Source organism: Quercus suber, unplaced genomic scaffold, assembly GCF_002906115.3.
Source record: "Quercus suber isolate HL8 unplaced genomic scaffold, Cork oak 2.0 scaffold_221, whole genome shotgun sequence".
Taxonomy (NCBI): domain Eukaryota; kingdom Viridiplantae; phylum Streptophyta; class Magnoliopsida; order Fagales; family Fagaceae; genus Quercus; species Quercus suber.
In genome coordinates this window covers 399,230-456,729 of record NW_027069679.1, presented here as the reverse complement: position 1 = coordinate 456,729, position 57,500 = coordinate 399,230, and the positions used below count along the sequence as shown (strand labels likewise).

The window sequence follows — 57,500 nt, the reverse complement described above, 5'->3', positions numbered from 1 at the left end:
ATTAGTCAACAAATAAAGTGGATTCAGATGACAAGAAAATGTAGATAGACTAGTTTAATCTAAAGAAAACTATCATCGGCACAATCCGAGAAGATCAGTTCTTATATATTGATTCTCAAGTTTGATTACAAGTTCAGTTCTTGATTGCTACAGTGTTTCTCTCTCTATTTCTCGATCCCATCCTCTTAGGGCCTCCCTTCTAATTTATAATACGCTTCCCCTTTCATCTCTACCCTCCACGTGGACAACAGATGACTTGTGTTGATTTTTGTCCCATCAGCACCCTTATGAAGTCTTTGGAGGTAGCTGTAAGGCTGAAAAACATTGTTCAGACATCACTTCCCCATTAATGCGGCCAAGAAGTTAGTTACAAAGCATTCAATGCGGTGGTAGCAATTTTCTCTTAGATATTTCTTAGCTCCCATCTGTCCTGTACGTTTACAGTGCACATTCTTATCAATAGAACTTCCAGTACGTTATCCTGGATGATAGGACACATATTTTGATCTTTGTCTCGTTTAGCCGAGGGGATATTCCTCCTCGGACCACCTTCCCCAGCCTTTACAGTCATAACTTGCTTGTGAAGCTTTACAATCTTATGTTTTCCTTACTACTGATCTACCCTCGGACCATTGAACCTCCTCGGATAAGGCACAAAGTTCAAAAAGTGTATTTAGGCCCCTTGTCCTTACATATACTATATAATAAATGTTAAGTTTAAAAGCCATGGTGTGCCAAGTGGCTGAGCTTATAAGCTTAAGCCTTGGTTGCACCTAGGGATGGCAAGGGGGTGGGGCGGGTTTGAAGGATGAGGTCTTCGCTCTTGCCCACATGGTTTTGTCTTGCTCCATCCCCGCCTCACCTTGCATGATGGTGAAAATTTTCTTACCCCATCCCCACCCCTTGGGGCCCCACGAAACCCCACCCCACCATATAAAACTTTACATCTTGTTAATTTGCCTGCAACTATTACAATGTTTTTTTAATAAAACTTGTTTTGTTAATAAAAATATATTTGAAATTACAAATAAATTTATCCCATTAAATCAAACTAATTTTTAGCAAAAATTGAATAATATTATCAAAGTATTTAACAAGACAATATCACAACAAAAATAAAAATTTCATAATACAAAATCAACGATTCAATAGCATATAAATTTGTTTCTATTAAAGACAAAAGAAAATTTTAAAATTGGTACCTTATTCCAACCTTGTTAGAAAAAAAAGAAAGAGGCAGAGAGTCAAGTTAGGTAGAATAAAATAAGATGATGATATATTTGTTTAAATATTATGGTTTTAGGGTACGAAAAATTTATAATTTAACCCTTATTAACGTGGGGCAAGACGGGGATGGGGCGGGGTGGGTTTAAAATATCTAAACCCATCCCTACCCCGCCTCGTCTCATGGTGTAAAGCTAAAATCTTGCCCTATCCTAGCCCCACCACCTTTGTGGGGCGGAGAAAACCCACACAAGGCGAAGAGGAAAGGGGCGGGTCAAGTTGGGTAGGGAAAAATTGACATCCCCTTGCACCAAGTGGTTACTCTCACTCATTAGTAAATTAATTTTATATTATTTGTTAGGATATATTTCCTCAAATTAAGAGATAGTATTTAACAACAATTTAAATCAAGATAAAATTTTATCATTTAAATTTCAACAAATTTAAATTCTATTCAAACTAAAAGTCTATTGTTAAAAAATTCTAAACTTTAATCCCAAACAACAACCCACGCTTTATTTCTTAAAAAAAAAATAAAAAAAAAAAAAAAAAAAAAACCCACGTTCTCTTTCTATTAAAAACAAAACTCATGTATTTGACTTCTACTCCAACTAAAAGTCTATTATCAATATTTTTAGAACAATTAATTAATAAATTAATTTTGTATTATTTGTTATGATATAATTTCTCAAATTAATGGATAGTATTTAGAAATTGTTTAACTTAGATAAAAATGATCATTTAGACTTCAAAAAATTTAAATTTTATTCAAATTAAAAGTCTATTATCAAATCTTTTAAACTAGGTCCTAGACAACAACTCAAGTTTTCTTTCTATATATTAAAAAAAAAAAAAAATTGACTTCTACTCCAACTAAAAGTATATTTTCAATATTTTATGAACAACTAATTAGTAAATTAATTTATATTATTTTTTATCACATATTTCCTCAAATTAAGGAATCACATTTAACAACTGTTTAATTTAAATAAAACTAAAAGTGTATCATCAAAATATTCTAAATTTAAATACTACACAACTCACGTTGTTGTCTTTATTTTTTTTCCCTAAGTTGCATCTGATTAAATTAATATTTTATTAGGATAAAACTACAAGAATGTAAAAAATGCGGGGCTTGTCAGGAGCAATTTTGTTTGACTCTTTTTTTTTTTTTTTTTTGAGAAACATTGTTTGACTCTTTCAAGTATACGTCCTCCTACATTTCTTGGATTTAAGTTTCTCAATGATCTCAATATTAGCATAACATTTTAGTCAATTCTCCCAAGATTGAGTGATAATCTGTGTGTGTATTTAGACCTTTAGTAAATTTAAGAGCTTTTTCATCATCTCTCTCTCTTTTGAAACAGTTAAGAGGTAGTATCCTGCACTAGCTTGAAATCCACCCAATTAGAGTCATTTTAATTCTAGTTTTGTTGTTAGAAGTTTAGCTTTTGATTAGTATAGGCAAATTTTATAGCCAACAAATGAATCATTTCTAGTTTAATTTGAATAGTTGGAAAAAAAAATTAGTTGTGATGATAATATAATAAAATAAATAATAGCATTGAATAGCTTTATTTTTTTTTTTTTCCAAGAACTCTCATTCCAAACATGAGAAAGACTACACTTTCTCTACCCATATAGCCAAAAAATTCATGGTTCCCTCCATGCTCTTTATTGTTGGAATATCAACTATACATGTAAACATCGTCCCCACTAAAGGGATGAGGATGAAATTGATGTGTGGCTATCGCAAAGAGGAGGCCTACAAATGGTCTAGCTGACAATTGATATGACCACCCTATGCGATTAGTGAAGTTTGATTGCTATCTATTCCTTTTTGTTGAATTTGAATGGCTTGAGTGGAGAAGATATGAAGAGAATGAAATGTCATTTATAAAAGTGGTTATAAAGAAGTTGTTTTAACTTGCAATGTGTATTTACAAAAATGGTTAGTTAAAAGAATAATAACCATGTTAGGGACACGAAGTTCTTCTTCAACTTATGGGCGTCAAGTTGGAAGTCATTGACTCATTTAGGCTGCAACAACACTTCACATGATCTCACCTCAACATATTATTTTTATTTATGCATTTATTACAACATGTTATTTGAACTATTATAAAAGATATTAGGCTAGGTTTGGTTAGATGGAAGGGGAGGGAAGAGAAGAGAAAAGAGTAAGGGAGGTAAAAGGAAAAAGAAAGGGAAAATAAATACTTCTTTTACGTGTGTTTGGATGAATAAAGGAAGAGAAAGAAGAGAAGGAATAAAAAAATTATTTTACTATTTTATCATTGTAAATTTTAAATTAATAATTAATTATGAGGATATTAAGTAATTTCACAAAAAAAAAAGATCAAAACTGTTGAAAGGTATAATAAGAGAATTTTATGGATTTGGAGGGAAAGTAAAAAAAGAAAAAATTGGTAGGCGTAACTCATAAGCCCCAAAGAAACAAATTTTCTCCACATTTCTCTTCTCTCTCCTCTTTCCTTCTAATCAAACAAAAGAAAATGATTCCATATTTCCATTCTCTTCGCTTCAGTCCTCTTCCTTCTAACTAAACAAAAGAAAAACTTAGGAATCTAACATCTAAAAACTATTAGGAATCAACATTTAGCAACTGGAAAAATTCCATAAATAATTTCATTCATCAATTTATTCACAAACCATGCATCTAACAGACAGATAGAAGCTAGACAACAAATTAAAGATGGTGAACTACCCTCATAATTGTTTAGTCATCAAGTTACATATTTATTAAACTAAGCTTGATTTGGTTAATATTAAATAAATTAATATAATTAATATTTAAATATAAAAGTCCTCACTTAAAAGTTAAAATTATTATCTTAGGCCTTAAACTATATATCGAGCTAGCCGTGGCTGCACAACCTGTGTACTCCCTTCTCTTATGGTAAAATTACTCTTAACTTTGATTCATGTGTGTGTTTTCATTTCCCATCTAATTTCTTTTTGACCCCAAATTCCTTATTCAGTTATATAACTTCAATGTTTAGGAGCTTACGTTAATTATAATTTTGAACTCGCATTGAATTGGAGGAAGGTCACAAGAGTTCATTACAACTTACAAGAGAGTTTATTTTTTTTATTTTTTATTTTTTTTATATATATTATAAAGACTTACAATACTTAAACTTCAAAAAGACCTAACTCTTGAAGGCTTAAGTAAGGCTTTATTATGGTTTCAGCTTTTCATGTGAATGTTTATTATTTTTTTTAAGTCGTTATACTTCTTTTGTAATGCATGAATGATACAGCTGCCTAGGAAAACGAAAAAGAAATACATTGAAAAGAAATTTCCAGGCATTATTTATGTTTGGGCCGAAGTCAGCCCTGCACACACCGAATGGAAAATGTTGGTCAGTTTCTCAGAATTATTTTTATCAGCTCATTATGCAAGAGTATAACTCCTTCAAAGATGTGATATTTTAAATTGCTGTATATATATATATATATATATTATTTAGACAAAATTTTACTCCAAACTAATTTGGATCTCCTTCAACTTATTAGGTAGCAACAAACAACACAGAGAGAATAAGGGTCCGGTTTAAACAACAGTTTTCAGTATTTAAACAATATTATACGTATTTTCATACTTTTTTATTCATACATATTTTCAAAAAATATAAACAACATTATTAGAAAAGGACTCGGCCTCTGTACATAAACCCCACCTATTAGAAAACACTAACCAAACAAGTCCTAAACAACAAGAAAACTACAAATATTTGTCTGCTCATCAGAGAGAGAAGAAGAAAAAGTAGCAACAAATAATACTATTATTAATCATTTTTGAACAAGTCACATGCAAGGACGGACCCACAGGGGGGCCCGGGCCGGCCCAAAGAAAAAAAGGAAAAAAATTGGCCCCCCCTAGCCCAAAGAATTTTTTTTAATGATTATATATATAATCCTAGGGTTGTGATTCACTCTTTCAAAAACTTAGACTCCCTCTTTCTTTCTCATTTTTTTTTTTTAGAGGCAAGATTCATTCTCTTTTAATTAGCCTAACCCAACTAGCAACTGCCCAACTCAAAAACTTAACAAAAACAAAATTTTAAAATAAAAAATAAAAAATCTTGGTCAGCCCAGTATTAGAGTACTATTATTATGTGTTTTAAATGGTAAATATTTAGTATTTTAGAAAACCAAATATCAAAAGCGCTATTGCATGAGACATTTTAAATGTTATATTAAAGTAGCAAAAGTAAGTTTTGGTTTGTGAAATATATATATATATATATTTTGCAACAGTTAAAGCTTTTAAGAAACAATATTATTTTGTATTTTTTTGTCATTGTTGGTTAATGATTGCATCTTAGGCTGCGTTTGGTTCGATGTAAATCGAATTCCGAGTGTAAAATGAATGCAGGGGAAAGTGAATTCTATTAAGGAAAATAAAATCCAGGTGTTTGGTTCTGCAATGAAAAATAGTTTGAAAAACGATTTTCGGTGTTTGGTAACATTCTGAAAATGTTATTTTCCTATAAATGTTTCACATTTTCTCAGCCATTTTCTCAACTCCCAAACAAATTTTATAATAGTTTTAAAGTTTTATATGTGAATTGTGTTGGTTTTTTTTTTTTTTTTTTTCATTTTTTATTCACAAACTCGATGAGGGGAGGAAGAAAGAGTGAAAGATTGAGGGAAAGAGAGATAAATCGGGAAAGAGAGGATTGGAGTGGATGGAGGACGATGGTGGCCAAATCTGGTAGGTTTGGGGGTGGAGTGAAGTGGGCTAGTGATCGGTGGTGGCGGCTAGATTGGCTAGTGCGTTGGAGAGCCTGTGGAGCACGGCCTGCGGTCGGTTGTCAAGATCGGTATTGAGCTTGGGGCTTTGGGCGACGAGATCGGTGGTTCGATCTAGAGGTGGCAACGACGGCGGGGGTGGGTGGTGGGTTGTAGATCGGTGACATATAGTTGAAGATTCGACCTTGGTTAGTCAGAGGGAAAGAGAGAGAACGAGGGAGGAAGAGAAGAGGAACGGTGGACGCAGCTTGCACGGCGGACGGTGGAAGGAGCTTGCACTACCAATGGCGAATGATGGACGAAGCTTGCATGGCAGTCCGATTCCTCTAGTGCTCTCTCTCTCTCTCTCTCTCTCTTCGGGTTGTTGAGTTCTGAGTGAGGCTGGAAATCAATTGAAAGTAAAATAACTATGGAATTGGTTTTATAGAGTCAAGAACTCTATATTATGGTCAAGTAAAAGTTATTTTCAGTTTGACCGAATTTTCGTGCGTACCCAAACACCCTTAAAGGTGTAAAATATTTTCCCGATTTCCTTTATCGCCGAAACAAATGAGCCTTAATGTATTAACGCTCTGTTTGTTTCGCTGGAAAACCTTTTATAAAGATAATTTTTCACATTTTCCAGTGTTTGGTAGTACAAAAAAAAACTGGTTAATGAAAAACTATCTTTGATCAACGAAAAGCCCTAATTAAAATAAGACTTATTTTCTATAGGTTGTTTTCCAAAAACAATTTTTGGAAAATAATCTCTCTCTCATCACGCGATGCATCCCCTATAAATATTATCTTCATTTGTAGCCGTGGGAAACATATTTTTTTGGCACCTTCTCTCTCTCATGGTAAGCTTTCTCACTTTTTTTCTTCCTTTTGCCTTTTCTCTCCTCACACCCTCATTGTCACTAATTCTGGTCTCCACTCTTCCCATAGATCTCTCTCTCTCTCTCTCTCTCTCTCTCTCTCTCTCTCTCTCTCTCTCCATATTTCTCTTCCCCTCTTCTATAACACAATTCTCTGATTCTGGTCTCCACTCTCTCCCACAGATCTCTCTCTCTCTCTCTCTCTCTCTCTCTCTCTCTCTCTCTCTCTCTCCATATTTCTCTTCCCCTCTTCTATAACACAATTCTCTGATTAGATTTTTATTTTTCCTCACTGATCGGTCAATAGCTCTGACTTGCAAATGAGAACATATTTGCACTGGTAATTATTTCATTCCTTTCTACCAAAATTCCAATTCTTTGCTTTGAATTTCAAGCTTGATTTTCTTTTTTCTCTAAGAAATTTTCAGTTTGATGAATTCCAGGCAGAAGTTACTTCTTTTTCGTACATAAAGCGCAAAAATATAAAATAATAAAGAAGAAGAAGAAGAAGAAAGAATGAATGAAGTAAAAGATGAAAATTTTAAACATAGTACCTATATTGTTCTAAATTGCTTTTACATAGGACAATCTTTACCAGAGACTAATAATATTGTTATATAATGAATGATAATTGTTTAGAGAATTGCATTTGTTGGCAGATACTTTTTTTGTTGGCAGATATATATTATGTAGATACATTATGTAAATACATAATTTAGAGTAATATTGAAGACTTGTGATTAACCATAGTAGATAATTAGTATACCAACAAAAGGAGTAGACAATAATGTTATTTATACTTATTGAAAATGTATTCCCCTACCAATTATATATATGTGTGTGTGTGTGTGTATGCGCGTGCGCGGGTGCACACACGTGTGTGTGTGTGCACGTGCGTGTACATACGTATGTATGTTACTGTTCATATATATGAGCAAAATGAGTGGTAGAGACCTTGAAAGTTTGACTACTAATTAATTTTGATTGTATCTATTGTCAAAATTTTAGTATGAAAACCAAATTCATTCTTGTATTTTTATTTATAATGATTACATTAGTTAATTTACATAATACACATGTTTTCAATTATACAAGAAATATCTTTAAAAAATTAAATACCAAACACCAGAAAACATTCTCAAGCTCATTTTTAAGGTCGTTACCAAACATTGAAAAATGAGATCGTTTTCTAGAAAATGCTATTTGGAAAATGAATCATTTTTCAGAAAATGTTAATGCTGAAACAAATAGAGTGTAAGAAACAATAATTTTGTGTATTGATCTTAGTTGATAGTTTGTTATTACTATATAGATAACTATTTGGATTTTTTTTTTCTTCTTATACTTCTACCTCCTAACTTAAAATTCTAGGTCCGCCCTGGTTACATAATTCATTAAACAGGTCGAATCATATGACTAAAAGGCAACAGTACACCTGTATATTTTTTAGGAAAAAAAAAAAAAACATATAAATAGTTCTATCCGCAAGTTCAAAACTAAAAATGGCAATACGTATGCAGGACTGAATACATGCCATTAGGCACAAGGTTACAAAAAGTGGGCTCACTGCCATATCTCTTTTGAAGGACCAGAGCTGAGCCACATAAATTTGAGCGATGCTAATTAACCTTACCCTCATACCACCATATCAGCTATCTATTCAGCATCTGCCACATGGCGGCACACAATTAACCGCTTATCTCCTATCTCAAACTGTCACACACTGCCTAGTTTCCATGCCCAAAAACAATGCAATAGCAGACTGAAAAATATACTACAAGCAAGTGGCACTCAAGGAAGCATAGTTCTTTCACGTACTAACTTTGTTATAGTTTGAAACACATTTTCCACTTTCTAGTTTTATAGGCATGGAGACTGGCATAGCATGTTACACGCGTGGGGCATTCTTGCCTAGTGTTACTTCTCAGCATTCAACTGGTCTAGTATCTCCACCATCCATTTCTCCATCTTTCAGCTCAAGGGTATGGAAAATTTGAGTTCTAATACTACATATATGCATGAATTCATGTAAGCCATTCTATGTTACACTTCGTTTTGAATGAGATATAGTTGCACGTTTAATATGACAGACATATAGTACTATTTTAGTGAACATATATTGTAGCAAATCTGTAAAAGGGTGTGTGATATGCATGACAGAGTCTGAAATCGAGCTCACTATTTGGGGAATCGTTGAGAGTGGTACCAAAATCATCTCTAAAAGTTTTGAAGGCAAAGAACTCTTCACTTGTAACAAGATGTGAAATTGGTGACAGCTTGGTGAGTACATGGAAACTAGTTAAAAACTTGTTATGGAGAGGTGGCTTAGGGAGCATAGATAAGAATGATTTGAATGATTTTGTGCTTGTAGGAAGAGTTCCTTAAAAAGGCAACCCCAGATAAGGGACTAATCAGGTTGATGACGTGTATGGGAGAGGCAATAAGGACCATTTCTTTCAAAGTGAAGACAGCTTCTTGTGGAGGAACAGCATGTGTGAATTCCTTTGGAGATGAGCAGCTTGCTGTGGATATGGTTGCAGACAAGCTTCTTTTTGAGGTTAGACTTAATTTCCCCAATTAATGTTTTGTAACTTGTCCTTTTATGTTACTTAATCCTGTTTGGTTTGTGTCAATAAAAACTTTTATGAGGAATGGTAGCTTGAAGGTGTCAAAATTGGTATTTAATATAGAAAAACTATGTTTCTCAAAAGGGATTAAATTCTGTAAGGACGTGGTGTAAAACCCACGTTTTATCCCTTCAATTCTAATATGCCACATCATCTTATCATATATTTAAGAATAAGTATAACCATACTCAATCAATTCTAATACCCATATCTAAATCTAACCAAATTGGGAGTTTGTTGAGATATTATTAGGAGTGGTAGGATGTATTAAATTTTAAGTAAAATGCTGATATGGCAATTCCTTATTGAATAGTGTAAAACATGAATTTTACACCTTGTCCTTACTGAATTCAGACTCTTCCCAAAACTCAATTCCATCAAATGTAAAGATGACATTTAAGGTGGTTTATATGGTTATCTCTGATGTAGGGAATAAAATTATAGTTAAGATGTAGGCTTAGAGCCCTGTACATGCTTATTTGAATGAAGCTTCTATTTAATGCAATGTAACATCTTTAACCTTTCCAGCTACCTATTTGTTTATGAGCAATCCTACTGTGAACTCTATTTGATGCAATTAAACTGTGACATAATCTGAAAATTGCACATGACATTACACATCATGGTCGACTAGAAGTCGTTTTTCCCCAAATTCACTTCTGATTCCTGAATTAAATCTGAATTTCTTGAGCATCTATAAAACTTACATATCCCACTTGTGATTTTTAGGCCTTGAATTACTCACACTTCTGCAAATATGCTTGTTCTGAAGAAGTTCCTGAACTCCAAGACATGGGAGGCCCAGTTGAAGGTCTGCGATTCTTAACACTAGTGTAAAATTCAAATATTGATATTAGCAATTAACAAGATATATGAAAATGTAACTTATGAGGTTTCACAATTTGAACAGGAGGTTTCAGTGTTGCTTTTGATCCACTAGATGGATCCAGTATTGTGGACACAAATTTCACAGTAGGCACCATCTTTGGGGTGTGGCCTGGAGAAAAGTTAACTGGGGTGACAGGAAGAGATCAAGTTGCTGCAGCCATGGGAATTTATGGTCCCCGGACTACATATGTTCTAGCTCTTAAAGATATTCCTGGCACCCATGAGTTCCTTCTGCTTGATGAAGGTTTTCTTTCAACAATATAATAAAATTCAAAGGCTTTAATGGAAAATTTCTTGCTCTTTTCTTATTCACCTCTTTTATGATGGCAGAAAAAAGTTCCTCCAATCCATTAAAATGATTATCCATGTGCATTTTAATCTCATGAGTCTAAGTCATCTTAGTAAGTTACATGGCCATCAAATAGGTCATGTAATTAAAAGCACACATGGATGATCATTTAAATTGTCACATAATCTGTTGGAGAAGATTTCTCCATAATTAATTTGGATGAAAACTTTTTCTATCTATAAACCATGTTCTTTTAAATGATTTTAAAGGGTTCTCTCCTTCTCAAGCAATGAAATGGTTTCCATTCAGATGAATGTATCACCCCTTCCCTATTTCTCCCTCTCTTCACATATTGCATTATGTCAGGAAAATGGCAACATGTCAAGGACACAACAGAAATTAATGAAGGAAAGCTATTCTCTCCTGGAAATTTGAGAGCCACTTTTGACAACCCTGACTACAAGAAGGTCTTATTAATTGCTTAACTTTACAATTATATTATATATATTTTGGGAATCGTGTTCTGGCAGAAGACTCAATAGCTTTTTGTTTTATCACCCAACAGCTGATCAACTATTATGTAAATGAGAAATACACATTGAGATACACTGGAGGAATGGTGCCGGATGTTAACCAGGTGTGCCCTTTGCTTTCATACATCCCGTTGCCATGTTTGAATGTTTTAAGTGACTCTCAATTCGAATTGCCTGCAGTGAGACATATGATAAATGTGTTCAAGCACTCTAAATTTCTTCATTATTTCTCTCTCTGCAGATTATTGTAAAAGAAAAAGGTATCTTCACTAATGTGACCTCCCCAACTACCAAAGCCAAGCTAAGACTATTATTTGAGGTGGCTCCTTTGGGACTCTTGATTGAGAAAGCTGGAGGTTACAGCAGTGATGGCAAACAGTCTATACTAGACAAGGTGATCAATAATCTAGATGAAAGAACTCAAGTTGCTTATGGATCCAAGAATGAGATTATCCGATTTGAGAAAACACTGTATGGATCCTCCAGGCTTGAGGCTGGGGTGCCTGTTGGAGCTGCTGCCTAATTGAAATAATATATATATTTTTTTTGGAACAAAATTTAAGCTCTTTCATAGAAATGTTTGTATGATGGTGAATAGAAGGTTGTATCCTTGCGAGAAAACAATAAGTCAGCAGAAAATTATTGCTCATTCACTAAACATGTAATTTCTTCAAATTGTGCTTTTGAAGTAAAAATTAGGTTCAAAGACCAGTACTGACTAGTGAAATGTTGTTTCTAAAAAAAAAAAAAAAAAAAAAAAAGAGACTAGTGAAATGTTGTACTGTAAATAAAGCTTTGTTTGGATAGCTTATATTTTGCCAGCTTATTTTACTGTGCAGTTTATTTTTCTTACTATTTATGGATTTTACTACACTTTTTGATACTATTCATGAGTCTCATTGTACTATTTCAATTAACTTTTACAAAGTATTTTTAACAAAAAAATTTCAATTTCAACAAAATAAGTTGTTCACAAACAGACTTTTAAGTGTACCTCCTTGCAATCATCTTCAATGACAAACAGGTTTATCTATAATACACAAAGATAAAGGTAAATTTTCTGTAATAAATATCTGTGAAAGGCATTGGTCCATACCAGGGCCCAGATAACAATCTGCTTGGAATTTCAAAGTGAACTACAGTAATGCTAACCTCAAGCAGCTGTTATGTTCCTTTACATATGGCACTTCTTAGGGGAGGATTTGCTTATTTTGCCGAAACTGAAAACTTTTTGCTGAAAATACTGTAGATAAAGGTAAAAGTTAGCTAAAATAGTATAGTATGACTCATGAATAGTATTAAAAAGTGTAGTAGGACTTAGGAATAGTAGTAAAATAAGCTAAATAGTAAAATAAATTAGCAAATTTCATCCATGCCAAACGCACACTTAGGCTCTTTGATGGTTTCTAATTAAATGAACTGTTCAATTACAAGGATCATCCAAATCTGGCCTAAGTTAATACAGAGTTGTCATGGATTTTATCTTCTTGTAACTGTCTCATATGATGTGTCTATTTATCAGGAATATTTCTTTGAGTACTTGTCTAACACCATACAAAAATTTCAAAAAGATCTGTTTGGAACAAATAGAGATTATTTTTCACTGCATTTTCCAAGACAAAATGGTATTTGATAGTTAAAAAAGAAAAAAGAAAAAGAAATATAGAAAACAACCCATTATTCTTATTTAAATATCGTAAATCACTAAGAACATTAGCCTTGAAGTTATCCCCAAAAAGCTCCTACTTTTTGTCTTCTAGGAACATACAAAGCCGTACATTGCTTAATTGATTCCTTGACAGCTTATTGTGTCATCTCCCTGCTGATGTCTTCTTATAAGCAACCATCTAGTGCATAGTGCAATATATGGATGGATTTATGAGTACCAACTACCAACACTATTATTGGATTGTTTGTGACGGAGGGCACTCTATTGAATTACATTTAGATACAATCAACAACAGAACGAGACACAGATAAGCATGGTATGTAATCAAAAGTTATGTGTTCATTTATTTTGGTAATTGAATGTTATATATATATATATATATATTTGTTTTGGTTTACAAGCAACAGAACTAAACACATATAAGTATTATGTAACCAAGTTTTCTACCTGAAGAGAATTGGGTTATGGCATTGAGCCACAAGGCTCTTGACGCTATATATTTGTAAGTTATGTAGGGATATTCTTGATCCATTTATTATAAAAATATAGCATTTCAAAATTTCTCAAAGTTTGTAGAGTGGTCATAGAATCATTAGTGTTTACCAGTACAAAGATGTTCATTGCATCTACCTCAGCAGAATTTAAAAATGAACTACCAAATAAGAAAGATTATCCAAACTGCTGGCAAGGAAATTGGTTCTGTGTTTAATCAACAAATTGTGAGTTTCAAATTTTCACTTTGTTGCAGGAATTGGAAATGGGAAATGGGAAATGGGAAATGGAGTGGATCAGTTGGTGGCATTGTAGGTGCACCCATTGACAAAGTGTGGACCATGGTTTCTCAAACTAAAAAGCTACCTGAATGGATGCAAATGGTTGAACAATGCACTGACTTAGTTGGGGAAGATGGCATGCCAGGCTATGTTAGGCTGGTGTCTGGTTTCATGTTCCCTCAGCAGGATGGAGAAAGGTCATGGAACAAGGAGAGGCTGGTCTGCATGGACTCATCATCACATAGTTATGTTTATAGAATGGAAGCAAGCAATATTGGCTTAGATAGGTCTCTAAATTCATTAAAACTTGTAGATTATGGTGATGATTCAACATTGGTTAACTGATCTTTTGAGATAAACCCTATAGAAGGCGCATGTAAGGACAACATTATTGATTATCTAGGATTTCTGTATAAATCTAGCATTAACAGAATTGAGAGTGCTATTGAAGCAGCATTCAAACAAGGTTGAGAAGTGTGATTTGTGTGGCCATCTCACCTATGTAATGAATTCCACATGTATTTGTGTATGTTGTGGAAAAATGTCAACTTCACAAATGTTTTGTCACCTGATGGAAACATTGGAATTACATCTTGTTATTTTGTATCTGGCTCTTCAAGAAATGTCTAGGCAATTCAAATCTAATCAGTCGGAGGGAGTTCTAGAAGAGAGGAATTCCAAATCAATATCAGTAAGTGACAATATATCCATTTTCACCAAACAAGAGAAATACAGCTGACATTGTTTTTTTTTTTTTTTTTTTTTTTTTTTTTTTTTTTTTTTGAGAAACAAACACATACACACACACAAAGGAAAAATAAAAATGTTAAACTAGATTTGCTTACAAAAGTTTAAAATGTAACAGACGCCAGCTTCAGGTGCTATGCCACTAATTCAGGGGAAAGCCAGTTGATCTATTTGATGAAGATTGTCTAGAACTTCTATACATGTGTATGTAAAGATCACCCTAAAATCTCTTCATATAATACAACCATTATCATCCTCTTAATTTAAAATATATCAATTTCATGGTTTAGATTAAATATTATAAATATAGGTTGTTTTTATTTTGAAATAAACTGTTTCTCTTATTTTCAGATGTTTGGCCCATGCGAAGATATTTTCCTCATTTTCAGCTGAGTGAAATTATTTTACATTTGAAACAAAGTGACAATTTTTAACATTCATTAAAATACTGGGGTTTTCCAATTGGTCAACAACATGTCAACATTGATGGTTTTGTACGAATTTGACTATCCATTATCTAATGGGCTTTTAATTATTATTATTTTTGAATTCAAGAACTGGGCTTTTAATTAGGGGATGATTTGTTTAATATTTAGTTAAAACAGAAATTTCTGCTCCTGCGTACTCTTTGTCCTTGGCAACAACATTGATGGTTTCAACGAATTTGACAATTCATTAAGAAATGGGCTTTTAATTAGGGGCTGCTTTATTAAATATGTAGATAATACAGACTACAGAAATTGCCCAATTTTCCTAATTTAATTCTTAACTGGGTCACAATTTAATTTGATATTGAGTCGTGAAAAAGTCATGACCTCATTTAGGATGATACATCTTTAAGCAAATGACCATTAACTAGGATTAAGCATTAAGGGTTGGCAACTTGTGTACAATGCAAACTTACTTAAATTGGACATTCCATTTTAAGATAATTAAAATCGAGATCTTAATCTGTAAACTTTTTAATAATAAAAAAAAAAAAAATATATATATATATATATAATCACTTATGATTTCATGCATTTAGCTGAAACTTAAAATCAAGCTTAGAGCTTGGAGTCAGATGATTGGTACATATGGTTTTTTATCCACACTATATTTTTGAGACTTTCAACGGAAAAAATCCACTGTACACCTTTTCTCTAGTTACGGTTTGGTATATTTGGACTTCGCAATTTGCATGTTCTTAGTCTTCTTCTTTTTATTTTTTCCTCTTTGACTTTTTCTTTTTGTTTTTATGACTGGCGGCTAGGTAAAACTCTTGCAAGTAATTGATGAAACAGAAGCAGAATGAGATAAATGTGGGTTTTGATTTATTTGTTTATTTATTTTTGTAGGTGAGGCTTTGCTCTTAGTACAACCACATTAGGAAAGGCATGTTTGTGAAAATAAAAAAGGAATGAAAGATACAAAAAATCATAGTGAAAAAGATGTGGGATTTAAAATTTTGTGGAGAGTTGAGCTGTTACTACAAGCTGCATCTAACATCTTTTTAAGCTTTTTGTCTAGCAAATCAGGCCATTCCAGTTCATGACCTGAAAACCATTGCTCAACTATAAAATTTAATTTCTCTGAAAAAGATTTCAAACACTTATGGATAAGCATGAATTACACCCACCACCACCACCATCATCATCTCCTATACGTATACTCTTCTGGAAGAGTATTAGCTCCCAATACATATCCATATGTAGCCAAGCATATTCATTTAAGGCCTAATATGACAAAATAGACCTTTGCTTATTTTCCGTTTTGGTTCTGTTATTGGGGTTGCTGGATTTAATTTATAGCCATAAAGTTGTTGAAATATATACACACATGACGATTATCAAAAAAAAAATATACACACATGATGAGAATTTATAGGATTTGCTGATTCAAATCTTGAAAAAGAATAATTAACTTGGATATTCTGTACACAAGCAAGGGATTATTTGATGTAGAACAAGTATCATTGGAATTTTTGATAAGTTGATTAATCAAAACATCAAGGCAGATGGATGCATATTTCAATAGTTTTATCTGTTAATGGTTATTTTTAGGCCTAAATTTAGAGCTCATTTGGTAAGAAATTTCTAATAACGTTGTTTAAGTTTTGTGAAAATACGTGTAGGTGAAAAAATGTGTAAAAATACGTGTTGTGGTGTTTAAACAACAGTTTTCATTGTTTAAACACCGTTACCAAATGGGGCTTTAGTTATTTTATTTTATTTTGCTATTTTGGTCTTTTAGCAAAGTTGTAGGAAACTTAAGGTTTATTTTGTCATTTTATTTTCAGAGAAGCCTGTCAAAACTTATAACCCTAACGAGGCTTTGATAAATATGTGTTGTTATAGATTGATTTTGTCATACTTGAATATATTAATTTTCTGAGAATTCCTCAAATTTCTGATGGATACTAGATCCTCATGGAGCTCATAACATAAGTTTAAATCTTCCTAAACACACAAAAGTAAGATGCTAATTAAGATACTACTTCCCTCCCCCTTGTGTTATATTCCCCTTTTGTGTTCTGATTCGATGGGAATGTATCGTAATAGGCTATGAACTGCTACTAGTACTGATGACTTTGTTTCTTAGTTTTTAATATAAATCTTTGTTTACCAAAAAAAAAAAAAATTAAGATACTACAATGAAAGCCTATTAATAAAAAGGTGTCCTATATGTACAAAAATATGATTTTGAAGGCTCTTTCTCACAGAGAGAGAGAGAGTTGTGTTGTGTGGTTGAAAGGTATGTCTCAACTCTAAAATGGGTTTCAGTCAATTGAAAACGGCAACAAGAGCTTATTAGCTTCACATATGCAAATGGACAGACTACTTTGTGTAACATGAAAGAAATCTTGGGTAGAATTCATGGCTGGCACTCTTCATTCACCTACCAATCTAAAACGACATGACATCAAAGAATATTTACTACTTTATAAGTTAAAGGTGGTTAGTCGTACCACATTAAGTCAGAATTAAAGGTCTTCTAGAGAGAGAGAAAGAGAAAGAGAGGAACATGGCTCCTTGGTTTCGGGCATTGTTACTGGGAGCTTTTTTATTTCCAGCATTGGTTGAGTCCTTGGTTCGTCACTACAAGTTCAGTGTAAGTGCATTTTCTAATATATACTTTGTCGCATTTTCTTGCAGCACACATAAGAAGTTAGGAATGCCATTCAATATAATAACGTAAGAAAGCTTGCAATGCCATGCCATGCTATCATTATTGCCTGTGATGGATGGAAATTGCTTTGCTCGTTGTCATTGCAGATTGCTGGGTGAAAACCAACGATCCAGACATTATTATTCTGGGCCATTTTCAATTTACATTGTTAAGTTTGGTTTTATATCATACAACTTTATGCCATATTAATCACAACTTAAGAAACGTGCATTTTTTTACATATAAAATAACCAAAATTTAAAAAGAAAAAAGAAAAAAGAAAAAAAAGGAATGAGTAGGATAAAATATTTTTATAAAGTGGCATAAAGTGTTTTATAATGAAGGGTGGATGCAATCACAATACAAATTAGAAAGAAAAGATCAGAAGAAAAAAAAAAAGAGAGAGGTTAAATTACCAATTTGGTCCTTCAAGCCTTCAACTATTAATTGTGTTAAGTTACTCCTCTAACTTTTAGAATTGCGTCAATTTTATCATTAGATATCTTTCATCTCTTTAAATTTTATCTAAGTTAACTAATGTGATCAAATGAGAATCATGAGATATATATGTGTTAAAAGGTTAATATAGGAAGTGTAAAATTTTCAAAATTAAGCAAATCAATTTTAACTATAAATTTTGTTAAAATTAAATGAACAGGAGGCTCAAGAATAAAATAGATTTGATTTTGAAAATTGAGAGATTAAAGTGTCTATTTTGAGAGACCACATTGACCTTAGAACTTTGTATATCATGACATGATTAAGGGCTAAATGAAATGGCTTGTATAATGTATTTAACTTAAATATAGAAGTGCACTTATAGTCTTATACTTTGCAATCGATTTTGTTAGTCCATCATCATCAATGGCTTTAGCAATTTGGGCATGGCTAAGAATAAATGAAAAGCATGTAAAAAAAGTATAGTAATATTAACATTTTCCTTCCTTAAGCATTCAGACCAAAAAAAGAAAAAGAAAAAGAGGGGGTATTGGTAGTTTTTAATTTTTTTTTAAAATCTTATTGGTAATTTATCATATATATGGATTGTGAAATTAATTAAAGCCTGTTTAATTGAAACAAAAGAACCCATGGTATGGAATGTGAAATTACAATACTTTTCGAATTAAAAATCTTTGTTGCACTTTTTTATACTCCATTAAATGTAGCCTATCACAAGGTTTTTATTTTAAGATCCAGATTAGGTCTAGTGCTTCCAATGCACTGAACCCAGTCGGATGGTGACATGTGTTCAAAAATGAACATGTGTCACAATCTCAACGAGTCCAATGCCACTAGACACTGGACTCAAACCTCCCCATTTATTTTATTTTCATGGAGTTTTATTCTTTTTTTTTTTTTTTTTGATGTCGATTTTTATTCTTATATTTATAGGTGAAGCTCTTATTTCACTTTTGCCTGAAAATCACTTTGACCTTTATATTTTAATACTCCTTTTTAGATTTTAAGATAGAAAAGAACACTACATGTAACAATTAAAATTCCATTTTTCTCTTTAGCCAAATAAAAATTAACAATCAAAATTATATTCTTCAAACAGAAATTTCATCACTTTATATATACGTAAAGCTCTAACACTGGGTACTTTATGTAGGTGGTCTCGAAGAACATTACAAAATTATGTGCAACAAAATCCATTGTCACTGTCGACGGGCAATTCCCTGGGCCAACTCTGTATGCAAGGGAAGATGATACCGTGATATTAAGGGTCACCAACCATGTTACAGACAATGTCACAATCCACTGGTGAGAACAATTCTGCCTCCATTTTCAACGGAGAATATTGGAATTTAGTGGGAACAAGGCTATCTCACATTTAGTCCACTAATCATCAAAAATAAGTCTAGGGACATAAAAATGTTCACACTTATTGAGATAACATAATATGTCACTAACTAGATCATATGAAAATAACATTGCTTCAATCATAACTTGACACGACAGCAGTTGTGAAAAAGATTGTAAATTTTTTTGACCCTATATCTTTGCTCATCACCAAAATGCACAAAAGCCTATTAAAATTTGTATAGGTGACTAATTGCAGCTATATACTATTACTTGAAATGGCAGGCACGGTGTAAGGCAGTTTCTAACTGGTTGGTCAGATGGGCCCGCATATATCACACAATGCCCTATACAGCCAGGGCAGAGCTATATTTACAACTTCACACTCACTGGCCAAAGAGGCACACTTCTTTGGCATGCACATATCTCCTGGCTAAGGGCCACAATACATGGTGCTATTGTTATCTTGCCAAAGAGAGGGATTCCTTACCCATTTCCCAAGCCTGATAAGGAAAAAATCATCATTCTAGGTAAGCTAAAATGTTTATTTGGATTGTTTTGATAAGGTTTTTGTAGTACTTGTAAATTGTAATTCTAGACTAATCAATAATCATAGACTACAGCTTAAGTCATCCTAGTAAAATGTAGCTATTAATGTGATTTTTTCTTCGAATTGTAGCCGAATGGTGGAAAGCGGACGTTGAAGCTGTGATCAATCAAGCTACCCAATCTGGTCTTCCACCAAATGTATCAGACACACACACCATTAATGGTCATCCAGGACCCGTTCCTGGTTGCTCTTCTCAGGGTACTGACATGGGGTATACATTATCTTGTTATGTCTTTAGAGTTAATAATATACCATCTTAATTCATTTGTTTTCTTTTTACTAAAAAAGATATTGCACCCTTTTGATTCATTTTTCAAAAGAACAAGCAAAAGAGGCTGGTTGTGTTTCACTAAGAAACACAACCCTTGAAACAAATTCAGAAAACAATTTGCTAAGGACTAAAAGTCATGTAATTCAATGGCATTATTTAGTTCTCTCAATGCGGAGAACCTGAGTTCAAACTTCAAACCCCCCATCCCCACTTATTGTAAGCAGAAGTATGAAAAACAGTCGGTTAAATGCAGACAAACATTGGCAAATTTTCAAGTAAATCTAGTGTAGCATATCCCCAATAGACTTTTTAAGCTTTAATGTACAAAGATAATAGCATACTTATTACCAGCATATATGGCTTACCCTTAATTGTTTACAATTAATCCTACTGCTTTTTTTTTTTGGGTGAAATTTAATCCTTTCTTGGCATGGTCCTTTAATCTTCCTTTCTACACGTGTAGGTTACACTTTACATGTTGAAAGTGGTAAAACCTATTTACTACGAATCATCAATGCAGCAGTGAATGACGAGCTCTTCTTTAAAATTGCTGGTCACAATCTAACAATTGTTGAAGTTGATGCCTCCTATGTCAAGCCCTTCCAAATTGACACAATATTCATCAGTCCTGGCCAAACCACAAATGCCCTTCTAACTGCTAATCAGGGTATTGGCAAGTACATAATAACACTCTCACCTTTCATGGATGCACCTGTTGGCCTTGACAACTTGACCAATTATGCCACATTGCGCTACAAAGGCACCCCTACTAATCCCCCAACCATCTTAACCAGTGTTCCTGCTCAAAATGCTACTCCAGTAACATATTCTTTCATTGACTCACTTCGAAGCCTTAATTCGCCACAATACCCCACAAAAGTCCCATTAACCATAGACCATTCTCTCTTTTTCACCATGGGGGTTGGTGTTAACCCATGTGATACATGTGTCAATGGAAGCAAGCTTGTGGGTGATATTAATAATGTTAGCTTTGTGATGCCAACAATAGGTCTCCTTCAAGCATATCACTATGACATATCAGGAGTTTACACAGTTGATTTTCCAGCAAACCCCCCAATACCTTTTAACTATACTGGTAACTCACCATCGAATCTCCAGACCAATAATGGCACAAGACTATATAGGCTGTCATTCAATTCAACAGTCCAGATTGTGCTACAAGACACTGCTGTAATAGCACCAGAGAACCATCCAACCCATTTGCATGGGTTTAATTTCTTTGTGGTTGGGAAGGGATTAGGGAATTTTGATAAAAATAAGGATCCACAGAAGTTCAATCTTGTTGATCCCGTTGAGAGGAACACAGTTGCAGTACCAACTGGTGGATGGGTAGCAATCAGATTCAAGGCAGATAATCCAGGTAATTAAACTTACAGCCTCATCAAGCTTTTTCTTTGGAAATTAATTTGAAATGATTTTACATTTCTTTGGAATCACCATTGATGCTGACTCCCAAAAGAGTGGACTATGTTTTAGAAATTAATAGTGCCATGCAATCTGCAAAGAAGTGGCATAACCAAGAACAAATTTTCTCACCTTGAGCTTCTTCTTTTCCTGTAAAATATAGATAATTATTGACTAGGCTACTGAACAACTACATGCGACAAACTAAAAGTCATAACTTCTTGAAGTTTTTCAAACAAATTTTTCTTAGAAAAATGTTAAAGTTACTATCAATTTTACTACAAAATACTTACAAGCTAACTTGACAATGAATATAATTAATGCCCACTTCAATGACATAGCATTCCTCTTATCCTTAACAATTATTATGTATCCAAAAATTAATCCAATATTCTACATTGGTATCTGCAGGTGTTTGGCTCTTGCATTGCCATTTGGAAGTACACACAACGTGGGGACTAAAGATGGCATTCATAGTAGAAAATGGGAAGGGCCCGAATGAGACTCTACCACCACCTCCAAGTGACCTTCCCGAGTGCTAGGATACTCAAGTTTTTACATCAATGCTTGAGACTTGACATCGGAAGAGAGGGCCAAGTAAATGTATAAATCAGCCAAAGATGCACAAAAACTTTGACATAACCAATAAACAACAAAGAAATGGCTGGGTTGTTTTTGGGAGGGGAAAGAGAGGAACCACCCAAAGAGAGTGAATAAGAATTTGCAAGTTAGTCATGCTGTACAATTTCAGTTTCCTTTTTTGTTTTTACTCTTTTCCTTGTGGTTTGTAATTAATTAATTACACTTTGAGTGCATAGAGTGTATGTGCTTGGTAGAATTTAGAAAGATCTTTCATGGTGATTAATCTCATGTTTTGTTTGGTACATAAATTAATTCCATGTTTAAATTTCAAACTTTTGAATATTTATTATTTGTGTCATGTATGGAGCAGAAACTTTTCGTTGCTATATCAATAAACCTAACCATTGCACACCCTTGGCGTAATAGTCATTCCACAATTACAAAGTTCTTGTTAGATGGGGGTGGGGGTAAGAGTTTAGGTTTAAGTCTTCAAAAAAAAGTTTTACACACACATATATACTTAGGGTGTGTTTTTGTAGAGCGGCTGCGTTTGTGTTTGTGTAGGTTGCGTTTTTTTTGGCTTGTCCATGTCACTGTTCATGGACTAGCCAAGTGATAAAAATGCGTGAATAGTAATTTGCAGTAATAAAAAATATTTTGCTACAGTATTTTCAGTAACAAGTTTTCAGTTTTTAGCAAAATAAACGGTATCCAAATACACACTTAGATTATGTTAAAGTAGAATTTCTATATTGATAAAAAAAAAAAAAAAAAAAAAAAAAAAAAAAAAAAAAAACTAAACTTATATAATAATGTAATTACTAAGCAAGAAAAAAAAAATTATGGAAGGTGCATGCGCGAGGTGCAACAAACATTATTTAGCATTAACCAAAAAAAAAATACACATAATAACTTTTTAATACATTTCAAGATCAATCATTTACGATTTGTCAAAATGAAATTTTCCCTTTTTTTTATATCACAGACATTATCTATAATTGATTTTATAATAAATTTCACAACAACTCCCTTTCAATGCACATAATCAAGTAGTTCATTATAAAAATCATCTTCATTTTGTGACAATATGTATGGCTAAATATGCTCATTTCCTTGCAGTATAAATTAGAAGAGTAAGCATAAGTACAACCCCTCTATAAACAAATTGATAGACTATTATTTTTAGGTTTTAAATAGCCATTAGCAAATTTAATAAATATTTGATATGTAAAATTTTGCTGATAAAACTTGTTTACAAACAAATAATATTAATTTTTTCTATGTTGCGTGCCTTTGAAAAATGATTTCATAATGACAAGTAAAGCATCTCATCCATCTTCTCTAAATTTTTTGATAAGCACTTTTGTGGATGAAACTGGATGAATGACTGCCTTCACATGATTTTTCAGTAAGTCAGTAACTTTATGAAGAAAGTTAAAATAATTTCCTATATTCAGAAAAGCACTTTTTTTTTTCTATCCTTAACCTTCTTCTAATTCGTCAATAAGTAAATGCATTATATCTTTGAATTCCAAATAGGTTTTTAAAAATAAATGATGGTAAAAAAAAGTTTACATCTTTATTGGGCAAATATTCATTCCATGAATATCATAGAGCATGAACCACGAAAGGTTGATGGTCATATTTATTATCTCATTCAATATCTAAGATTCTTCTAACTAAAAACTAGTTAGTGTTACTGCTGCCAAATAAAAAAGAGAAAGTCTTAGGACACAAATTTTGCCACCACCATGATATGTGTTTTTGTGAGTAGTGTAAAAAAAGTTATGGTTTTATGTAAAAATGATAGTTCACCAATCACAGTCAACATTTGCAAATATCATCAAGTTGTGTTAAATAGTGTAGTCCTTAAAAGATTAAAAAAATAAAAATAAGAATACTCAAACAATATATGGAGCAAAACAATCTTGTAGTAGTACTCAAACCCCAAAATGTAAAATGTTAACATTAGATGTCATAAACTAAATAATTAAAGGGTCATGCCAAATTCATGTGACTATATTATTTCTTGGGCTACCTTCCAATTTAGGGGTAATATTTTTTATTATTATTTTATATAAGATTTAGGGGTAATTATTGAATACTCTTATAGTACTATAAATGTATGCTCCCCCTCTCATATAATTATGAGTCTCATTAATTAAATTTATGGTGGTAAGTATCAGTTAACAACAGCTTTTTTGCCATTTTTTTAATACCTTTTTTTTTGTCCTCTTCTGTAATTCTCTGCAACTTTATACTATTTTTACACATTTTTACAATTTTTTGCAACTTTTTAAATGATAGTTCACCAATCACAGTCAACATTTGCAAATATCATCAAGTTGTGTTAAATAGTGTAGTCCTTAAAAGATTAAAAAAATAAAAATAAGAATACTCAAACAATATATGGAGCAAAACAATCTTGTAGTACTCAAACCCCAAAATGTAAAATGTTAACATTAGATGTCATAAACTAAATAATTAAAGGGTCATGCCAAATTCATGTGACTATATTATTTCTTGGGCTACCTTCCAATTTAGGGGTAATATTTTTTTTATTATTTTATATAAGATTTAGGGGTAATTATTGAATACTCTTATAGAACTATAAATGTATGCTCCCCTCTCATATAACTATGAGTCTCATTAATTAAATTTATGGCGGTAAGTATCAGTTAACAACAGCTTTTTTGCCATTTTTTTAATACTTTTTTTTTGTCCTCTTCTGTAATTCTCTGCAACTTTATACTATTTTTTACACATTTTTACAATTTTTTGTAACTTTTTAAATGAAAAGTACAGCACCACATCCGCACTGGTCAACATTTGCCTTAAATATATACTATTAAAAAATTTAAAAATTCCAGGGGGGCCGTCCCCTTGGTCTAACTTCAAGCACACTTGTCCTGTGCCTTTGTCTCTGCCACTGAGCTACAGGCACGCTTGTCCTGTGTTCAGAATTGCCATGACAAAAGTTGGTGAATTGAAGATATAACCCGTCAGAATTTTTTTTTAATATATATAAATGTTTACCTATATCAATGGATGAATAAATCTTTTGATTAAATGATTTTTTTTTTTTTTTGTTTATGAATAGAATTGTCATTCCCCTGCTGCAGCCCCAAGTCTTTCCCTTAATAAATTTTTGTATTACTCCAAAAAAAAAAAAAAAAAAAAACTGAATATGGGACGTACTATACGGTCAAGAGGGAGAGTGGTTCTAAATGATATAGACTTACTTTCATATGGTTTGATTGCTCTTTTTTATATATTGGAAAATCAATTTTAAATGATGATTTATCATTCCTAGTGGCCTGTTGGGATTGAGAAGAGAAGAAAAGGAAGTGGATGAAAATAGAGTAAAATTAGCCAAAAATAAACCGATTTACCAATTTATTTAGTTCAACCAACCATACAAAACCTATTTGCGGCAAGTTTAGATTTTTTTCCCTCTGAGTGATAAATTGTGCAAGTTCCACATTAATTACCAAAACTAAAAAGTTCTACATTTAATCCCATGATTTTAAAACAAAATGCATCTATGTTTGATCACTATCCTTTTCTGATTTTGGACTTACACAGTACTTCAATACTTTACATTTGGCTTGAAAATGGTTTCACACTTACCTACCAAAACAACTTTTCTATTGAAGGAGAAATGGAGGTGAACATGGGTTCAAATCCCTTCTCCAACACCCCCCCCCCCCAACCCAATATATGTTAAAAAAAAAAAAAAAACTTTTAGAGTGTGTTTGTTTGGAGGTAAAATATGATGGATAGAAAATTTTGGAGAAAAAATAAAAAAGAAAACTTTTTTAGAGTGTGTTTGAATGGGTAGGAATAAAAGAAAATAAATGGTGTATTAAGGTGTTTTCTCCCTATACCTACCAAAAAGTTTTCTCCCCAAAATAGGAAAAAAATTGAATGGACAAAACTACTTAATAGACAAAAATGTCCATGTGCAAATTCATCCAGTTCCTTTCTTATTAATTCTCCCCAAAAAAAAATTCCTTTTGTTTTGTTGTAGGGTACACTTTCTTTATGTAACCCAAAGACAATTAATTTGTAGAGTATGGGTTGAAGAACTAGAGTTGACAAGGGGTTCACAGCAAAAGATTATCACTCTTCTTCTTATTTATTTATCAGTTTCCCATACATTCCATGCTTTGTAACAAACCCTCTCTCTCTATTATATAGCCATTCTCATCCTCATCTCTACCGTCCACGTGCTCCCCATCTATGGATTTGCTCAAGTACCTGTCCCGTCAGGCAGCTTCTTTTCATCTCTGTGAGTGGCGGTAGGTTATGGAGCACTGTTCAGAGGTCTTCTCCACATAAATGCGGCTAGAAAAGCTGTTGCAGTGCATTGAATACGATGGCAGCAGCCTTTCCCTCAGATATTTCCTCATCCTTATCGTTCCTGGGTATGTTTTGAGCTTATCTTGATCAGGTGGAGTCCTCGGACAATCAATTAGACTTTTCCTCTACTCCTTTAGTCTCCAATATCACATCAAAGTAAGACATCTTCCTCGGACAGGTGATGTCCTCCTCGGACTGGAGATATCCTCTTCGGACAGAGATGATTCTCCACAGGAGGATTCCACTTCACTCTGGGCCCTGCATTCTCCGCATCTTTCTCTTCGGATGTGAAACAGTCCTCTCCTGGGTATTCGGCCCATTAACTTGGGCCTAATGCCCTTATCCCCCACATTTGTGCTTTCCTAGGCGTGGTGCCTCATTTTTTTTTTTTTTTTTTTGGACGTTGTCTTTTTTCTTTTTAATTTCTTGGGTTGTGGGTGTGATAGTTGTTTTTGTTTTTTGTTTAACTAGGCATGATTTTCTTTGGGGGCAGATTTTTCTTTTTTATTAAATTGGGTGATTGATTTTTTTTTTGGGTTATTTGTCACTTTTTTGTTTTAATTGGCCATCATTTTTTAACAATGGTATATGAGTAAATTTATACAAACTCACTTTTTTTATCCCTCCATTTTTTCACTCCTAACCAAACAAAAATGAGAAAAATTAAAATATTTTTTATTTTCCTACTTTTCCTTTCTCTCACCGTTTTCTATTCTCTCACTTTTCCACCTATCCAACCAAACGAACCCTAATGTTGGGTTGCAGGGCCGGGCCTTGGCCTAGGCCATTTAGATCATGGCCTAAGAAGGCCCCCAAATATGGGGCAGTAAGTGTGTGTGTGTGTGTGTTTTTTTGTTTTTTTAAACTAAACAAAAAGTGTGAGTTAGGTGTATATTTTTTTCCCAATCTTAAGAAGACCTAAAATATTAGAGTTATGCTAGTATATTTCAAGTTTTATTACATAGGTCCTACAAATTGATATGTCACCATTGAAATAATTCAATAATCATTTATTTTTTTGTTGAAGTATCACCTCATTGCTACATTAGTTTGTAAGCTTTTTGTAGTAAAATTTGTAATAAGTTTAGCATTTTCTTCACACACAAAAAAAAAAAATAATAATAATAATAATAGAAATACAACACAGTCACCATTACGTGTATGAAAAATACTAAAGCTAATACAAATTTTAGGAAAAAAATTTACAAACTGATGTGATAGGAATATGATCAGTGTTACTTAAATAATATAATAAAATGAATATTTGAATAACTTTTCTTTTATTGGTGATATGCCAATTTGTAAAACCTATATAGTAATTATCATTAGCTCACTTTGGGTGAATTAGTTATATTAATAAGTAAGAATTAATAATAGATTTGAAATTAAATAAAAGTAAATAAATATTATTTAAATGATATTTAGATGTAAAAATGCCCCTATAAAATTCTCGCATTAGGCCTCAAACAATCTTGGGCCGGCCCTGTTGGGTTGTTACTACTCAATTGAATGAGGGAGACAAATATGAAATAATTTGTAAAGAGTCATGTAACTCAATGACATTATTTTGTTCTTTCAATAGGAAGAACATAAGTTCAAAACCTCCATCCCCACTTATTTGTAAGCAAAAATTTGAGAAAACAACATGTTCAATGCAATCAATTGTTGGATATTTTTTCAATAAATCTCTTTAGTATATCCCCATTCCCTAATAGAATTTTTTAACTTGAATGTAAAAAGATAATAGCAAAATTGTAGAGTTGGCTCATATTTGTATTTGGGCCATTGGTCAAAGGGTTATTTTGAAAATTTGCATCCAGTAGGGTTATGCTATATAAATATTGTTGTAACCCTAATTTTTTATATAGTATGCAAACTGTAGAACCATGTAAATTCTTTGTATTGATTTCTCTCTTCTCTCATCTTTGGTCTTGCTTAACCGATTTTTCATAACAAAAATACATTATCAGCACATATGACATTATGACTCACCAATTTATTGATTACACTTAATCCTGCCACTTTTTTTTGTTTTTTCTTGGGTGAAATTTAATCCTTTCTTGGCGATTTGGCATCTTATATGCCCCATATAACAAGAAGCTAAAAGGTTGACATGGTTTTTGCCTTGCCTTTCTACAAGTGCAGGTTACACTTCATAAGTTGAAAGCGGCAAGACCTATATATTTACTACGCATATTTTATTATGCAGCAGTAAATGAAGGGCTCTTCTTCAAAATTGCTGGTCAGAATCTAACAATTGTTGAAGTTGATGCCTCCTACATATGTCAAGCCCTTTCAAACTAACACAGTATTAAACTATTAATCGGTCCTGGCCAAACCACAAATGCCCCTTCTAACTACAAATCAGGGTATTGGCAAGTACATAATAACACTCTCTCCTTTCATGGATGCGCCTATTGGCCTTGACAACATGACCAATTATGCCACATTGCGTTACAAAGGCACCCCTACTAATCCTCCAACCATCTTAACCAGTGTTCCTGCTCAAAATGCTACTCCAGTAAAAGTCCCATTAAACATAGACCATTCTCTTTTATTCACTGTAGGTGTTGGGGTTAACCCATGTGCTACATGTGTAAATGGAAGCCAACTTGTGGCAGATATTAATAATGTTAGCTTTGTGCTACCAACAACAGCTCTCCTTCAAGCACATTACTTTAACATATATACCAGGAGTTTTCACAGATGATTTTCCAGGAAATCCTCCAATACCTTTTAATTATACTGGTAACCCATCAACTAATATCCAGACCATGAATGGCACAAGACTATATAGACTGCCACACAATGCAACACTCCAGATTGTGTTCCAAGGCACTGCTGTAATGGCCCCAGAGAACCATCCAAGCCACTAGCATGGTTATAATTTCTTTGTGGTTGGGAAGGGATTAGGGAACTTTGATTCAAACAAGGACCCCAGAAGTTAATCTTGTTGATCCTGTTGAAAGAAACACAGTTGCAGTACCAACTGCTGGATGGATTGCAATCAGATTCAAGGCAGATGACCCAGGTAAAACATTTGGATTAGCTGATTTGCTTACGTACAGATTTTTAATGTTTCACTTTTTTTAGATACAATTGTCCGACTTTCAGAAAATTCAACCAAAAGCTAATCCAAACGCACCCTGATTGTCTTTTTCTTGATAACGAGGTTACACCTTCTAGTATGTCTTGTCATGGAAAAAAAACAAAAAACTTTAGCAAGTACTTTCAATTTTCTTTAAAATCACTATTGATGCTGACTCCTGAAAGGAGTGGACTTGTTTTTAGTTAGAAGCTAACTAGGGCCATGCAAAAAGATGTGGCATAACCAAGCACAATGTTTCTCAAGTACTTGAGCTTCTTTCTTTTCACTGATTAGGCTACCGAACAACCTTCTGTGACAGACTAGAAACCATAATTTCTTGAAGTTTTTTCAAATTAGACTTAACAATTATTTGTGTACCCAAAATCTGATTCAGTATTCTACTTTGATGTCTTTAGGTGTTTGGTTGTTGCATTGCAATTTGGAAGTACACATAACGTGGGGACTTAAGATGGCATATCTAGTAGAAAATGGGGAGGGGCCAAATGAGTCTCTACCACCACCTCCAAGTGACCTTCCCAAGTGCTAGAATGTCATATCCAATCAGTTTTTACATCAATGCTTGAGACTAGACATCAGAAGAGAGGGCCTGCCTAGTAAGACAGCTAAAGATGCACAAAAAAAACTTTGACATAACCAATAAACAACAAAGAAGTCGTCATTGTTTATACTTTTCTACGAGGGGAAAGAGAGCTACCCTTCCAAAGGGTGTGTGAATAAGAAAATGGGCAAAAAGTTAGTCATATCCTGTACAATTTCAATTTTTGTCTTTTGTTTTTTTACTCTTGTCATTGTGGGTTGGAATTTCTACATTTTAAGTGCATATAAGAGTGTATGTAATTGGTGGAATTTAGAAGGATCTAAGTGGTGATTAATCTCATGTTTGGATTTTACACTTTTGAACATTTATTATTTGCTTCATGTACGGAACCGGAAGTTTTTGTTTTTGTTTTTTTTTTTTTTTGCAAATGTAAAAAACCTTAAACTTAATAGTGTAATTGAGAAAGAAAAGAAATTATGAGATATATAAGATGTGTTTGGATACAGTATATTTTGCTGAAATTGAAAAATTATTGTTAAAAATATTGTAAATAAAAATAAAAGTTAGTTGAAATAGTACAGTAAAGCCCATAAATAATGCCAAAAAGTGTTACACGTAGTTGCAAAAAGACAAAATAAAATAAAGTTGCAAAAAGACAAAATAAAATAAAGAAGCGCGCCAGGTAGGGGTCGAACCTACGACTTTCTGCTTAGGAAACAGACGCTCTATCCACTGAGCTACAGGCGCAGATGTTTTGTACCCGTGAAGTTAGCATTAAAAAACACTAAATCTTAAGTCACATTCAGCATAGCTACGACAAAATATTCTGACAATGACAAAGATAGGTGAATTGAACATATAAGTTAACCCTGTCATACCAAAACAGAACAGTTCGATTTGGCTTAAAATCGATTTCATAATGACATACCAAAACACGTTTCTATTGGATTGTTACTACCCAATTGATTGAGGGAATCAAACAGATTCAAACTCAAACAATTGGCTACACAGCTCATTTTCAATTTTTGTTTTATTGGATCAAGTTAATGAAGCCCAATTCTTCTAAAAAAAAGTTAATTAAACCTAATTAAATTTAAGATTAGTTCCATAAAACCCAATTTATGAGTAATTAATTATTTACCTCACTCCTATATAGACTTAGTAAAATTGGAATTTCACTTGTTAACATGCCCAGCCTTTGAAGGATAGAAACATGCATGGGTAGGTATTTTTCGAAAATATAAAAAAAGTCAACACTTTTTGAATCCTAAATGTCTTTGTTATACACAATAAAGTGCCAACTAGTTGGATTATAAGATTCTTAAAAATTTTATGTTTTACATGTCAAGTGCACTTGAAGCTAATCTTTAGATTATGACATCCAATTTTTCTTTTATTTAATTTTTTTAAATCATTAGACTAGTAAAAGGTTAAAGTTAATTATCTTACTAGAAATTTAAAATTTTACGTATTATCTAATATTTATATTTTGAGTTATTTTCTTTGTTCTTTTATTTGTATTAAAAAAATGTTCTAAGAAAAAAAAAAAAAAAAAAAAATTAAATTCATAATTTGTTATCATACTTTCATAACAAATTCAACTAACCAAACAAAATCCGAGTACGGTCACAAGAATAATAGCTAGTATTCAATAATCCACATCTAATAAGCTCAAATCCCGACCAATCAACTTGACTCATATGCCACGTCTATGTAACTATGCACTTGACCAAAAAAAGAAGAAGTAATAATAATTGTAGGAATGAAAGGCCCGGGAGTACATATCTACATATGTATGGGCTAGGAGTCCAATCTGAGGACAGTAAGTAGTTCAAGAATGGGTAGACGCTATCATAAGGATCCATGTCAGTAGGTAAAGAGTTGAGGTTTGATCATGATCGCCCAAGAGGGCGGTCCGAGGAGGAATGCTACCTCAGTTGCGCAAAGCCAATGTCAGAAGGTGTGGTCTGCCATCAAGAGCAACATTCAGGACCATTCCATGGATGAGGATAAGTATCAAGAAGAAACATGACATAAAAAAGTTATGAAATATCTAGGGGAAAGCTGCTACTACCGCATTGAATACTCTGCAGCTAACTTTCTGGCCGCATTAATGAGGAAGTGATACCTGAACAGTAGTTTTCAACCTTTCAGCTACTACTCAAAGACTTTAGGAAGGTGTTGATGGGACAAGGATTAACACCAATAATCTGATCTGCACGTGGAGTGTAGAGATGAAAGGGAAAGATAATATAAAATAGAAGAAATACCTCGAGAGAAAGGGATCGGAGAATTAAGAGAGAAATATTGTAACAATTAGAACTGTATTTGTATCCAACAGTAATATATACAAGAACTGATCTCCTCGGACTGTGCCGAGGACAATCTTCTTTAGATAAATCCAGTCTACTTTTACTTTAATGTTATATGAATCCATTATAATTGCTACCAAACTTATTAGAACCTAGTTTTCCAACTCACTTTCTACAAATTCATTATACTGGGCTTTTTGGGCCTAAATCCTTTTATCATTTGGGCTTAGGATCCAAGTTGTGCCCTTACTACAATAATAATAATGCTTACTTCACTTTAATTGAGAGGGATCCAAAAAGTTGATACCCAATCTCCTTAAGATTTTTTATTAAAGATACGAACCAAGACAACCTTTTGATGCATAAACTACAGAACCTTGGATGATCAACCACAAACTAATCATCAATACTGTTATCTAAAAGATGGGCTATAGTTCAAAATTAAATTAAAATCAAAACAAACTTTATGAAAAGTCCAAACCCATTTATTACCTTACATATTATGACTTAAGCTTGACCTTTCTACATTAACTTTTTCCCACATTCTCCAAAATATAGGCTGAAATCGTAAAATTGGACACACACTTTGAAAGACTCTTTCTATAATCTTCCTAACTATACTCTTATTATTAAGTGTCACATCAATTTACTCTTTCCTCTTCCTATCGCTAATAGTAGTTTTACACAAAAGTGAATTATTTCTACACCATCTTATTTTATAGGATGAAATCTATTAAAAATAAATAAATAAAAAATTTGTATGATAGAAACAATAATTCCCTCAATTTGTTTTTTTTTTTTTTTTGTTTTAATTTCTAATGTAGAAGACTCTTGAAGCCAACAAATTATATACCTAGTTGTCCACTCTCTTTCAATGAATGTAAAAGATAATTTTACACTTTAATTAGCCAAAATAATTAAATAATTGTAAAATTCATTTAGGGTGTGTCTGTTTGGAGGTCAAATAGGGTGGATGGAAAAATGGGAATGAAAACTTTTTTGAGTGTGTTTGGTTGGGTAGGGAGGAAAGAAAATAAATAGTAGGGCCCAGGTGTTTTCTCCCTGAGCCTACCGAAAAGTTTTCTCCCTAAAATTGAGAGAAAACTAAAGGGAGAAAATAGGGATTTTTAATGGACAAAAATGCTCATGTCCAATTCCTTTCTTTTTTTCTTTTTTTTTTTTTTTTGACTGTGGGTATGATAGTTTTTTTGTTTTTATTTTTTTGTTTAACTAGACATGATTTTTTTTTTGGACATGATTGTTTTTGGGACATGATTTTTTTTTTTTTAATAAATAGGGTGATTGCTTTTTTTTTTTTTGTCACCTTTTTGTTTTAATTGGCCATCATTTTTTAACAAGGGTATATAAGTAAATTTATACATATTCACTTTTTCTATCCTCTCACATTTCTTCTCTTTCAACCAAACAGACTCTTAAGCTATATATATATATATATTTATGTATATTCATAATAATTTTGGTTCTTTTTATTTTCTTCTTATTAATGATACATATATTATAATTGAACACAAGATGAGTGTTACAAGGTCATAAAGAATAGTTAGAAATTATTTCAAAATAAAAGTATACAGTTTCCGTGCATCAACTAGTTATGTTAATAAAAAAAAAAGTCTAATTTGACCTGTTTAAAAAAAAAAAAAAGTAAAACAAAAGGAAAATATGAGAAAGTTCAAAATCCATTGACCCTTATAAAATATATATATATTTTATTTATTTATTTATTTTGGGCAAAAGAAAAATCCATGCTCTCATCCCCTCAAAAAAAAAAAAAAATCCATGTTCTCTTATTTGGAAGGAAAAAAATCCATGTTCAAACACCCAATAATATAATAACAATAAGATGGAGCCAATAGGCCATAGACCCCTAGTGCTACAATCCAATCTCAACTTGCCACATTTCCAGCTACTTTTTCCTGTGGACGATTCTTCTCTCCTTTGAACTCACACTCATCCACAACACAACCGACCGAGAAATCTCAACTGGCTCTGATTCATTTCTTTGATACTCGCTTGCTCACAGGCCCTTTTTCAATTTTCCTATTGTATATAGATTTACCTCTCTCTTTCTCTTTTCTTCTCCTCAAAGAAACGAAGCAACAAAAAAAAAAATAGTTTCCCGCTTCTTTTTTTCTATTTTCTTCCCTGATTCTTCAGAATCGTTCTCTTTTCTCAACTGGGTCATGCTTTTTTATCCAACTTCTAATTCTATTACCACTATCTTGCTCTTGGGTTCTTCATCTTTTACTTACTCTCTTTTTCTTGGTTTTGCTAGAGATTCTTTCACTTGGTGGGCTAAGAAAGTGGCAATCTTGAGTAGCATAAAACTTGTCACTTTTGAGCTTCATTTCTTCAAAGGTTTCAACTTTCAGCCTCTTTGCTTCAAATTCAAAAATTCCATCTTTGGGTTTTGGTTATTCTCTCTCTCTCTCTCTCTTTCTGTAGAGGGACTTAGTTTAGTTACACCATAGCAAACAAAATCAGATCTCTCATGTTTTTCCAAGATTCCCTTCGATTCTTAAAAGGTGGGAGCTTTTTAAGATTCTTCAATTGATGCTATTAAGAAAAAGGAGATTCTTGATTCCCAAGTAAAAGCTTCTGTATTCAATGCCTTTTTAAATCATTGTAAGATCGCATTCTCTCTGCCTTCTGAGTCTCTGTTTGTTTCTTATACTTTAAAAAGAAGCTTGATTTCAATGCTTCTCATATTGACTCATCCAGCTCTTGTTGTATATTAGTTAGTAGTAGTAGCAGTAGTAGTGCTAGTAGAGTAGTGATTATGGAAACTCTATATCCAGCTTCGTTTATGTCAAGCTCCAATTGGTTTATGAGCACTGAATGGACTAAAGAAGAGAACAAGGCCTTTGAGAGTGCTCTTGCTATGTTTGATCAGGAATCGCCTGACCGATGGGTACATATAGCCCAAATGATCCCAGGGAAGACTGTGTGGGATGTGATGAAGAAATATGAGGAGTTGATAGATGATGTTAAGGATATAGAAGAAGGGCGGGTTCCGATTCCGGTTTACCTTGCCTCTTCTTTCACTCTAGAGTTGGTGGATGATCGAAACTTTGATGCCTACAGAAAAAGGTCTTCAAGAGCTGGGGGTCCTGATCAGGAAAGGAAGAAAGGGGTACCTTGGACAGAAGAAGAGCACAGGTGATTTCCTTTCACTTTTCTGTTTCTGATAGTGAGAAATGCATACTATTTCCAATAATCTTCTATTCAGTTAGTGAGAAAACTAAGGAAAACGAAACTATTAACTTGATGGTTTTAACAATTTCTTCTTTTTCAAAACTTTGTTGATCTTTGAGATTCTGTTTCTAGTGAAAACAAAGGAAAAGAAACTATCAAATTGGTCGTCTTACACTTTAAGTTGTTGAATTATGATATAGCCACATGGTTGTGAATGATAGTTTTTGAGTTTCTTTTCTCCTTGTCATGTGTTTGAGTTAATGAGGATACTGAGTTTGCAACTTTACTCTTCTTTAATTTTCAACTGGTTAGTTATCGACCAAATAAAATTTTCCACTATGCCACATTGTTACTTTAGCCATATTTCTAATTTGGCTGCTAAATGTTCATGAAATGGCAATTTGGAGTTTGAAAACCCAGATGTGTACCTCAAAATTTTCAAACTCATTATAAATATTTCGTAATAGAGATGAACCGCCCAAGAACTCTCAAGCTTGTTATTGTTTTAAATTTCTTGTACATCCCTATTTTGTATGGTCTGCAGTTAAAAACTCTCTTGATGCCATGCTATTATTGTTGACATGGGTTGTTTGGGTAATAAATTACAGGCGGTTTCTGATGGGGCTTCTAAAATACGGAAAAGGGGACTGGAGAAATATCTCCCGGAACTATGTAATCTCTAAGACTCCAACTCAAGTGGCAAGTCATGCTCAGAAGTACTTTATTAGGCAACATTCTGGAGGTAAAGATAAGAGGAGGCCAAGCATCCATGACATCACAACTGTCAATCTCACAGACACTACATCAGAAGATAATAAGCCTCCCTCATATGATCAATCTTCTGTATTTCAACCACAGCAAAAGCCCCCCAGCACACCAAGAATGTCACTTGATTGGAATCAACCTAATGATGAAGCAGTCATGGTTTTCGGCGCCACCCACGGAAACCATTTAATGTCATCTCCGTATGAGTTTGGCTCCAATGACTTTAAAGTGCAAGGGCACAATCTGTATGGCAGTGCTCATTATGGAGCTCTTATCAAACCGCACAACTCAGTGTTTCAATTCCAACCCTCAAGATATCAAATACATGGATAAGGCAGCTGCTTTTAACACAGAGAATTAAAATGCCAAGTCTGATAATGTTCAGTATAACTTCAACATCAGTGCTTATGTCAAGTTTTTGAGTGTGATTACTTAGATGAGGGCTTGAGTTACATTGATTTTGAACATTACGGAAGATGAAATTGCGTAATGGTTCAAAACTCAATCATTGGACTGTGAAAATTAAATGAAAGGGTCTTCAATTTCTCTGTATATTTTTAATTCTCTGCTTGGAATCCTTCCCTGTGGATGTTTGACTGATTAGTCCGCCTTACATACTAAGTTACTAACATTAGTCATAGGAGGATGGATTAAGTCATTAAACGCAACTCCATTAATGAGATTCGCTAAGGTGAATATACATATTAACTTGTATTTGGTTTTTAGGCAAATCGTTTGTCTAGGGAGTTTATGCTGCTTAGCTAATTTAACCCTTCTTCATTGACCACTTTAAGACAGATCAAACCTTAAATATGATGGCAGTCTAATTCTTCAAACACATGATTTTAGGCCACAAATTAAAAAAATTCTGGATTTCATGGAGCAATAATGAATAATTGCCTGTGAGTTTCTAAGAATCTGTGTCTCTATTCAAGGTGTAATCCATGTATGCATCATGCTTTAACATGTTGCTGTATTTTAAGGTGGTAATCCATGTATACATTACATTATGCTTTCACATGTGTAATAGTTTGTGATAGCTGCAAAGTAGCAGCCATGTCATTGGATGATGTGGCCAAACTGGCTGACTCACTTGTCACTCTTTCTAATATTCCACGGTATCTGATTGCATACTTTTTCTCTTAGTACGCTTTTCTTTCGGCCAGTCTAAGCTTTATGGTTTAATATGGCCAAGTTGACTGAGCTTCGTCACCATCACTTAGTCGAAGATGAGTTTGCATTCCACTTAGTTAGGCATCCCATGCTTCAATCGGCCGTAGAATATTGGAAGATCCACGTAAGAATGCCAATGTGGTTTTGCATTTTTTTGTAATCATCTTTTCTTGGAACCAATCCAATTCTGCCTTGTATTTGATATTTCTGTTTCCGCGAACCCAGTTGTCGATGGTGGCCAAGACTGTTGCATCAGCATATTTGCTCCCTTTAATAGTCTCTCGAAGCATCATGCTTTGTAGTGATTCTTTATTTTACTTGTAAATCCAAAAAGGGGGTTAAAGGAGTTGTAGTTGTGTCACATTTTTGTGCACGTTGTAACCCTGTTCACATGAATGGAGTATCTAGCTATGAAATGAGGTCTTGACTCAACTTTGCCTCTGTCTGTGTTTAGTGTCATATATCTTTTGTTTATAGTTAGTGCCAAGCTCTCTCTCTCTCTCTCTCTCTCTCTCAAAAAAAAAAAAAAAAGGTTGTGGTAGATTGATAAAAATTTAGTTACGAATGAATCCACTACAGATACATGTTGAGATGTCTCCAATTAGCAACGGAAGATAATAGAATGAAAGAAAAGAATGCATATGACCAATTCTGACTAACCTATTGAGGATCCATAGCCAACTTTAAAATTTTGGAACTATGGCTTAGTTGTTGATGTTGAAGTAGATTGACTTCAAAATTTTCCTTTTTTGGTTTGGTATTATAGCTTTGATAGATAATGCAACATTTGGTGCAAGGAAGTGAAGACAAACATTGGAGTCTTACTATTCTTTCCATACATAATAGATCCTTTTGGCTTTTTAGTACTAGTGAGTTGATTATACCTTGGTCAATTTATAAGTTGATAATATACCAAGAGAATACTACGGTTACCTAAGGAATGTTCTCATCACAAGTAAGTGGCAAAAAGAAAAATCAGTTGGATTTGACAAGAAAAGAACAATGAATACTACAGTGATCTAAATTCCCTGAAAAACATAATTGTTTTCACTTTTTCATCTAAATTACCTACCCTACCACAAAAGAAAAAAAAAAGATACTATTAAGGTACTATTGGTACATTTTAATATTAAAATAAATAAAAGTAACAAATGGATATTTGTCATGATAATACATCTGCTGGATAAATGAGAAAAAAGAAAAGAAAATAAGTTTTATGGGTTAATGAGGATTTATTGGGTTAGTGAAAAATCAATTTCCACATTAACAAGAAAATAGAGTTAAGTATTAATATATACTTATGATATTATTGGGCTTAAATGTCTTATCCATAAAATGGGCCTAACCCACAGGCATGGGAGATATGAAGAGGTAGGTAAAATTTCTGCACATCAATTCATTGTATTGATCAAATTATAAATTTGTTGTAATTTCTTTGATTTTCACCATCACGTCCTTCATTGGGCCCTCACGAAATGGGTGATGATGCATCACCATCTCAAAAAGTAGGCATTCCACAAATGTCAAAATGAAATAAACAAATCATGTTTCCTAATATGCTGTTACTGTGTTTGTTTTCTTCTAGTTGCCATTGTGGGTTCTACTACCACCGAAATTGCTGCTTGCTACTATTATGAAAAAGCTTAGTGCCCACCTAAGTCACTTTGCATATATGAATTTCTAAGCCACACATTGGGCATTAATATTTCCAAGCCAACTTGGTTACTCATGTCAACATTAAATTTTTTTTTTTCTGGTTATTGACATAATTATCAACTTGGTATAATTCTTTAAGAAGAAAAGCATTCTGGCCACTTTATCCTAATTTTTATGAAAGCTTATTTGAAGAGGTTAAATGGTACCCTTTTAGCCATCTTTACTTATTTTAAAAGTTTCCTCTAAATCTTCCTTTAACAATGTTTTGTTTGTTCTGCAAAATCCTTTTAAAGAACCATGCAAAGGCCATGTTCAGTCACAAACTTCCACTATAGATAAAGTTATACTCAAGGCCATCTTCATTGGCCCACATGGATCTAAGGATAACCTTCAAGGATGCCTTATATCATTTGAAATAATGGATAGAACTTTGGATAAATTATAACCAACTTATTAATATGTTTACAGCCCACAAATTTTGTTAGATATTCAAGTGAAAGTAAGTGCCCATGTGAATAAACAAACCTGTATCATGTTGCTGAGAAAGTCAAAACAAATGATACAACATAACATCCCTACTATTACTATAAGGCAAAGTCATGCCGATTAGTGCTCCATACTGTGCTATATAGCAAAGTGTGGTTGGACTTCAAGGTGAAAAGGACCTGAGAAGGAAAAAAAATACTATATAACATACTGTGCAGATGATAATTTTCCTAAAAGGAAGTCTGCATTACTGTATTGGCCTTTTGCATCCATAATTAGACATCACAAAATGATGAAAGGAAAGTTCAGATGAAGGATAAGGACAAAACCAATGAGTCAGTTATCTTGGGTACTTGTTCTATTTATGTTTGAAATTGACTTCATTTCAATGGAGTCGTCCACTAAAGCAATTTCACTTCTACATTGAAAATAAAAAGTTCAATGATGTTTCTTATTTTTCTCTGTTTAATGATTGAAGTATTGAATTTACATTTGTGTCTATACTTAAGAGTTACGTATTTTGTTCATAGTTGGTCCCATGTCTAGAAAAAAAGAGAGGGTTGTAGCAACATTCACTATAGATACATGGGAGTGGGTGACCTTGACTAGCCTGTTGATCCATAATCGATCCAAAAATTTTAGGATTAAAGCTTGGAGGTATTGAAATTTTTATATTTAGCCCATTTTAGTTTTTGTTACTGTCCAATAAATTCGAAATTCTAATACTGCCGATGACCATTTTAAACATGTTTCTTAAACAGCAAGTTCACTTTTGAAACCTCCCCCTTCTGTACAGCTTCACATTTGCTTTGCCGAAAGCATAGGTTAGTGATTTCATACGGCTCCAAAAACATAACCTTCTTGAGGATGCATACCCAATTAAGGAAAACAAAAAAGACTTTGCAAACATAAATTTTCCACAAACTTTTCATTAATGGTTGAGTACTTGAGTTGTCACTTGTCACGCTGTGTTTGTCCCACTCTAAAGCATCTGGCACAAGAAATTTACAATTAAGAAGATGCTACATCATGGAGCGGACCAATTAACTCAATTTGTAAAAAAATTTGCCGTCAAATAAGAGATTTAGGGTTCAAATCCACCTGCAAAAAAAATAAATTGGTATCTTAACTTGATGATAAAGAGCAATCATCATAGAGCGGACACCCCAGATTGAAAATCTATTGTATCTAAAAAAATAAAGCTACCATGTCAAATTTATTTATTTTTCTTTCCTTTTACATTACATCACAATTCATAGATGTATTATTGCCTTCAGTGATGAATTTTTATTATGTACCAATCATTTTAATTTATGTCAGTAATTACGAAAAATGTTTTGTTTATAGGCTTATTCTTCAATTATTTATACTTTTTTTTTTCTCACAACTGATCCAACCCTGCCCTTAACCATGGCAACATGGCACATGGGAAGTGTAACCCACCTTTTAACTTTGCACCAATACTGCACATGGGAAGTGTAAATCATTGAAATCTTTTCTAAAATGATTAGGTGATTTAGTTCCACTCAAAAGTCTTGATTGTTTCAAAAATGTTCAACATATTTCTCGTTCTTTGTCAAATCACTTCCACAAAAAGAATCCCATAAGAAATCACATTTTCAAAGGGTCAAAACATTTTCAAGACTAGTTTTGAAACAATTTAAAATGCAATATTTACACAGACTAACTTAATAAGCTTGTATAAACCTTTTAATTACACTTTGGAGCTTAAAGGAAATAAAGAATCATGCCCTTTTGAAAAAAGGTCATTGAGAGTAATCCATGGATTCATGGAATTCATCATAAGGTACAAATATGAGATCGGCTTTTTCACGTCCTTTACTCCCAGGCAACCATGCAGCAAACACGTGCCCATCCTCTACAGCAGACTTGGTTTTGCAGACAAAGGTTTCCTAGTACTTGCTTATTACAATCATGGTAATGTGGGAATTCTCTGTTGGCTACCACTACCAAGTTGATAAAATCCAAGCCCTTTGTTGTAACTTTTGCTTTCAGCAAATGTTTGAAAATATAAGATCGAGGTTATAAAGACTAGAATTAAGCTTCAATAGGCCCGAATATTTGAAACTTTCAAAGGCAATACTGAGGAAACAAAAGAAGAAAAACATAAGTAGACGCATCAAATTTTGGGTTGAAGTAGGCTCATATTTGTTTCTCGGTGAACTAGCCCAAAGGCCTTATGGGGAGAGAGTATACTTACATTGTTGTAATTTGTAATCTAGAAAGCACGGACACAGATACGGATGCGATACAATAACATGAGCAATTTTATAAAAATTATAACATAAAATGGTTGATATGACACTTGTATAACACGGATATGACACTTTAAATGAAGTGTCCATACTTTCTAGCTTACAACCTTAATCTCTCCTATAATGGATTGATAGCCGCTTGTTCTCGTGGTTATTGGCACACTACTGAACCACAAAATCTTATTTTTCCCTTCTTTAATCTTGCTTAAACAGAGTTTTCACAACATTTAGAAAATTAATTACCATGTGTTTAGTTATCTATTTTGGATTTTTTTTAATAAAAAAAATTATGTAACTTTTATGATCTAGGCCTTGACAAATAGCATCTCAAAAGCATACTAATCAACATTAATGGGATACCCAGTCAGAGAATGCCTAAACATTTACTATAATAAAAACTAGATTCCTATGTACAAACCTTTTTCTTTTTTTTGAGGAAACTATGTACAAACTAGTAATATATAATCTTAGCATATTAAAATAAGATGATAATGGTTAACAAGGGGAAAAAAACATTTTACATAGTTGACAATTGTTAAACGAGAGGTCTGCATTGCTTTATTGGCCTTTTACACCCATAATTGGACATCACACAAAGGTGAAAGGAGGTATATGTGAAGAATAAGTACAAATCTATGTGATTCTGCTATCCTGGGGAAGAAGTACTTGTTCTATACTTCTATTCATCATTGGATTTTTGGAGTTGACTTCATGGAGTCTCCCACTAATGCAATTTCACTTTTGCACTGAAAATGAAAGTCCTCTCTGTTTAATGGTTGGAGTAATGAAATTTTGATATTTAGCCTTGGTATTTTGTTGTTGTCCAATAAATTCAATACAGCTTTGATCACTTTTGTCACTCCGCTTGCTTGCTTTAAATTTGACTATTTGATAACAGTACTTCCTCTCATCTACCCATGCCGACAACAAAAAGTTGTTCCATAATGCATCATATTAATTATTCATTATTGATACAAATACTCATTCCTTGGAAAATGATTTGCGGACAAAATTTTTCCACCACTTTCCAACTAGAGTAATTTTGTGTAATTACAAAAAAAAATCATATCCTTTTGAGACTTTTTAACACAAAACAATGATTCTTAAAAACATATTAATCAACATAAGGGAACAATATCCTCAATTGCTACAAAATAGGAGTACTTAATAGTTCAGTTGGATCAAGGTATTTAAAAAGAAGGATCTGGATTTCATTTTTTAATTTAAATGATTTGAATAAAAGATGAAATGACATTTTTTTATTGATGAAATTTATTGACAGGTTCACGCTTTACTAGATTTGAAATAAATAGTTGAAAGATGTCATTTCAAATCCAGAATATTACATGTATTTTTACTTGAGAAAAATCTCCAAAACTCAAATCATCATATATTGTTAAATTTCTATAAAGCAATTTTACCAATAATCGCCTTTTAAATCCCTTGATTTATATAAAGCAATATCTATATGTTCATTACACCTTATAATAGCTGGTACCACCTTCTTTAATTGCTGATGACATATCAACATCATCCTGATATCACTAAATTTTTTCTTCTAATGCAAATAATTAAATAAATAAAGTACATTATTACAAAACATAGCTAATGTTATCATGGCCATCAATTATACGATTAGAACTGGAATTGTTGCACCATCTGATAATCTTCTGTTTAACTTTATAGGCACATTGGAAGACATCCAAATCAAATGTCTTCATGAGGATGGAGGAAAATTCTATAACTCAGAAATGACATTAGGTGTCCAGAGTGTTGAGAGGAAAATACTGATGCCAAAGGCTTGCAAGATCTGTAGCACTTGTGATGTTGGGAAATTTAGCTTTGGTTTTTGGTTCTTACTACATAATTTGTGAGTGTGTAAAAATGAGTTGAAAACTGAAGATTATCACAGAACAAGACTGCATACTTTGGTCAAGCAAAATCCAGAGCTTTGTAGAGCAAAAATGAAGTTCAAGTAGAAAGTTTTATTAGTCACTCAGTAGACATTCAGCTGAGTGAACTTATTATGGAATGCCATTAATAGTTTGGTAATCATGGCAAGCCCGTTTGACTTCCCTCAAAATCAGGTGTTTCCAGTGCAGAGACATGGCATGCTATCAGGTTTATGCTTCCAAAGTTTGAGTGGTCTAGGCTTGTCTAGTTTTCAATGATAATTTCTAGACAAACTTCCATAATGTGGTTAGCACTCAAGAATAGACTAACTACAAGGGAGAGAGAGAGAGAGAGAGAGAGAGAGAGAGAGAGAGTGATTCAGTGGGATACTTGTAGACTAACTACAAGGGAGAGAGAGAGAGAGAGAGAGAGAGAGAGAGAGAGAGTGATTCAGTGGGATACTTGGGAGATGCTGAGATACAGTTTGTGCATTCTTTTTTGAGTGCCCTTTCACTAGCAGACTTTGAAAAGAGGTCATGAAGCTATGTCAGTGCAGTAGACCAGAAAAAAGAAGCTGGGAAGGGATTGTCAATTGAATGGGTTTAAAATATTGGAAAGGAGAAAAATCTAGAGGCTACTTTGTGTAAAATTGCTTTGGGATAACAAACAATGTACCACTTATTATGTTCTCAAAGAAGGCTGTTACTATTCATGGAGGGCAAACTAAAGCTGGGGAGAGCATTATGCAGATCATAAAATGGGAATTCAGAGTTTTGATTGCTGCAACAGAGGAGATTGAAAACTTTGTTTTGGAGAGTACACTTTGTCGTTGTTGAGGGATTTCTGTCTCTATACTTGAGTGGAAATATACAAGTAGTTTTGTAGTGTTATTGGGTTTTGCCTATTAGTTGAGTGTTCTTTGAGGTGCAGAGTGCCTTGTTGTCTTGAGGTGCCTACAGTAGTGTGTTCTGTTTTTTAAGTTGTATCTGTGAAGTAATTGTTTGGGTTTTTTTAATAAAAAATTCTTATTTGGTCATTAAAAAAATCCCAAATCAGGAGTTGTTTCAAATTAAATCTTATACTTTGAGAAGTTTTAAATTAAAACCTACACTTCTAAAAAATATTTCAAGCCACATCATAAACTCATTACATGTAACATCGTTAGTGGAAAACTACAATTTACTACCGATTGTCACATAAAAGAACTTCAATTCGTCACATTTTTATTATAAAAATAAAAAAATAAAAAATAAAAACTCTCTAGAAAGCCACTCCACCCTTCGATATGAAATTCCCCCTCTATTTTTCAACATAGCTCTAAGCAAGCCTGGAGGAAATAGTAATCAACAGGCAAATAACCAGTAAAAGCATTTTACAAAGCCCAGCCAGTAGTTCGTTATTACAAGCTACAACATAGATGAACCACTCATAATCAGTAAAAATTAGTAAAAACATTTCAACCCAGTGGCAGTTCAATCCATCTAGAACACAAAAAACTATATATTAGAATTACTTATGGTGATAAGAATAATCTGTTTAGAGATATATAAAGCTCTACAGGGCAATGCCTCCTGTCGCTTATCATAGTTCAGTGTCACAGACTCACAAGCACGTATGCAATGTACCTCAACCACAATCTCATTTGTTACCTCAAAATAAATAAATAAATAAATAAAAAACAACCACATTTGTATTAGTAATTTATTTTGGGGTACAATGTTATTATGAGTTGTGGATCTGGTTAATACGTTCCTACGGCCATTGTTCTGTAACAGTTGAATATACCACAAAGGCTAGAGGCTTCAATCCAGTCAGTCATCGCAATTATATGATAGCACAAAATCATGGTAAGTAAAACCACTCTTCATTTTTATTCACAAACTTGAAACACCTCAACATTTTACCCAATAACAACAATAATTCCCAATAAGATTGACTCAGCATATTAATACAAGTCACCAAAGTGTTGAAGTTTGGGCGAACTACCCCCAACAGGACAGTGAGATTGGTAGCACCAAAGGAGCAAGTGCTTCCAAATTACGTAAGGAAACCCAAACTTATTACAGGACTAATGTCTAGAACTAGGGCAGAAAAATGTAATTTAAAATAGAAAAACCCCTTATCAAAAGGGGAAAAAAGCTACATGAAAATATAAACAAGACGTGGCAAGGAAAGACTCCTCTGCAGAGTAGTATATACAGCTCTACGCGGTGACAAAGGCTTCTGCATCCAAAGGGATAACAGTATTAGTATTGGGAAAATCAGTTCTCGGTCCAGCAAGGGAGTAATATGCAAGTATATGGGCTGGATGCTCAACTATCACGGTCTCCCCAAGACCATTGGGAACACTTCCTCGTCTAGCAGGAATTAACTCGATATTCCAGAATGGGCGAGCCATTGCCATGAGGTCGCTACCATTTGAAGATGCTCTATATCCTTGCACCCATAAATACCTCAGAGAAGTGAGTTGCAACACAGCATCAGCCAGTGCACGCTCACTGAAGATACAGCCCCTCATTTCCAGTTTTTGCAAGCTAGGACAGCCTTTAGCAAACTGCAAAAGCCCTGCATCAGTCTCTCCAACAGAACCAAGAAGCATCCATCTCACATTTTGGCTGTACTTTCCAATATAACTGAGACCCACATCAGTCAAGCCCCCAGGTCGGACATAGAACGCAAACCTCCTAAGCTTTTCACAGCCCCTCAAAAGAGCTCGGACACCATCGTCAAGTGGCAAATCGGTTATGCTCTCTTCTCGGTCAAGCAGGACTAGGCGGAAATCACAAAGGTTTTTTGAGTAAGAGCCAATATATTCCAAAGAGGCATTTGTGATATCAGACACATAAACAGCCAAGTATTCCAGTTCTAGGCATCCCTGAGCCAAGGCAATCAATCCTCTTTGTGAAACTAGACCTTGTTCATCATCCATTCCCTGCTCATCGGCACCTCGCTCAATCCTAAGCCTCTTTAGTCTCTTACAACTCTGAGCAAGAACTTCTAATCCTCTATCCCCAATAACATTCCTTGTCTGTACTTAAGAAAAACAAATTTAGATATATATAAAAGTTTCAATGCACTAAATACCCACTCCATTGTGCTGAACCATTTTCTAGGATTTTTTTAAGAAGTTACATTCAACCATTTTAAAGAATATGCACCTAATTTGTCATTTAGCATTGTCATATAATTTCTAATTTTTTCCCTACAGTTACTTGCCAATTAACATGAAATAATTCAATTTGTGGTTACATAAGTGAAATCACAAACAGGAAATAGTACACTTGCGTAAAATCCTAAGAATTTGATCTTTTAAAACCAAGGTCAATATAGTCATTATAGAGAATAAAGTAACGGGGGATTCTAATGGAAGAAAAGGTTCTATAATAGTTGCAAATAATTCAGATAAGAAAAGCAGAAATGAAAGTCTTTTGGAATGTGGGTTCCAGTTAGCAGAACGGATAAAGTCTCTTGCCAACAAATAAGAAATTTGAGGTTCAAATCCCCTACTTACACTAAAAACCAATTGGTGTCTTAGCCTGATGATAAGAAGAAATCATCATGAAACGAACACCATAGGTTGAAATACTTTGCATCTATCAAAAAACAATTATAAAAAATTTTCAATTAAAAAAAAAAATGTTCCAGAATATCTATATAGTGCCTTAAAATTTTAGAAATATGATATAAGACATAACTCTGACCAATGAAAAAAAGTATACACACATAATGATAAAAAAAAGGAGAAAAGATGAGTAGTGGTTTTATGGTTTTACCTCAAGAACTTCCAAGCTGGGGCACCTTTGGATTAACATACAATGGTCATCTGTGTCAAGGAGTGCATAAAGTAGATCCAACTTTTTGAGTTGGGATGCAAAAGGGAATACAATTGGAAATTCATTCTTCCCCATGTATGATAGACCCAAACGGCATAACTTTGGAGGTAATGACACAACTGAGTAATTTTCTGGTTGCTCATTGAAGGAACCCCCACAAAACTCTTCTAAAGCAGTTGCAATACGAAAGAAACCAAGGAGGTCCAAGATTTCTCGATCACTAATTTTCACAGAGATCAAGGAGCGGCAATTTCTAGCAATGAGTTCAAGGTCCTCAAATCTGACTTGGGCAAGGTCCGTCATATAAAAATTTAAAGTTTCAAGAACCGTGTTGTTCAAAGCAAGCTCGTGTAGCCAGTCACCATCATTCTCAGCAATGAAGCTCTCCTCCAAAAACAAAGTTTTTAAATTCCTGAGAAAGCATATAAAGAATAATACATTAGTCATAATGACTATCGATCAGATCAAACTTATCAAAAAAAAGACTATGGATCAGATCAGTGCCCCAGAATCAATAGCTTCTACCACTATGACAGCAGGCTGTGCTCACACATCCACTAAGTGAAACATAATAGTAGTAGCCCAAATAACAGGCATCATATACAGTCAACACATATATAAATGGTAGTGGGGGCAATCACATGATACATAAAAATGAGAACATAATTCTCAACTTAACAGAACTTATCTGAACTAATTGCAACCACTACATAAGTCATGTTTCTGCAAATCTAGAACTTCTCACTAATAGGTCAACATTTCTATACTGCTATCTCATATCTTCCTCCTTTTTTTTTCTGGTGGGACAAGCTCATTGTGACTAACTCATACAACATATTTCTAAAATCCATGGAAAAAAAATAGAAGTGAAAAGAAGAAACAAAGCACAAAGAAAACTTTCCAGGGTGTGAAATTCTCCAAGAAAAACAAAATTCTACCAAGGTTTAAGCAGCATTGGAATCCCAGGCAACAGCTAATTTTTATTTTGTGCATCCTGAGCAGCTTTTTTCCTCGTTTTAAATTTCTGTTTTCCTCTGTAGTACAGAAAGTTGCTTAAGAAAGAGTATTGAAGAATGAGTAAATAAAATAGTTTACCAATACATATGTGAGGGTTGGTGTCCAAAGCTCTTTGGGAGTCCAACTATTCCCCTAAGTGTGTGTAGATCCCTTGTCCCACGTACATTTGGAAATTATAGGGAGGAATCCCTTGAAGGTAGTACCAAGATGCTGATTAGAGGTTTCAAAGCCAATACCTCATAGATATCATGAGGCCTTAAAAACCACTAGGCCAATCCCTTGGGGTAACAACATATGTGAGGCCTAAAACTCCACAAACATATCCAAAAGACTAAAGCTTCTCTCTAAAGTTTTTTTTTTTGATAAGTAAATATTCATTGATTAAATGAGAAAAGTTCTCCCCATGTAAAAAAAAGAGGGGAAGGAATATAATTTTACTATTAAAACCCTTTTATATGTCTTTGTCGGAATAGGGATGAAATTGATATTTCATCTCCATTTCATTAAAGGAACGAATGTTCCTCCAACTTCTGGGGGGAATGCTTAGGGTTCTAGACCTAGATGAGCATAGGGATCAAGAAACAGAATCTGCAACTCTAACAAGTCATAAATTTCAACATATAGAATCAAGCTAGTTGACTTTCAAAGACAAAGTAAATGTATAACTTACTTTCATCATTCAAGAGAGAATACATAGATGCAGTTAATTAAAAGGAGAAGCATGGTATCATTGCAAGATCTACCTTTTAAACTCAATTAAATCATTATGCATATATGGTTGATGGTGCACAAACATTTGCTTGTCAAAAGTAATACTTTTTATGTTTTTAGTCTCAGCCTACATTTGATGCATTTTGCAGTAGTAATTAATCTTTTATATTATCTCAGTGTCATCCAATGATTAGACTCTTCCAAGATGTTTGAATTTCTAAATTGAATATATTTTCATTGCCCTATTTTTTTCCATCCTCTAGAATCTTGATTCATTGCTGATCACACCTATAACTCAATCCTGTCAAGCCTGAGTCTTTCATTACCCATTTAAACATCTTGATTACTTATCAAGAAAACTTTCTATTGGTCATTCAAGTGGGAAAGGGAAAAAAAACTGGTAGTTTTCTGAATTGATCTCCATTATATAAAACCAAGTCAGTATTGCATTACCCTTTCCAAAACTTGATTGCCTTCAAAAGTGCTCAATCATACTCCCCAGAGTTTTCAAAACATAACTCAGAGATGTGACAATAATTAGTGCAACTTCAACCCTCTGATTAGTGATTAATGAATTCATCGCAAAGTTCTAGGGATTTCACAGCCTTTAGAATCTCAGCATTATAGCCATTGTTGTACACAAACCATAATTTCAAAAACCTTGTGGACTTTTAAATTAGATAATTTGCAGGATTAAAAGTTCAGAAGCTAAAGCATGAGGAAAGCCAACCTCAACTACCTGAGAAATCCTCAAAGTAACATATAGACAGATCCAGATATATCCAACTATTGTTAATATACACGTTAACAAAACATTCTAGTATATTTTCACTTCCCAATTGTACTCAACTCATCTACTAGTGATAAACTCAATCTATAACCGCCAACAAGCTTTCAGTTACAAACCTATGCGTTACTAAAACAACTATATAGAGAAGAAGTCCACAAATGACTGAAAAATTGTATCAAACCTTTAATTCTTTTAATCGCACGTGCTAATTAATTCAAATTTCAATCAAACTACAACTTCCCGAAGAAGAAACAGAGACACTCTTCTCAATATAACACACGTAATTATCCGAATAGAGACATAATCATAATCAAATGACCTGAAATTTAAGCTAATCATGGAAGACACCAACAATCATTTCGCTCGACATTCAAAAACAAAAACAAAAACAAAAACAAAAAATCGAAAACAGCATGTCAACTACAAGCCCTGCACTCTATCTATAACTCGCGATAACAAAAGATTAAGTAAAAATTACACGAGCAATACTCGCGAAGAACTTTAAGCCCTTGAAAATCATATTTAGTCAAGAAATCTCAGTAAGTCAAAAATTAAAGCAACAAAATTTGTACGATCAATCTTCACTTAATAACAAGAAATTGAAAAAAAAAAAAAACAAAAAACAAAAAACAAAATAGAAATCACAGTAATTCACACAATAAAGCAACAAAATTTGTTGAGATTAATCTTCAGTTAATAAACAGTAAAAAACAAGTACAAAATCCGAATCCAAATTCAACAGGAATAGAATCAATTCAAGCTCGAATTATCACAAACAAAGTTTCCGATAAAAGGAACTACCTGCAAGATCGACCGATATGTAGAAGGCCATCGGTGGAGAAGCCAGAGCACTTGTCGAGCTTCAGAGCGAGGAGAACACGGCCGCGAGTGCGAGCGAGAAGTTCCAGATCCGAGTCTCGAACAATCATTCGGCGAAAGTGGAGCGATTTCAAGCAATTGAAAGACTCGGCGATCTCTTTCACCCAGGGAGTGACGTAGCCCCCCCAATCTTCAGGTATGAGGTTGAACATGGCCGCTCGCGGCTTTCCTTTAAGCTTCAGAGATTCAAGGTGCCGAAAACGGCACCGCAGCCGATCGGGACTCGTGGTGTAGCAGAGCGCGATCGTCACGTGCTTGCGCGTGAGCGCGTCGAGCTCGTACCACCTCTTGCAAACCAGAGACACCGCGTCTCGGTCTTTCGGGTCGTGAATATACGGCATCACACAGCCGAGAACCACGTCAGACATTCCGCTATTAATTCTGTTCAAGCTCCGATCCTCCATAGCCAAAAAAAAAACCCGAAAAACAACAAAAACAAAATCGGCTCAAAGGTTAAAAATCAATTTAAAGCAGCAACAAAACAAAATCGGATACCGAAACCGATATTTAGAGACCGAATCATTCCGTTATATCTGGAAACGACGAATCGTTTCTTGAAGAGAAACGCGGTTCGAAGAAGATCCACATGGTGTTAGAGAGAGAGAGAGAGAGAGAGGAGGATCGGAGAGGATGGACGGTGAGGATCGACGGAGAAAGAGAATCGAACGGCGACGGTTGGAGAAAAAAAAAAAAAAACAGTTAGTGGAGTGGTGGCTGAGTGATTGGATTGGATCAGACCCTAGTGAGTGGTCTATTGTGCGCCTCAAATAACAAAAGAAGAGAGTGTGTGGTTTTGTTTTGTGAGTATAAAAAAGAGAGGACTCAAAGGGAGCAGAGGTTTTTAGAGAGAGAGGGAAAGAAAAATAATGAAAAGATAAAAGGGGAAACGACAAAATATACTGGTGCATACCAATCAAATGTCATTGTTGAGACGATGAAATTTTTTTTTTTTTTTTTTTTTTTTGGGGTTTATGAATTATTGGGAGAAAAATGCATACCAATCAAACGTCATTGTTGAGACGATGAAATTTTTTTTTTTTTTTTTTTTTTTGGGGTTTATGAATTATTGGGAGAAAAAAAATCGAGTTGGGTGGTTGCAACGTGGTGAGTTTTGATTGCTTGGGTTGGATTTATGCTTTTATTCATTCACTTTACTGCACCAGATGTTGTCTGGCTCTCTCTTTCACTCCGTGATTGGGTTGTACATTTTGGGAGTTTTTTTTAACGGTAATTAAAAACTTCTGATCACAAATTTTGATAAAAATGGAAACAATAATTAAAAGTGGAAAGTATTTTTGTTTTTGGACATCATTTGAAACGCCCTGGTTAGTGGGGAATTGCCAAAATAACTTGTTTTTTACAAACTTTTTCTAAAGTAGGGTTAGTATTTATTAATAAATAAAAAAGTAACGTTAGTTATGGATTCAAATGATAACGAGTAACAATCAGTCATAATAATAATTTGTAAAAAATATTTTAAAAAATTATTAGGTACTCTCGGAATACCATAAATATGTATTATTTTCTCTCATATGAATAGTGGGTCCTACTATGAATTTAATTAGTGAGATCCATCATTCATGTAAGATGAGGGAATATACACATTTATGGTACTTTAGAAGTACACAATAATTTTCCAGTATGGAATAACTCATTTTAATTAAGATTCCAAAAACTTACATACTTGTAACATTGATTAAGCTTTATTTCTATTGCAAAGAAAATAAGTACAATTTTTATAAGTTTTTTAAATCCCTCACTTCCACCTCAAGCTATTGAATTATTAAAAAAAAAAATTGACTGAGCTATTTTGAACCCTTAAATGAGAAAAAAGAGTGCTTTTTTTGTATGATTGACAAAAAGGAGGATTAAATTAGTACAAAACAGAAAAGAGTCAAAATATTAGTGACAGATTAGCTGATTAAGGCTGGAACTATTCAATGAGTAAAGAACTAGGATATACGAAAAAATAGCTATTAGCAATCAAGTCAATCTTCTAGAACAAAACCTGATCTTACTCACTCTCTCTCCTCAAGTTTTCTAATTTTTGACCCTTAAAGCAACATGAGACCTAAAAACGGTTTTACATGCAACTGCCAAACCGGATACAAATGAAATGATAATGAACGTGTTTTGTAGGCCACTAGTTTTTGTTTTTTAAAGATTCCTTGCAATCTGGCATTTCTTTTATTTGTATGTATTTATTTTATTTCCTTCAAAACCATCCACAAAATAAGCAAAAACTTGCTCAGCTTTCTAAAAAGTTGCTAATACCATTCATGCTTTTCAATTTTGCTTTTCAAATGCACCTAAAAATAACAAAGAACTATGTTTGGGTTTGTACTATCTTCATTAAAGTAATAGTGTTTTTTCCCCCTTATTTTGGAAATTTTCATTTACATTCTTGAATGAGATGGGTTAGAACATGGCACTGAGCAAAAAAAAGACAAAACCTTGTAAGCTCAAACTTGTGAGTTCAAAATTGCTAATCATTTAGTTTGCCATTTATTTGTTTCAATTGTTTTCCAATAAATGTATTGCCAAATCAAGATAAAAGGGGGGGGGGTAAACCATCATTATATGGCTAATGTTACTAATTATGCCATATTTTGATTAATTCATAAAAGTCTTCTCTCTCTCTCCACTCTGAAGAGTCCATAATCCAATAACCTAATATGCTTTTCAATTTTGCTTTTCAAATGCACCTAAAAAAACAAAGAACTATGGAAGGTTTGCACTATCTTCCCTAAAGTAATTAATGTTGCTTTCCCTTATTTTGTAAGATTAATTTTCATTTATATTATTGAATGAGATAGGATAGAATCATAGAACATGGTCCTAATATGCTTTTCAATTTTACTTTTCAAATGCACCTAAAAAAACAAAGAACTATGGAAGGGTTGCACTATCTTCCTTAAAGTAATTAATGTTGCTTTCACTTATTTTGGAAGATTTGTTTTCTTTTATATTATTGAATGAGATAGTATAGAATCATAGAACATGGTACTAAGCAAAAAAGACAAAACCTTGTAAGCTCGAACTTGTGAGTACTGATCATTAAGTTTGCCATTTATTTGTTTCAATTGTTTTAAAATGAATGTATTGCCAAATCAAGATAAAAATGGATAAACCTTCATTACATGGCTAATGCATTGGTGCTTAGAGCATTAGCACTAGAGAATGCTAATGCCATATGTAAGGAAAATTTGACATTTTAAGCCTCAAAACACTCTGCATCAAGGAATGCTAAACCCAAGTATTGCAAATTTTTTTACAATACTGCTACAGTGCAATCCTACCTTTAGAATTGCACTGTAGCACAATTCTAAACTAAATATTAATTTTTATTCATCGGTTATCTCTCCTTCAGTCCTTTCTCCCTCTCACTCCCACTCTGTCTCTCCATCTCCCACTCCATTCAAAGTCCCTCTTTCTCTCATCTCACATCTCTCTTTCTCATTCAAGGCATGCACCGGAGCTAGGTTGGGTTCGTGGTTTGATCGAGGCATGGTGGTGGGTTGGATCGGTTGATGGTGGGTTGGATCGGCGTGGATCGGCGGGCTAGGTGTGCTGGAGATGGCTCCGATGGGTTTGACAAAGGTTTGAATCGGAGAGGGTGGATTGCTGGAGATGGCTCCGATGGGTTTGACAGAGGTTTGAATCGAGAGGGTGGGTTGCTGTGTTTGACCATGGGTTGCTGTGTCGTGCTTGGTCGGCAAGGTCTTGGTTCTGCGTATTGGTCGGCGAGGTCTGGGTTCTGCGTTTTGATCGACATGGGTCACGGAGTGGGTTTTTTTTTTTTTTTTTTAATATGGGTTTTTGTTTCGGTGGGATTTTTGTGGGCAGTGGGTAGTGGTGGCGTGGTGGGCATGGTGGAGGTGTAGTGATAGAGGTTGAGGGAAGGTGGAGGAGAAAGTTGGAAAAAAAGAAAAAAGAAAAAATATATATTATTATGTAGATATATTATTTTAATGAGTAGAATAGGAAAATAAAAGTTTGGGATGTAAGAGATATTGTAAAATGGCATAATATAATAATAAAGTGCTTTTTGGAATGGTAAAATAGAGTAGAATTGAAATTCCCCAATGCTAATGCTCTTATGTCCCCTCTTTGCTAGTTCATCTTTCACGCCATTTGCTTTACGGAAGACGTGACGGGAAAAGACGATCCATTCTTGGCCAAGTAGCATCTTGCAATCCAAAATTAAAACAGAAAGTTCCATATTAAAACGTACACTATATATTGTTAGCTAATGGAGGAGAATTTGAGAGTTAATTTCTAGGTTTATTTGTCTATATCTTAATTTTCAAGCCATTTTTAAACCATATCTTTTGATAAGTATAACCTCTACTCTACTACGTGATTTATCATCCCTTTTGATGAGTGTAAGGTTGCACAAAAATAAAAAAACTAACAAAAGGAAAAGACGAAAAAAAAAATTCATAACCATAAAAAGGAAAAAGCAATAATCTGTACAGGCATTGAACTATTGATCGATGCACGGTATTGGTGGAAACAGACTGGTGTCCACTTGCGACATTGAAGCAATCATGTTTGACAGCAGTAACGCATAAAGATGAGTTGTGTTATGACGTGGTGGTGATCGAGATTGGAAGCGTTTTCAGCTCACTCCAATCACCAAAATGGTGTTTACTACGCAGCAATGTTTGAGACCTATCAGGTTTTATAACTAGCGGCATATTTTTGGTGTAATGGTCATTTTATAAGTATAAGTATTTGTGAAAAGTAGAGTGTGGGAGATACGAGCTGGGATTCAAGTTTTTAAAGCTTCACAAATATATACACTTAAATTAGATTAAAGTAAAATTTATATCTTATATTAAAAAAAAATTATAAGTTTTTTTATCTCAATTTTTTTTTTAAGTTTTATAAGTTTTTATTTCAATTGAACCCCCTTACTTGAATTTTTTAATATATATAATAATTTTTTTATTATAATTTACATTTAAAAATATGTTTGCACACTCTGGCTTAAATCTTGTAAACCCTGGCCACATATTATCTCAGCCCAAGGCCAAAACAACACACATGTTATCTCATCTTAAAATTAACCAAACAACAACATAGATCACATGTCTCTCTAAAAGAATAAAAATAGAGTGTTTGTGAGTAGTAGGTGTCTTTCTTTATTATAAATTTATATTAAATGTGTGTTAGTGTGTGTCTGATACTGATTGTGTGCATTATTTTTTATTTGTTATAATGTTAAATCACAAGTCTCTTTAAATGAGTAAAAATGTTAAAGAGAGTGTTTGTGAGTAATAGGTGTCTCTTTTTATTATAAATTTATATTTATGTATATGAGTGTGTGTTTGATACTGATTGTGTGCATTATTTTTTATCTGTTATAATGTTATTTGTGTGGATTGTGATTTGTGTGAATATGTGTTGTATACTATAACTTTATATAATTTAATAATTAGAAAATACTTAGTGATTTAAAAAAATAATAAAATTAGTAATTGTTCAACTATTTGATTAGTTAATTAGACACTTACTGGATTATTTATGTATGGATAAGTGTGGTTGTGTAGGCCAATTTAATACAGTGCCAATGGATTGAGTTTTGTCATTTAGTTTAAAATATTTTTATAAAACAATAACAAATAAATAATAACAACTTCATAAAAATAAAAAATGCTACACAAACTTAATAAAATAAAATGGTCACACTTACCCACATCGACAATAAATAATAACAATAAATAATAAACTATCTTGAAATGATTTTAAAATATTAAATTCGTAGAAAAAAATTGTAAAACTTTATATATATATATATATATATGTGGGGGCGAAGAATTTGGCAATCGAGGCCCACTTTATACTAAGCTCAAGACCCGCGCCGAGGAGGAAGAAATGTCCGAAGACGAACGAAGGAAGTCTGAAGTGCCAAGAAACATCGCCGAGGACGATCCTGTCCTCGGCCGGTCGAAATCACAGAAGGGAAGATCGACAGGCCATCAAGGGCAGCCTCCCAAAGCATCCCAAGAAAAGGGACAAGTACAATGAGTCAGCCATGAGAGCATGGTGGAGGAGCAATTCAAGGAGAAACTGTCACCTCCACATTAAATTCCCACAGCTAACGTCCTGGCCGCATTAATGAGGAAATGACCTCCGAACAGTGCTATCTCGGTTATCACAACTCACAGAACGCCAGAGAAGGTGTCTAATGGGATAGACACTCAAGTATAGGCTTGGATGATTAACAAGTAGAGGGCCAAGATCGTTTAAAGAAGACT

General features: G+C 33.5%; 4 protein-coding genes, 1 non-coding gene and 2 pseudogenes across 5 annotated transcripts; 5 read left to right on the top strand and 2 right to left on the bottom strand.

Annotated features, from left to right (window-relative positions):
* Nucleotides 1–8,536: 8,536 nt before the first annotated feature.
* LOC112011759 (sedoheptulose-1,7-bisphosphatase, chloroplastic) lies at nucleotides 8,537–11,908 on the top strand. The gene is made up of 8 exons (XM_024044100.2): nucleotides 8,537–8,842; nucleotides 9,021–9,140; nucleotides 9,232–9,417; nucleotides 10,217–10,298; nucleotides 10,398–10,619; nucleotides 11,031–11,131; nucleotides 11,230–11,301; nucleotides 11,439–11,908. The coding sequence occupies exons 1-8, from the start codon at nucleotides 8,729–8,731 to the stop codon at nucleotides 11,718–11,720; spliced, it is 1,179 nt and encodes a 392-aa protein (XP_023899868.1). The 5' UTR covers nucleotides 8,537–8,728; the 3' UTR covers nucleotides 11,721–11,908.
* Nucleotides 11,909–13,513: 1,605 nt separating this feature from the next.
* LOC112011766 (uncharacterized) lies at nucleotides 13,514–14,248 on the top strand (annotated as a pseudogene).
* Nucleotides 14,249–17,320: 3,072 nt separating this feature from the next.
* LOC112011756 (laccase-4) lies at nucleotides 17,321–22,556 on the top strand. Its single transcript, XM_024044098.2, has 6 exons — nucleotides 17,321–17,476; nucleotides 19,146–19,297; nucleotides 19,622–19,866; nucleotides 20,016–20,144; nucleotides 20,681–21,598; nucleotides 22,054–22,556. Exons 1-6 carry the CDS (start codon nucleotides 17,390–17,392, stop codon nucleotides 22,182–22,184), a joined length of 1,662 nt encoding a protein of 553 aa, XP_023899866.1. The 5' UTR covers nucleotides 17,321–17,389; the 3' UTR covers nucleotides 22,185–22,556.
* A 4,046-nt stretch (nucleotides 22,557–26,602) lies between these two features.
* On the top strand, nucleotides 26,603–30,221 carry LOC112011767 (laccase-4-like; annotated as a pseudogene).
* Nucleotides 30,222–30,907: 686 nt separating this feature from the next.
* TRNAR-CCU (transfer RNA arginine (anticodon CCU)) lies at nucleotides 30,908–30,980 on the bottom strand. The gene has a single exon. It is a non-coding gene; the product is annotated as a tRNA-Arg (tRNA).
* Nucleotides 30,981–34,438: 3,458 nt separating this feature from the next.
* On the top strand, nucleotides 34,439–37,075 carry LOC112011768 (transcription factor DIVARICATA). Its single transcript, XM_024044112.2, has 2 exons — nucleotides 34,439–35,722; nucleotides 36,367–37,075. Exons 1-2 carry the CDS (start codon nucleotides 35,343–35,345, stop codon nucleotides 36,854–36,856), a joined length of 870 nt encoding a protein of 289 aa, XP_023899880.1. The 5' UTR covers nucleotides 34,439–35,342; the 3' UTR covers nucleotides 36,857–37,075.
* Nucleotides 37,076–45,855: 8,780 nt separating this feature from the next.
* On the bottom strand, nucleotides 45,856–52,090 carry LOC112011761 (coronatine-insensitive protein 1). Its single transcript, XM_024044107.2, has 3 exons — nucleotides 51,160–52,090; nucleotides 47,781–48,252; nucleotides 45,856–47,035 (listed from the first exon to the last, which is right to left on the bottom strand). Exons 1-3 carry the CDS (start codon nucleotides 51,639–51,641, stop codon nucleotides 46,211–46,213), a joined length of 1,779 nt encoding a protein of 592 aa, XP_023899875.1. The 5' UTR covers nucleotides 51,642–52,090; the 3' UTR covers nucleotides 45,856–46,210.
* Between the last annotated feature and the right edge of the window lie 5,410 nt (nucleotides 52,091–57,500).

Excerpts from the sequence above, each read along its gene's own strand:
- LOC112011761 (XM_024044107.2), bottom strand. The coding sequence starts at position 51,641 with ATGGAGGATCGGAGCTTGAACAGAATTAATAGCGGAATGTCTGACGTG. Across the intron at positions 48,253-51,159 it reads CATATCGGTCGATCTTGCAG|GAATTTAAAAACTTTGTTTT; the intron begins GTAGTTCCTTTT and ends ATGCTTTCTCAG. Across the intron at positions 47,036-47,780 it reads CCAGCTTGGAAGTTCTTGAG|ACAAGGAATGTTATTGGGGA; the intron begins GTAAAACCATAA and ends TCTTAAGTACAG.
- LOC112011756 (XM_024044098.2), top strand. The coding sequence starts at position 17,390 with ATGGCTCCTTGGTTTCGGGCATTGTTACTGGGAGCTTTTTTATTTCCA. Across the intron at positions 17,477-19,145 it reads TTCGTCACTACAAGTTCAGT|GTGGTCTCGAAGAACATTAC; the intron begins GTAAGTGCATTT and ends TACTTTATGTAG. Across the intron at positions 20,145-20,680 it reads TCCTGGTTGCTCTTCTCAGG|GTTACACTTTACATGTTGAA; the intron begins GTACTGACATGG and ends CTACACGTGTAG.
- LOC112011759 (XM_024044100.2), top strand. The coding sequence starts at position 8,729 with ATGGAGACTGGCATAGCATGTTACACGCGTGGGGCATTCTTGCCTAGT. Across the intron at positions 9,418-10,216 it reads CAGACAAGCTTCTTTTTGAG|GCCTTGAATTACTCACACTT; the intron begins GTTAGACTTAAT and ends TGTGATTTTTAG. Across the intron at positions 11,132-11,229 it reads ACAACCCTGACTACAAGAAG|CTGATCAACTATTATGTAAA; the intron begins GTCTTATTAATT and ends ATCACCCAACAG.
- LOC112011768 (XM_024044112.2), top strand. The coding sequence starts at position 35,343 with ATGGAAACTCTATATCCAGCTTCGTTTATGTCAAGCTCCAATTGGTTT. Across the intron at positions 35,723-36,366 it reads TGGACAGAAGAAGAGCACAG|GCGGTTTCTGATGGGGCTTC; the intron begins GTGATTTCCTTT and ends AATAAATTACAG.